We start from the raw sequence: 52,446 nt of genomic DNA, 5'->3' as shown, positions 1-52,446 counted from the left end.
AGGTCTCCCTTTCCCACTGTCAATTCTTATTGCACCAATTCTACACAACTGTTAGCTGCACAGAAATGTCAGTTGCCAATGACTGCTTTAATATTGATGGCTGATAATGTTTTTGACTTTTGGTAACCACACACACTTTCCCCATTGCCACCTACAATTGTTATTCCACTACCTTATGTATCAGTTGTTCCCCTCACCTCTTACACTGTAAGTTCATTTGGGCTAGGCTTTTTTCTGTTTTATGTCATTATATGTTATTTATGTATATCACGATTCCCTTAATGTAGAGCACTGCATAATATGTTGGTGCTTTATAAAGCATTGTAAATATGAATCCCCTTGTGTAGGGCCGTCTAAATGGCAGGTCCCTTAACATTCTTTGGAGTATATAACTTTCTTTGCAAATATCACATCTTTTAATAATCCATAGATTTTTACTAGACCTGGCCCAGAAAGTTAGACGACTTTTGATCTTTCCCAGGAAAAAGTCAAACAGCCTAGCAGTAATATGCAGGCTGCGAGGGATGCATGGGTGGCTTTACAATATGGCAGAGATAAGGCTAATTCATACTACTCTATTGTAAATTTTCATGCACTCATGAAAAATAGTTTACATAGGTTTCAATTGTGACTTGCACACCAATGCACTTTGAAATCTTAACACTGTGTGTCATAGTCATGTCAAAGTCAGGAGTTAATAAAAAAACAAAAAAATATATAACTGCTTACTCCAAATATAAGAATTGTATTTAACAAGTGGCAGCCTGTGTGCAAGATTTCTGATTAAAACTTTGGAAGAAGTCTGGTGTCATCTAAACTGGCTGTGTCTTGTCACATAGATGGATTGGGTAAATCTTGTAGATGCCTAGGATCCAGTACAAGGACTATATATAGGATAAGCCTGTCATCTAAATTTTATAGCACCCTCCTGATGTTCCTTCATAAGGTCATTATTTATATAGGAACTAATATGCAAAACAATTTTAGAATCCAATCATAATACAATTTTATAATCCATATCTGAGAATACTGCTGTGTATATCATAATCAGGAGAATGAGTCCCATCACTTGTGAAAAAACTGCATCCTTGAGCACTTATTGATATAAAGCTCAAATAATGTACCTGGTATCTCCATGTTTCATATGGAAATGTGCAGATAGTTTTGACCTGTATTGAATGTCATATTATATTGATATCTCATTCCAAAAGATAAATATCGTAATTGTAATAATTCATGAAGAACAGTGGCTTGGAATACAGGGTCATAATAGCTGTTTTGAAATCGATTAGCATACACACTTACCTCCATTCAGTGAGGTCACAAAGGAGGGGGGTTGGAGATGGAAAAAGTATATGAAAAACTAAAATTGCCAGTTTTTTGTAGATCGGTTTACTACTGAGAAGTTTGTAGAGAAAGAAAAAGTGTTTTTTTGTGTAGGCACTCCTGGAGTACTAGTATCCTGAGGTACAGTGTCTACATTAACATGTAAATTCTAGTTGACAGTTTGAGTCATAAATACAAAATATTCATTAAGAATTGAGTACCACATTGGGATTCCTTGTTTGAATATTATCAATTTCTACTTCAGAGGGTTTTTATATACTCTCTATCAGGGCTGCCATCAGAAACTGTGGGGCCCAGTACTAATTAAACTGGCAGGACCCCACCTTCACCGTACATGCCCCCCTCTCCCTCATCACAGTACATGCCTCCCCTCACTCCCTCATCACAGTAAATGTTCCCCTCCCTCTCCCTCTGCATCACGGTAAATGTTCCCCTCCCTCTCCCCATCACAGTAAATGTTCCTCTGTCCCCCCATCCCATCACAGTAAATGTTCCTCTGTCCCCCTATCCCATCACAGTAAATGTTCCCCCGTCCCCCCCTCCCATCACAGTAAATGTTCCCCCCATTCCATCACAGTAAATGTTCCTCCCATCCCAGTAAATGGTCCCCCTCTCCCCTCCCGGCAATCACAGTAAATTTCCCTCTCTTCTATCTCCCCCTCATCTATCAAATTAATGACCAATTAACTTACCTTCTCCACGATGCTGCAGCTCCTGGTCACTGATAGACTGGGAGCACAGCGTGCTGTGATGGCGTCCTGGCTCGTTGTCATGACGTCACCATGCGCTCCCAGCCTACCAGAGTCTGGGAGCCACAGCATCGTGGAGGAAAAGGGGCACGGTCGGTCAGGCTAAGGGGTCTGGACAGATGGAGAGGTCTGTCCGGCCCCCTCACAGCTGTACCGGCTGTACACCTGAAATGGCGGCCCTGTTCTCTATACTACTGAGAAGCTGTCCACTTTCTTGCTGTTCCCCTGGCGCACATTCCATGAAAATACATGAGTTCTTGATTTCTTTGCTATCTCATTTTATTTTACAAACAGTTTTCAATTTGTAACATTTTGTGTCAATTGAATATTTTTTTTATACATTAAGCATTGTGACTTTCTTCATCATATTAAACTCTATTGATGTTCTGTGTTTGTGTTTTTAACAGATCCAAGTGCCAGATAAATTTGGCTGTTTAAAATGCTACATAAGTAAATAGAGAACATTGTTTGGTTTACAATAACTCTGATTAATTTAAGTTGTGATTGTATTGTGAGATGTTTGGAAAATCTGAAGAACTTCCTCAAAGCGTTAGCTTTGGATCCAAATCTTAGTGGTGGCAATACCGGATGATTAAAAGGTGAGGTATAATTCAGGGGGGTTTTAATTCAAACTAGGTGGTTTCGTTTGATCCTTTCAAAACCACACATCATGCAGACTCAGGTGAGTCTGTGTGAGTCACATTGTGTTTAAGATTTTAGGGTGCATACTGAAATGTTTTTTATGCACTAGCTTGTGTTTTTATTAATTTTATAATGGAAGGTATGCAAACCATAAATACAAATCAATCTGCTTTTTATGCATTCGGAATTTAACATACAGTGGATATAATAAGTTTACACACTATTATTGATATTGAAGGTGTTTGTGATGTAGAGTGACCAAGAAGATACAATATGCAGACCAATCCTAATTCCACTTATCTTGAATCATTGCAATAACTTATAATTCCTCTGTTTATGAAAATGAGTAACAGTAATAATAGAAATTACATAATGATCTTCTTCCTTACACCTATTATGTAATAGTGTGTATAACAACGGCAGGTTCAGAGATCATATCTTTTCAAGTTTATTAAAGATTCCAATTGATTTTCCAAGCCCCTCTAAATTAACATAATTGTCTATTAGTGTCCAGTAGGCATCTGTCTCTGGGTTCTATGGATCTTCCAAAATATGATTACCGGTAGATATGAATTGTATGTATCATTTGTAATGTGCCGTAAAAAGAAGGGATGTCCTGTAACTCAAACGCCTTCACCATTGTCTAAAATTCTTGTGACCCTTTAGCGATAACTTCCAACTTTGTCAATCTCTGCTCTTAACTAATATTATGTTGAAAACTGCTTCAATTCCCTGGAGTTAAGTATCGTCATGCAACTCGCATGCTAATTAATTTAATTTATAATACTTTTATACTGGATACCATGTTAATAAAGTATTTTGCTGCTTGCTTAACCCATATGGTCTTGGGTAGAATTCTCAGGCACATTATCCGGTAATAGAAGATATTTAATAAAGAAGCATGGTTTTAGAGTTAAGTGAAGCCAGAGATGCTATATTCTCACACTGCTTCCCATCATCATCATCATCATTTATTTATATAGCGCCACTAATTCCGCAGCGCTGTACAGAGAACTCACTCACATCAGTCCCCTGCCCCCATTGGGGCTTACAGTCTAAATTCCTCAACATACACACGCACAGACTCATAGACTAAGGGCAATTTAATAGCAGCCAATTAACCTTCTAGTATATTTTTGGAGTGTGGGAGGAAACCCACGCAAACACGGGGAGACTATACAAACTCCACACAGATAAGGCCATAATCGGGAATTGAACTCATGACCCCAATGCTGTAAGACAGAAGTGCTAACCACTTAGCCACCGCGCTGCCCACTAATTAACTTCTGTCAGAGCACTTCAGTTATCAGATTGGCATGATACTAAAGAAGCGTATTGCTGCCTCCTAAAAATACGTTTCATAATGGGTATAACTTCGGGGTCTCACAGTAGCTTTAATTGGAGGACAAACATTGTTAACAATAGTTTGCGACACTTGTTTTGTCCCTGTGAGCTTGTTCTCCTTCCCTGTGTGATGTCAAATCAAACATTTATGTGCCTGTCTGTCCATAATTTTCTTTTTAGATAAGCACAGGAAATACAGCCCATTTTAATATACAGTGGATATAAAAGTCTACGCACCTTTATTGAAATTACAGGTATTTGTGGTGTAAAGCCTGAAATCAAGATAAATAATATCAGACCTTTTTCACCTTTAATATGACCTTGCAACCAACAAAATTCAAGGGAAAAACAGACAATTCTTAGGAAAGATATGTATATAAAAACCAACAGTACCCTGGTTACATAAGTGTGTACCCACCTAAACTATAACAGAAGGGAGGAATATATCTCTATCTTGCAGTGCTATTTCAATAACACATAAAATGTCTATGTTGGAGTTAATGATGAGTGAACAGGGAATCTATAGCAGCTGCGTGTCGTCTTGTGCAGAATAGCAAATGAGAGAGCTAGGTATCTGGGTCTGTGATACTGCTGTGTCTATGCAGAGATAACGTGGAAGTGTGGAATAGCTGTGCAATTACCTTGCAGCGCTATGTCAAGCGCGTGTGAGTGGTATTAGAGATGAGTAGTGGTGTAGAATGGATGTGCAATTACCTTGCAGCGCTATGTCAAGCGCGTGATGGCATCCGTTAGCGATGGTCTATTGCCTGTTGTCGCCGTGTGTTGGTACGGTTCTGGAACCGACTAACTTCAGTTGTAGGAGAGCGTGAGGTTCCCTGGATGGTGTTGTCTCTGTTGCTGGCCGCAGTGTCGCTCGTCCGTGACGGGATCTACAGGCGCCGCTTGAGTGACGTCAATTAGTCGTCGGGATCTTGCAGCGCTATGTCAAGCGCGTGATGGCATCCGTTAGTGATGGTCTATTGCCTGTTGTCGCCGTGTGTTGGTACGGTTCTGGAACCGACTAACTTCAGTTGTAGGAGAGCGTGAGGTTCCCTGGATGGTGTTGTCTCTGTTGCTGGCCGCAGTGTCGCTGTCCGTGACGGGATCTACAGGCGCCGCTTGAGTGACGTCAATTATTCGTCGGGATCTGTTTAGCGCTGGTCGAGCGCGCATGCGTGGGATCGCGGAGGGAAGAATTCGAGAAACTACATGGTGAAGTATCTCAATGAAGTTTATTACAAGTGTAATGCAGCACTTACATGGAAAATACTTGGCAATCAATGGAGGGATAAGCAGGAGTGGTGTATCGCTCCGACGCGTTTCGTCCTATGGACTTTCTCAAGGAGTGAGTGGGTGGGAATGAGAGGTCGGTATTTGAGGGGGTGGAGGTCACCTGATTGGATGGGCACTCTGTGTGTTGATTGGTTGCTAGCATGGAGGAGGAGTTGCTGGAAATAGTACAGCTGGTGGATATGGAAGTGGAAAGGAAGCGTGTATTTATTGTTGCTGGATTAAGTTTTGAGAGATAAGGTCAGATGGGAATTATAAATGATACTGATTGTGACCATAATTATCACTGGGATTTAAAAATGAGCATGAAGGGTGGAGTGACAATCTAAATGGCGATTGTCTAATGTTGACAGATGGCGTGCTGATTCATAGTGCAGGATTGCGGAGTTAGTTGGATGAACTTTTGTAGTTGCGGTGATGGAGTGGATGGATAAAAGACTTGGGGATAGCGGCTGAAAGGATATTGATAGGTGAGGGAATGTGGGAAGGGGGCGCATATGATAAGGAGGTTGCAGTATTGAGGCTCGAGGCTGCATCAATGTGAGGACATTTAGTGAGTGGACATTGAATGTACCAGGAGGTGACGGAATCTTAGGCTTGCTTAATGGATGGTACATGTAGATTTATGGAGGATTGAAGGATAGAATCTATTGATGACATGAATTAGCTTGATCAGGATAATAATGGTTTGAGATCAAAATCTAAATTTAGACCTCTGGGGCTGAGGGTTTTCAGGTTAAAGATCCAAGATGCTTCTTCTTTGTTGATCAACTTTAGGATGTCCCCTCCTCTCCAATTCTTTTTGATTTGTTTGATGGCTGTGAAGGTGAGACCTTCGGGATTGGAGTTGTGGACTCTGTGGAAATGTTCGGGCACGCTGTGGAGAAGGAAGCCCTTTTTAATATTGCGTATGTGTTCGTAGATGCGGGTTTTTAATGGTCTGATCGTTCTCCCTACATACTGTAGGTTACATGTGCATTCGAGGAGGTAGATGACATTATTGCTGTTGCAGGTAATGAAATCTTTTATTTGATACTGTTGTTTTGTGACTTGAGATAGAAACTTAGTGACGGGTTTAGTGGAGTTGGTGTGCATGTTTTTGCAACCAGTACATCTGCCACAGTGGTAGAATCCTGTGGGAGGTGATGAATTGTCAATAGTTGGCTGTTGTTGTTTGGAGGGGGGTATATGATTGTGGACCAGGGTCCTGTGTAGACTTTTTGCTTTAGTAAATACTATTTTAGGTTGGGTGGGCAGAATATGTTGCATGGTTGGGTCCCTTAGTACTATGTTCCAGTGTTTCTTGATGATATTACTGATTTTGTTGGCTGCTGTTGAGTATTGGGTGATGAAGTAAATGTCATCTGAGGCGGAGGTGGTTGACTTTTTATTTAAGATGGGTGGGGGGTTTTTGTATGTCATCAGTGATGCTCTGTCTGATTCCCTGGCCTGGGTAAAAGCTTTGTTTAACGTTGCAGCTGGGTATTGTTTGTCAAGGAAATGTTGTTTCAGTGCCTCTCCTTGTGTATCGTAGTCGTTAAGATTTGAACAGTTGCGGCGTATGCGTTTAAATTGACCCAGTGGGACACTGGAGAGCCAGAGTGGGTGGTGGTGGCTTCAAGCTAGGATGTAGCTATTTACATCTACTTTCTTGTGGAATGTGCGTGTATGGATGGATTGGTTATGTATGAATATCTCAAGATCCAGAAATTCTATTTTAGATTGGCTTATTTGGGAGGTGAATATGATGTTATCTGAGTTGTCATTGATGTAATTTAAGAACTTGTTAAGGGAAATTGAGTCCCCTTTCCAGATGAATAATACATCATCGATGTATCTCTTCCATAGCACCAAATTTGCGCCGAGGTCCACGTTCCCCCATATGTGATCCTCCTCCCATTTGGCCATGAAGAGGTTCGCGTAGCTCGGAGCAAACTTGGTGCCCATGGCGGTGCCTCTGTGTTGGAGGTAGAAGTTGTTGTCAAACCACGTGTAGTTGTGGGTAAGTATAGAGTTTATGCCTGCGAGGATGAAGTCAATCTGATCTTTGGATAGTAATCCTTCAGATTCGAGAAAATGTTTCACGCTATCGATACCTGTCTGATGCTCTATAATAGTATAGAGAGAGGTAACATCAATAGATGCTAACCATATGTCATGGGACCAGTGAATGTCCTGTATTGCCTGGATGGCTGCTGTGGTGTCTCTAAGGTATGATCTCTGTATGGTTACATAGTGTTGGAGGAAATGGTCAAGATATTGGGACAGATTGGATGTTAATGAATCTATCCCAGATATGATGGGTCTCCCGGTTGGGTTGATGGGGTCTTTGTGCAGTTTGGGCAGATAATAGAAAACCGGGATGATGGGATGTTGTTTGTATAGATAATCGTGCTCTTTGTTAGTGAGAATGCCTGTATCTTTACCGAATTTGAGTAGGGTCTGCAGTTCTTTTTGGAACATGGTGGTGGGGTCTGATTTAAGTCTACTGTATGTGTTGACATCGTCCAGAATAAGTTGTGCTTGTCGTATGTAATCATGTTTATTGAGTATCACTAGACCACCACCTTTGTCGGCTGGTTTGATGACAATGTGGGTATTGGACTCGAGGTTCTTGAGGGCCATGTTTTCTGGTTTGGTGAGATTTGGCTTACTATTTGTTGTTTTGGTGTTCATTGTTTCGAGTTCGTCTGTGACTAGTTTCTCAAAAGTATCTATGTAACTGGATTTAGACTGTATTGGGTAGAAAGTGGACTTGGGTTTAAGATTGGTGTGTGTGTACTGGGAGTCTTGTGGCGGGCGATGCTGTAGTTGGTGTTGGGCAAAATACTTTTTGAGGCAAATTTTCCTAGTGAAGCGTTGAATGTCAAGGTATGTCTCAAATTTGTTGAGATGACAGCTGGGTGCGAATTTAAGTCCCTTGCTAAGCACAGATATTTCATGATCCGTAAGGTTGTGTTCACTTAAATTGAAGATCCCCAATCTAGTGGGGGAGGGCTGTGGTTTGGGTGTGACTTTATCTTTTTGTTGGTGCAATTTATGACCTCTTCCTCCTCGTCTGGTTCTGAAAGGTTTCGTTTCTTGTGTTGTGTGTGTAGTTTTGTTGATGGGTCTGGGGCTGAGGGAGGTATCGGGCCCAAGGCTAAAAAAGGCTGCTTGGGAGAGGAGGGGGCGGTTGATGGATATAGGGTCGGGTTAGAAAAGACCGGGTGTCTAGCGGTGGTCTGATCCTGGGGAAGGGTGCTTCGGGTGGAGTTCGGAGTTTTGGGGTTATCAGGTGTGTTGGGGATGGTTGTGTTGCTGGATAGATAGATGTTGGCATCTATCCATCCTTGTTCAAATGAGCGAGTGACCAGTGACTCGTAGCGGGATGTATCTAGGGGAGTACTGGCGGGGGAAGGATTGGTTGTATCATTGTGTGTAGTGAGTAGAGAGGAGTTGGATAGATTTGCATCATCATTAGAAGTAGGTGACATGGGGATGTTGATGGTCTGGGAGTTCATGTTATTTGTGTGGATCCCTTTCATGTATTGTTGGTAGGTGAGACCTAACTTTTTGTATATGGGTGTTTTGACGGAGTTGGTTCTTGCGTTTTCCCGGTTGGGATATGGTGTCCGATGTTTGAAGGGGTGTTGTTTGATCCCATATTTATCTCTAAGAGCCTTGTTATGTTTCTTGGTAATTATCTCACGTTCCTCCCTTTCTAATCTTTGTTCCATAAGTGTTTCTAGATTGGTGAGACTGGTGTGTGCTCTGATTGGGTCCAGTTTAGAATCTATTATGGCGATCTCATCGGCCAAGGTTAGCAGTTCCTGTTTCCTAGTGTCGATGATAAGGCTCATGAGTGTGTTTGAGCATTGGTTGAGAATAGCATTCCATTTGTCCATGAATGCTTGATTGTCTAGGTGATGTGTAGGTGATTTCTGGATAGAGAGACCCTTTGGGATGAGGGCTTGTTGTATGTACCATTCAAGGGTGTATATTTCCCACCATATCGTGGTTTCTTTTTTCAGGAGTTTCTCCAGCTGGAGAAGGTTGGAACTGAGATCTTCTCCTTTGTGTGTGTAATCCACATTGGATGGCCCTCTATTAAAGCTGGAGAATAAGTTGTGAGCCTTTTGTAGCCTAGAAGCATGTCTATCCCCATGTTTGACCATGATTTGTTTTCAGTGTATTTGCCGTGCTATCCTACCAGTGGTTGATAGTGTTATACAAATAGGGAAATAGGAGGATGCACTGGACAAATTGGGATGTGGTATGAGCTGCAGCTCAGGAACGGGGTAACCAACCCTTGTACGATTAGGATGAAAGTAAAGAAGTCCTGATGCGCTCAAATACTGATATATTATAGGAGTGTGGTGCTTGGACTATGTCTCTGAGAATGGTGGAGGAATACCTTGAGGTGTGCCTATGAGTGGCAGTGTATAGTGCAGGACAAGTAAGGTGTGTTGACCTATCAGGACCTTAGGAAAATTAAGGTTCGCAGGTACAGCAATAAGAAATGCAACAGATGTAAATACAATAACACATAAAATGTCTATGTTGGAGTTAATGATGAGTGAACAGGGAATCTATAGCAGCTGCGTGTCATCTTGTGCAGGATAGCAAATGAGAGAGCTAGGTATCTGGGTCTGTGATACTGCTGTGTCTATGCAGAGATAACGTGGAAGTGTGGAATAGCTGTGCAATTACCTTGCAGCGCTATGTCAAGCGCGTGTGAGTGGTATTAGAGATGAGTAGTGGTGTAGAATGGATGTGCAATTACCTTGCAGCGCTATGTCAAGCGCGTGATGGCATCCGTTAGCGATGGTCTATTGCCTGTTGTCGCCGTGTGTTGGTACGGTTCTGGAACCGACTAACTTCAGTTGTAGGAGAGCGTGAGGTTCCCTGGATGGTGTTGTCTCTGTTGCTGGCCGCAGTGTCGCTCGTCCGTGACGGGATCTACAGGCGCTGCTTGAGTGACGTCAATTATTCGTCGGGATCTTGCAGCGCTATGTCAAGCGCGTGATGGCATCAGTTAGCGATGGTCTATTGCCTGTTGTCGCCGTGTGTTGGTACGGTTCTGGAACCGACTAACTTCAGTTGTAGGAGAGCGTGAGGTTCCCTGGATGGTGTTGTCTCTGTTGCTGGCCGCAGTGTCGCTCGTCCGTGACGGGATCTACAAGCTAATTCATGTCATCAATAGATTCTATCCTTCAATTCTCCATAAATCTACATGTACCATCCATTAAGCAAGGCTAAGATTCCGTCACCTCCTGGTACATTCAATGTCCACTCACTAAATGTCCTCACATTGATGCAGCCTCGAGCCTCAATACTGCAACCTCCTTATCATATGCGCCCCCTTCCCACATTCCCTCACCTATCAATATCCTTTCAGCCGCTATCCCCAAGTCTTTTATCCATCCACTCCATCACCGCAACTACAAAAGTTCATCCAACTAACTCCGCAATCCTGCACTATGAATCAGCACGCCATCTGTCAACATTAGACAATCGCCATTTAGATTGTCACTCTACCCTCCATGCTCATTTTTAAATCCCAGTGATAATTATGGTCACAATCAGTATCATTTATAATTCCCATCTGGCCTTATCTCTCAAAACTTAATCCAGCAACAATAAATACACGCTTCCTTTCCACTTCCATATCCACCAGCTGTACTATTTCCAGCAACTCCTCCTCCATGCTAGCAACCAATCAACACACAGAGTGCCCATCCAATCAGGTGACCTCCACCCCCTCAAATACCGACCTCTCATTCCCACCCACTCACTCCTTGAGAAAGTCCATAGGACGAAACGCGTCGGAGCGATACACCACTCCTGCTTATCCCTCCATTGATTGCCAAGTATTTTCCATGTAAGTGCTGCATTACACTTGTAATAAACTTCATTGAGATACTTCACCATGTAGTTTCTCGAATTCTTCCCTCCGCGATCCCACGCATGCGCGCTCGACCAGCGCTAAACAGATCCCGACGAATAATTGACGTCACTCAAGCGGCGCCTGTAGATCCCGTCACGGACGAGCGACACTGCGGCCAGCAACAGAGACAACACCATCCAGGGAACCTCACACTCTCCTAGAACTGAAGTTAGTCGGTTCCAGAACCGTACCAACACACAGCGACAACAGGCAATAGACCATCGCTAACGGATGCCATCACGCGCTTGACATAGCGCTGCAAGGTAATTGCACATCCATTCTACACCACTACTCATCTCTAATACCACTCACACGCGCTTGACATAGCGCTGCAAGGTAATTGCACAGCTATTCCACACTTTCACGTTATCTCTGCATAGACACAGCAGTATCACAGACCCAGATACCTAGCTCTCTCATTTGCTATCCTGCACAAGACGACACGCAGCTGCTATAGATTCCCTGTTCACTCATCATTAACTCCAACATAGACATTTTATGTGTTATTGTATTTACATCTGTTGCATTTCTTATTGCTGTACCTGCGAACCTTAATTTTCCTAAGGTCCTGATAGGTCAACACAACTTACTTGTCCTGCACTATACACTGCCACTCATAGGCACACCTCAAGGTATTCCTCCACCATTCTCAGAGACATAGTCCAAGCACCACACTCCTATAATATATCAGTATTTGAGCGCATCAGGACTTCTTTACTTTCATCCTAATCGTAAAAGGGTTGGTTACCCCGTTCCTGAGCTGCAGCTCATACCACATCCCAATTTGTCCAGTGCATCCTCCTATTTCCCTATTTGTATAGTGCTATTTCAAAACAAATTAAAAAAGTATATTGGGAGAGAGCAGATGCCAAATGTTACGAGCCGCGGCGGTGCCCAGCCGCCGCGACTCACTCACCCGCGTCCCGGCCATCGCTATGGCGACCGGGATGTCACTTCCGGCCATAACCGGGCCCTTGCCGGGGCAACTAGGAGACGCTACATCGCTGCGTCCCGGCAATAAGAGGATGCCGGGCGCAGCGTTCATTCTACAGCCTGTGGGCTAATTAATATGGGCTGATTATGGGAGGCAATTACAGGCATTAGCCTGCAACTGTGCAGGCCAGGGGCAAGCCCTGATTGGCTCTGCTGGTTACTGCTTTATTATCCTGCAGGAGTGTGTTCAACCTGTGATTGGTTCAGCTGGGTATTTAAGGCAATGAGGTCTGCTGCCTCATTGCCGGTAATAGTTCTGTATCCAGTCTGCTAGCCTGCTCCCTGCTTGTTCCTGTCTATTGGACCCTGTTACTGCTTACCCGTGTATGACCCTTGGCTTGAATTTGGACCGTGGTTGTGAATCTCGTGACCCTGACCTCTGGCTTGAATACTTACCTCCCTGTCTGCTTGTGACCTCTGACCTCAGCTTGTTCCTTGATACCGTTGTCTGTTGCCGGCCTCTGACCTCTGCTTGGACTCCACTCCGCTGGCCTGGGTTCTCCCTAGCTGGTGCACACTTCACGACCCTGTGCCAGTCTGCAGCCCAGTCTGTCCCCACCATCAGGGGCTCCAGTGAATACCTGACTGGTAGAGTAGACTCCGGGTTGTGTTGTGCCGGCTAGCGGGGTTCCTAACATTATAACCGGGCCACATACTGAGACAAGCTGTGATGGATGGAAGCGGATCCACACCGTCTCCGGCGCAAGCCTTGGCAAATCATGTTGAATCCTTGTACCAGATGGTCCAGGGATTGGCTGAGCGATTGTCCGTTCAGGAAGAACATGCAAAAACCTCGCAGTCCAATCCAGAATTCACCTGTGAACCCAAAATGAATTTACCGGACCGGTTCTCTGGAAATAGGTCCCAGTTCCGGAATTTCAGGGAGAGCTGCAAGCTCTATTTCCGTTTGAGACCCCGCGCTTCCGGTTCAGAGCAGCAAAGGGTCAGGATTATCATTTCCCTTCTACAGGGTGACCCCAGTCCTGGGCTTTTTCCTTACCGCAGACCAGTCCCGCCATGCAGCCTGTAGACGCTTTCTTCAAGGCATTAGGTCTACTATATGATGACCCGGACCGCATGGCTTCCGCTGAAGCTCATCTACGGGCCTTGAAACAAGGACGGCGGTCGGCGGAGGAATACTGCGCTGAATTTCGTACATGGTCACCTGATAGTGGATGGAATGACCCCGCTTTACGTAGTCAGTTCCGTCTAGGCCTGATGGAACAGATTAAGGACTCTTTGGTGCAATACCCGACTCCTACCTCATTGGAGGATCTGATGCACCTCGCCATTAAAATTGACAGAAGAGGAACGCAAGTCTGAGAAGGAGGCATCTTCTCTTCCATCTGCCTTGATTCCTGCTATTACAGATGACGAGGAGACTATACAACTTGGAGCATATCGTCTCTCCTCTGAGGAAAAAGACAGGAGGCGATCACAAGGTCTATGTCTCTATTGCGGCACTAAGGGCCACTTATCCCGTTCCTGCCCTAATAAGCAGGGAAAAGAGCATGCCTAGGGAATGAGGGGAAACTTCACCTAGGTCTGCAAATCAATTCCCCGAAAAATGCTGTATTAATCCCTGCCCAGCTCACCTTCAGTGCTCGCGCTATGGACCTGTCGGCCTTCATCGATAGCGGAGCTGCAGGTAATTTCCTTGACATCGGGTTTGCCCGCTCTGCCGGAATTCCGATGGTCGAACTCAAATCCGCTATTGCTGTCTGTGGGTTAGACGGAACTCCGGTGCCTGGGGGCAAAATTTCCTGGGAGACCCCAACACTACAATTGAAGGTTGGTGCTCTTCATTCAGAGTCAATAAATTTCTTCCTGATCGATTGTTCGTCGGTTCCTTTGATCTTGGGCCACCCATGGCTTTCCTGTCATAACCCTGTCATAGACTGGGTAAAAGGAGAGATTGTCCAGTGGAGTACTTATTGTACAAAGTCTTGCTTGTCACTGCCTCTGCGTATGATTCAGCCTATTCCGGAGCGGCTTCCTTCACAGTATCATGAGTTCTGGGACGTGTTCTCCAAGAAGGCTGCTGATACCTTACCGCCACATCGTGACTTTGACTGTGCCATCTAACTTATTCCTGGTTCCAAGTTACCTAAGGGGCGTTTGTATTCCCTTTCTGCTCCAGAAACAAAATCCATGCAGGAATATATCGATGAAAACCTGGAGAAAGGCTTTATCAGGCCATCTAAATCTCCCGTAGGAGCAGGATGCTTCTTTGTATCAAAAAAGGACGGAGGGTTAAGACCCTGTATAGACTACCGGGGATTGAATCTTATCACAATTAAAAACACCTATCCCCTTCCGCTCATCTCAGTATTGTTTGATCAGTTAAGAGGGGCTACTGTCTTCACTAAAATCGACCTTCGTGGAGCGTATAATCTCATCCGTATCAAAGAAGGAGATGAGTGGAAGACGGCTTTCAATACGCACTCTGGCCACTACGAGTATCTGGTCATGCCGTTTGGCCTCAGCAATGCGCCTGCAGTGTTCCAGGACTGGATCAATGAGGTTCTCCGAGACTTCCTGGGTTGTTTTGTGGTCGTCTATTTAGATGATATCCTCATCTATTCCAAATCTTTGCTCGCACATCAGACTCACGTCAAACAAGTCTTACGAAAATTGCGAGAAAACCACCTCTACGCCAAGCTGGAAAAGTGTGCGTTTGAGGTGCAGAAGGTATCCTTTTTAGGTTACGTAATCTCTTCTGATGGATTTTCTATGGATCCAACAAAGGTCCAGGCTATTGTGGATTGGGTACAACCCAACAATCTAAAGGCGGTACAGAGGTTTCTGGGCTTCTCCAATTATTATCGAAGGTTCATTTACAACTTCGCTGACATTGTGGCTCCCATAGTCGCTTTGACCCGTAAAGGAATGGACCCAACTAATTGGTCGTCCCAAGCAGTAGCCTCATTCGAAAGCCTGAAAAAGGCCTTTATCTCCGCTGAGGTCCTTAAACATCCAGATCCAGCTAAGGCATTTGTTCTTGAGGTTGACGCCTCGGACGTCAGGGCCGGCGCCATCCTATCACAGAAGGATCCTAATACTAATCGTCTACACCCATGTGCCTATTTCTCCCATCAGTTCTCTTCAGCGGAAGCCAACTACGACGTCGGTAATAGAGAACTATTGGCAATCAAGTGGGCCTTCGAGGAGTGGCGGCATTAGTTGGAGGGTGCTTCACATCAGATCTCTGTCATTACCGACCACAAGAACTTGCAATATATACAGTCAGCCAAGCGTTTAAACCCAAGACAGGCCCGCTGGGCATTATTCTTTACCCGGTTTAATTTCCTGATCACCTACAGACCAGGTTCCAAGAATGTCCGGGCAGATGCTCTGTCCAGGAGTTTCGTGGCACACCATGTTCCAGTTACTAACCCGGAGCCTATTATTCCTCCTTCCGTAATCCATGCCGGGTTAACCCAAGATCTGAGTGTCACACTTCAGAGATTCCAGAGATTAGCCCCAGATGCTACTCCGGAGCAATGACTCTTTGTTCCAGTCCACTTAAGAAAGACGGTTCTTGCGGAAGTACATTGCAGTAGGGCTGCTGGGCACCCTGGAATTTACAAGATGCTAGAAATCCTTTCCCGCACGGTCTGGTGGCCATCCATGTCTGACAACGTCTAGAGTCATGTCCTCTCATGTGAGATTTGTGCTAGAAACAAAGTTCAGAGGATCCGTCCAGTAGGCCAATTAGTTCCTTTGGCCCCTCCTGCGAAAACATGGACTCACTTGTCTATGGACTTTATAGTGGATTTACCACATTCTGCTGGACACAACACGATTTGGGTCGTGGTAGACCGGTTCAGCAAAATGTCACATTTCATTCCGTTAACCAAACTGCCTTCTGCTCGGGATTTGGCTCTCTTATTCATTCAACATATTTTCAGGCTCCATGGACTCCCTACTGACATCGTCTCTGATCGGGGTTCTCAGTTTATAGCGCAATTCTGGAGATCCTTCTGTACCCTTCTCGGACTCAAGGTCAGTTTATCATCCGCATACCACCATCAGTCAAATGGGCAAACTGAAAGGGTTAACCAGTCCCTAGAAAAGTTTATACGATGCTACACATCGGAGTTCCATGATAATTGGTCTTCCTTGTTACCCTGGGCGGAATTTGCCTGTAATAATTCCTGTCACTCATCTACTAAAATCTCTCCGTTCTTCTGCAATTATGGTTTTCACCCCAGATCTAACTCGCTGTATTCACTCCAATCCGTTGGTATCCAGGAGATCCGCTCCACTGCAAGAGATCTCAGAGTTATCTGGAAGAAAGTACACTCATCATTGAGACAAGCCTCACTTGTGGCAAAAAAAAATTCGGACCGACATCGTACCACCTGCTCCCTTAAGGTTGGCCAGAAAGTGTGGCTGTCTACAAAAAATATCAGGCTCAGACAGCCTTGCAAGAAGTTGGGTCCTAAGTTCATCGGGCCGTTTCCTATCATCAAACAGGTGAACCCCGTCGCATTTAGGTTAAAAATTCCGGGCTCGTTGAGAATTCCCAACACATTTCATTGTTCTCTGTTGAAGCCGGTACTATATTCTGGTCAAGCCCAGTCTTCAAGTGTGCCTGGGAGAGGTTCCAGTGGGCCACAAAAATTTGTGATTCAAAAGGTCCTTGATTCTACAAAAGTTCAAGGACAGGTGCATTTCCTTGTACAATGGAGGAATCGCGGATTGGAAGAGCGATCTTGGGTTCCGCGGAGACAACTCCATGCCCCAAAGAAACTGAAGGAGTTCTTCAAAAAATTCCCTAGAAAACCTGGATGTCGGGGTCTCTCGACCCCTCCTCAAGGGGGGGGTACTGTTACGAGCCGCGGCGGTGCCCAGCCGCCGCGACTCACTCACCCGCGTCCCGGCCATTGCTATGGCGACCGGGACGTCACTTCCAGCCATAACTCGGCCATTGCCGGGGCAACTAGGAGACGCTTCAGTGATGCGTCCCGGCAATAAGAGGAGGCCGGGCGCAGCGTTCATTCTACAGCCTGTGGGCTAATTAATATGGGCTAATTATGGGAGGCAATTACAGGCATTAGCCTGCAACTGTGCAGGCCAGGGGCAAGCCCTGATTGGCTCTGCTGGTTACTGCTTTATTAACCTGCAGGAGTGTGTTCAACCTGTGATTGGTTCAGCTGGGTATTTAAGGCAATGAGGTATGCTGCCTCATTGCCGGTTATAGTTCTGTATCCAGTCTGCTAGCCTGCTCCCTGCTTGTTCCTGTCTATTGGACCATGTTACTGCTTACCCGTGTATGACCCTTGGCTTGAATTTGGACTGTGCTTGTGAATCTCGTGACTCTGACCTCTGGCTTGAATACTTACCTCCCTGTCTGCTTGTGACCTCTGACCTCAGCTTGTTCCTTGATACCGTTGTCTGCTGCCGGCCTCTGACCTCTGCTTGGACTTCACTCCGCTGGCCGGGGTTCTCCCTAGCCGGTGCACACTTCACGACCCTCTGCCAGTCTGCAGCCCAGTCTGTCCCCACCATCAGGGGCTCCAGTGAATACCTGACTGGTGGAGTAGACTTCGGGTTGTGTTGTGCCGGCTAGCGGGTTCCTAACACCAAATGGATGTGTGATCTCCACAATAACATGTAAATGAAAAACAAAATATGTGGCTGCACTTACCCCAATCAAGTAAATAGCTATTGCAGAACCTTAGTTGAAAAACAATTTATTTAAAAAGTACACATATAAAAACAATTATTACAAAAAAAAAGCTGGTGCTAAGGGAAAAAGGAGAACACAGTTACATGATCAGTTGTATACACACATGTAATAGCTAAATATAGCTGTATCTTAAAACATAAGTGTCAGTGGCTGTATGCACTACTGTAAATTCACAGGTATAATGCGGAATCGTGAGGAGAGAATGATTGTGGCTGTCTGTGGATAAATAGCACAAGGCTAGGTATAATCTTCCAAAGCTCTCAGTTCAAGGACAAGAGGTCTCACAGTTTGCTCATTACTCTCCAGATCAGTGCCCCCCAGCTATCAATATGTATTAGGAAGAGTCCTCTATCACCTGTAAGGTGATAAAGATCAGATCAGACCAAGGTCTGTCTCTTGTTATCAGCTGCAATGTGAAAATACACATCTTGTAATAAGAAAAAGTCCTAAACTGGTTAGAAGATGTGTGAATAAATTGGAAATCCTTGATGCGTTTCTGTGCCCCCATGACCTTTCATCAGAAGGTGAAATTGTGTTACTTTGTTTATATGCATTTTTCTGCAGGTCTGTGTTAGCATAAATACACCTTTACTGTACTAGGCCATTGTTAGAACAACCCTTTCCTCCTACGTCTCTCCACTCCAGGCTTGGTGAGTGTGACAGAATCCAGCAAGTCTGCATACAAGCATTTGCGTGCATCCACTTTCTAGGCGTGCACAGAGCTGTTTCACACAAGATACACTACACAATCTGACGTACATCCCACTCTGCATCAGTCCCTGTGTGTACAAGGCCTAAGGCAATTTATTCATGCGGTTAATAGTTACCAGTTTTAAATAAGAAGCTAGTATGCTTCATTTATTGGAAACAACTAGAATATTTAATGAAGATATCTGTTGCCGTTTATTAAGTACATTTCTTTTGATAAGTATAATTGTTCCTCTTTCATAAAACACTGGTGCTGCCTCATAATGAAAATTATTTTGCACAAAAGTGATGTCCTAGAATTAGAGAGTGGGCAAAGAAGGGCAAGGAAGATATTTATACTAGAAAAGAGATGTGTAAGGAAAGTATGTTTAACATGTCTATAGGCAATTCTGTACAAAGAAAACCCTCTGTTCATTATCAGGTTTCCATAGCTGACACACGGTGATAGAAAACATCAAAGTAAACGAGAGGCATAATTTTATATTCAGACTAAATTACATTCTTTTTCAATAAAACACTTATTTCACTAGTAAAGTGCATGCATTTTATATTTTCAGACCATTGATATTAAAACAATGCAGTCATTAAAAGTTCACACTGATTTCATCTATTCATTTACAGAATATTTATTGCATAAAATCTCAATTTAGGATTCCTCAACATCTCTTGTTAGATTGACTTTAACCATGTTTGTGGGTTTTGACAGTCCACAACCACGGAGTCCTGACAGAAAGACCTGGGGCTTTGGAACGTTGCTTGAGTTATCCCGTTTTGTCTGTGTGCCCACTTGCTTTGGTAGGTACACCTGGGTGAAGTTCTCTCTTCTCATGTGGCTGCAAAGTGTCTGCATGGAATGAGTCACTTTCTGCCGCAAATTAGTCTGTGAGAAAGAAAATACAATAAATATAGTCACAGGGCTCAGTCATTATACTGCTCACAGTTATGCAGTCAATGACAAATAACATAAGTTCTCTAAGGTCTTGTTCACAAGGCTACATTTGACAGGTTTGACCTGTATTTTATTCCGTTGCTGTCAGGAGCCGCGGCGGCCTCGGGCACCGCCGCGACTCACTTCCTGTTCCTAGTGAACGTCCCGGCCGTCTCCATGACGACTAGGGCGTCACTTCCGGTTCTCGGGCCCGACCGTTGCCAAGGCAATGGCCGGACGCAGAGTGTAACAAGCGGTGCGCCCCGGCAAGTGAGGCAGCCGGGCGCATGCGCTAAGATAGCCTGTGGGCTGATTATTGTCGGGGCAGGGCTGTGATATGTTGCAGGGCTAAGCCCTGATTGGCCAAAGTCTGTATATAAGGCAGGGAGGGCTTAGCCTCCCTGCTGATTATAGCGTCCAGTCTGCATGTCAGCTAACCTGCTCCTGCTCCTGTTAGTATTGGAGAAAACCTGTTTGGACTGATTACCTGTGTATGACCCCTTGCCTGGATTTGACCCTGCCTGTGTATCCTGTGACCCTGACCTTCTTGCCTGTATCTGGACCTTGCTACTGTGCTTGTGACCCCTGACCCTGGATCGTGTATTGGATTCCCTGTCTGGTGCCGGCCCCTGAACCTTGCCTGGACTTCACTCCGCTTACCTGGGTTCCCCCTAGTCGGTACACACTTCACGACCCTCTGCTAGTCTGCGGCCAAGTCTGTCCCCACCACTAGGGGCTCCAGTGAACACCTGACTGGCAGAGCAGACTCCGGGTTGTGCTGTACCGGCTAGAGGGGTTCCTAACATTATAACCGGCCTTACTTTTCGGAGACGAAGTTGGTATAGAAGAAAGCGGAACCAAATCGTCTCCTCTTCAAGCCCTGGCGGGTCATGTTGAGACCCTCTACCAGATGATCCGGGAACTGTCCCAACGGTTGTCCTCCCCAGACGGGGTCCCCCGGACTACAGTGCTCAGTTCTGGTTCAGTTGATGAACCCAAGTTAAATTTGCCGGACCGGTTCTCCGGAAATAGAGCTCTGTTCCAGAATTTTAAAGAAAGCTGCAAACTCTACTTTCGGCTGAAGCCTCGGTCTTCTGGTTCAGAACAGCAGAGAGTTGGAATTGTCATCTCCCTCCTGCAGGGTGACCCCCAGTCCTGGGCCGTTACCCTACCACAGTCGAGTCCTATCATGCAATCGTTGGAAGCTTTCTTTAATGCACTAGACCTCCTTTACGATGATCCCGATCGAGTTGCCTCTGCGGAGGCTCATCTACGGGCCTTAAAGCAAGGCCTGCGCTCGGCAGAAGAATACTGCGCTGAATTCCGCAGATGGTCGCCTGACAGTGAGTGGAATGATCCAGCGTTATGCAGCCAGTTTCGTTTAGGACTGTCAGAGGAGATTAAGGATTCACTTGTGCAGTATCCTTCCCCCACCTCGTTGGAGAGCCTTATGTAACTCACCATTAAAATTAACAGGAGGATCGAGGAGAGGAAGACAGAGAAAGAGGCGTCTTCTTGTTTGTCTGCAATTATTTCAGCCTCCACAGATGTTGAGAAGCCTACGCAGTCAGGGGCGTTTCACCTCCCTCCGGAGGAAAGAGACAAGAGACGGTCACAAGGCCTATGTCTTTATTGTGGCAATAAGGGCCACTTTTCCTGTTCTTGTCCATACAAACCTGAAAAGGGAGCATGTCTGGGAAAAGTCCACTTGGGGTTGCAAATCGTTTCCCAAAAGAATGCTGTCCTGATTCCTGCACAAATTACTTTCGGTGCCAGTTCCGTGGCCCTGTCTGCCTTCATTGATAGTGGAGCGGCCGGCAACTTCCTCAACATCGGGTTTGCCTATTCTGCTGGGATTCCTATGGTGAAGCTTCGTTCTGCAGTTACAGTTTGTGGTCTAGATGGGAGTCCATTGCCTGGAGGTAAAATTGTTTGCGAGACTCCATCACTACAACTGAACATAGGAGCTCTCCATTCCGAGGCCATAACCCTCCTCCTTATCGACTGTCCATCAGTCCCGCTGATCCTGGGCCATCCGTGGCTTTCCCGTCACAATCCTGTCGTGGATTGGGAAAAAGGTGAAATTGTCCAGTGGAGCTCGTATTGTACACAGTCCTGCTTGACTCTGCCTCTACGTGTAATCCAGTCTATTCCGGAGCAACTTCCCGCACAATATCATGAGTACTGGGATGTGTTCTCCAAAAAGGCTGCTGACACCTTACCGCCTCATCGAGACTTCGACTGTGCTATTGAGCCGATTCCTGGTTCCAAGTTACCTAAGGGGCGCTTATATTCTCTCTCTGGTCCCGAGACCAAGTCCATGCAAGCTTATATTGAGGAGAATCTTGAGAAGCGGTTCATCAGGCCATCTAAATCTCCTGTAGGTGCCGGATGCTTCTTTGTGTCAAAAAAAGATGGTGGACTGCGTCCCTGCATTGACTACCGGGGTCTCAATCAAATTACAGTCAAGAACACCTATCCGCTCCCTCTCATCTCAGTGTTATTTGATCAGTTAAGAGGTGCCACGGTCTTCACCAAAATCGATCTCCGTGGCGCATACAACCTCATTCGCATCAGAGAGGGAGATGAATGGAAGACGGCATTCAATACACACTCCGGCCACTACGAGAATCTGGTCATGCCGTTTGGCCTCAGTAATGCACCTGCTGTGTTTCAAGATCTGATTAACGAAGTGCTACGAGAGTTCCTTGATTGTTTCGTGGTCGTCTATTTAGACGACATTCTCATCTATTCCAAGTCATTAACTATACATTGAGGTCGCGTCAAACAGGTCCTACAGAAATTGCGAGAACACCACCTTTATGCCAAACTAGAAAAATGCAAGTTTGAGGTGCAGAAGGTATCCTTCCTAGGGTACGTAATTTCTTCGGAAGGGTTCTCCATGGATCCAACCAAGGTCCAAGCTATCCTGGATTGGGTGCAACCAAATAATCTCAAAGCGGTGCAGAGGTTCCTGGGCTTCGCCAATTATTATAGTCAGTTTATTCGTGGCTTTGGTGATATTGTGGCTCCTATTGTCACCCTGACTCGCAAAGGAATGGATTCCACTAATTGGTCGCCTCAAGCAATAGCTGCATTTGAAAGCCTGAAAAAAGCCTTTGTATCCGCTCAGGTCCTTAGACACCCAGATCCTAAAAAAACATTTGTTCTTGAGGTTGACGCCTCTGATGTCGGTGCTGGTGCTATATTGTCTCAGAAGGACTCTCATACTCACCGTCTGCACCCATGTGCTTACTTTTCTCGTAAATTCTCTTCGGCGGAAGCCAACTATGACATGGGGAACCGAGAACTATTGGCAATTAAGTGGGCCTTTGAAGAGTGGCGTCATTGGCTGGAGGGTGCCACGCATCAGATTTCCGTGATTACAGATCATAAAAACCTACAATATATTCAGTCGGCCAAACGTCTGAACCCCAGACAGGCCCGTTGGTCGCTATTTTTCACTCGATTCGATTTTGTAATCACCTACCGACCAGGTTCTAAGAATGTCCGAGCAGATGCTCTGTCTAGAAGCTTCCTGGCAAATCATGTTCCTATTATGAATCCGGAACCTATCATTCCCCCTTCCATAATCCACGCTGGGCTGACCCAAGACCTGAGCATTACACTCCAAAGGTTTCAAAGGATAGCCCCAGATAATACCCCGGACGGATGTTTATTTGTGCCGGTTCATTTAAGGAAGGCGGTTCTTGCAGAAGTTCACAATAGTAAGACTGCTGGACATCCCGGAATCCGGAAAACGTTGGAAATCTTATCCCGTACTGTATGGTGACCATCGTTACCTACTGATGTTAGGAGTTATGTTCTCTCTTGCGAGGGTTGTGCCAGGAATAAAGTTCCTAGGAATCGTCCGTTAGGTCAATTGATTCCATTGCCCGTTCCTGCAAAACCCTAGACTCATTTGTCCATGGACTTTATCGTCGATCTGCCACTCTCTGCAGGACACAACACAATATGGGTTGTAGTAGATCGATTCAGCAAGATGTCTCACTTCATACCACTAGCCAGGCTCCCTAGTGCTCGAAATCTGGCTGTCCTGTTCATCCAACACATATTCCGCCTCCATGGACTCCCTGTTGACATTGTTTCTGATCGTGGGTCACAATTTATAGCACAATTTTGGAAATCCTTTTGTACCCTGCTTGGAATCAAGATTAGCCTGTCGTCTGCATACCACTCTCAGTCTAGTGGACAGACTGAAAGGGTTAATCAGTCCTTGGAGCAGTTCTTACGATGCTACACTTCCGAATTTCACGACAACTGGTCGTCCTTATTGCCCTGGGCAGAATTCGCCTATAACAATTCATATCATTCATCTACGCAAATCTCGCCATTCTATTGCAACTTTGGTTTCCATCCCAGATCCAATTCCTTGTATTCCCTCAGATCCGCTGGTATTCCGAAGATGCGTTCCACAGCTGCTGACCTCCAGGTCATTTGGAAAAAAGTGCAATTCGACATACACAATAAGACAGGCCTCATTTTCTGCGAAAAAAAATTCTGATCGCCACCGTACCACCTGCTCCCTTAAAGTGGGCCAGAAAGTGTGGCTTTCTACACGAAATATTAGGCTCAGACAGCCTTGCAGGAAATTGGGTCCTAAATTCATCGGTCCGTTTCTCATTATTAAGCATATCAATGCCGTGGCATTCAGGTTGAAAATTCCTGGGTCATTAAGGATACCAAACACATTTCATTGCTCTTTGCTTAAGCCTGTACTATACCCAAGTCAATCCCAGCTTCCAAGTCCACATGTACAGAATCGGAATAAGCCTAAAAAATACATAATTCAGAAGATTCTCGATTCTAAGAACGTGCAGGGCCAGGTACACTTCCTGGTACAGTGGAGGAATCGCGGCCTGGAGGAGCGGTCCTGGGTCCCGCGGAGAAAACTTAATGCTACAAAACTTGTAAGAGAATTTTTGAAAAAATTCCCTAAAAAACCTGGGTGTCGGGGTTCCTTAACCCCTCCTCAAGGGGGGGGGTACTGTCAGGAGCCGCCGCGGCCTCGGGCACCGCCGCGACTCACTTCCTGTTCCTAGTGAACGTCCCGGCCGTCTCCATGACGACCGGGGCGTCACTTCCGGTTCTCGGGCCCGACCGTTGTCAAGGCAACGGCCGGACGCCGAGTGTAACAAGCGGTGCGCCCCGGCAAGTGAGGCAGCCAGGCGCATGCGCTAAGATAGCCTGTGGGCTGATTATTGTCGAGGCATGGGCTGTGATATGTTGCAGGGCTAAGCCCTGATTGGCCAAAGTCTGTATATAAGGCAGGGAGAGCTTAGCCTCCCTGCTGGTTATAGCGTCCAGTTTGCCTGTCAGCTAACCTGCTCCTGCTCCTGCTCCTGTTAGTATTGGAGAAAACCTGTTTGGACTGATTACCTGTGTATGACCCCTTGCCTGGATTTGACCCTGCCTGTGTATCCTGTGACCCTGACCTTCTTGCCTGTATCTGGACCTTGCTACCGTGCTTGTGACCCCTGACCCTGGATCGTGTATTGGATTCCCTGTCTGCTGCCGGCCCTTGACCCTTGCCTGGACTTCACTCTGCTTACCTGGGTTCCCCCTAGTCGGTACACACTTCACGACCCTCTGCTAGTCTGGGGCCAAGTCTGTCCCCACCACTAGGGGCTCCAGTGAACACCTGACTGGCAGAGCAGACTCCGGGTTGTGCTGTACCGGCTAGAGGGGTTCCTGACAGTTACATATACATCCGCTTGCATCTGCTTTTCTGCAACAGAAATCCTGAGAGAAAACAGAGCCAGTGTGCCAACTATGATATGAGGATAATGCAGAGTATTCCTAATTGATCTGTATGCAAGTTGGTGTTTAGAGCGTGGGTACTTATTTTAAATAAAGGCACTTAAGAAACTTTGAGACTGTAATTAACTGTACCCTAATTGAAGTTGAGAATGAGTTAAAGAAAAGTCCTATTCAATGCATTTACCATGGATGAAACGCATTGGATAAGTCTACTGTGACCTCCCAACATTCACTCTTTTTTTATTAGCATACACAAAAAAATCCTGTCTAATTTAGTTTCATAAAGAACTCTGTTTATTTACATCTACCTTTGCATAGTATAAGGATGAGAAAAGTGAACTAGAATGATATTAATGATTCAATACACCATACAACTTAGTCACTTGACAATGATTTTAGCTTAAAAAAACCAACATTTGGGCCTTTTGAAGACACTAAATAAATTAGGTGCAAGTTGCATGCACATTAATTTTTCCACATGTGATGTACTGGAGAGCAATTCAATTACAAGACCCATGGCACTGATAGCGACTGAAAATATGGTTTGATTTAGTTAATTTTTGCTTGCTCGCATCATCTAGGGCACATTACACATGGAAAAAGGGCAACTCACAGCTCATTGAATCACCCCAATTTGGGGGTAAATATATCAAGCTGAGAGTTTTCCAGCGGGTTTGAAAAGTGGAGATGTTGCCTGTAGCAACCAATCAGATTCTAGCTGTCATTTTGTAAAATGTTGTAAATAAATGATAGCTAGAATCTGATTGGTTTATCAAACTCGCCGAAAAACTCTCAGCTTGATACATTTACCCCTTGGTGTTTGATCTCATGAACACCAGTCTACTATACGCAGTAGATTTAGCCATTTTTGTTGACTGAACTAACATTAATGAGAAAAGAGCCTTCTGAATTTCCTAGGACCGGTGCCTAGGGAATTCATATGTCATGAAGTGCCTCAGTGACATTCCGGGCACAATGGCTGCCTCAATTTAGTGCACGATGTCTACTGCCTCTCATATATATATATATATATATATATATATATATATATATATATATATATATATATATACACTGTTCCAAACAACTTCACGTTGGAATTTCTTTTCTGAAGTTAACTTTTTTTTATTCTATTATTCTAGGTACTTTTCAGAATAAATTTGGGGACACAAAATAATTGTTTTAACAATGCTCATACAAACCAGTTTAATTGCTTTCCTCCGCAGTTCCCATTCATTCCACTCATATGACTTGACAATGTTGGTTTCCAGAATGTGTGTATCTGTTTGTGTGCCGCTATTGCATTTGGTGATTGGTTTCATCAACAACATTTCAGGAGCTTGAGTCTGGTGGGAAAGTAACATATGCAAAAAGTCAATGTCCACTTTGAGTATGAAAACAGACGCTTAACTCAAAATCTTTAGCATAGATATTAGGCAAACCGAGGTACATAGCAACACTTTTTTTTTACCTTTTAAACACATGGGGACTAATGGGAGTAATTTACTCAAAAAAGGAGCATGGATAAATAGTGTATTTCTGCCCATATGGAGAGCCATACACATCTTGAGATGCTTACACCTCCACACTAGCAGCATAAGTGCCCGGTTAACGATAAGTTGGCAGCAGTGAGTATTTGTACCTGCTCTAGGCAGGTACAAGAGATACACCTTGTAACAGGTATATAGCGTGTGTCTGCAGGACTGCATCAGCTGCATTTACTGGGCTCAGCGTATGCAAGACTGCCCTGTCCCGGCTCTCTAGTCGCAGGTGGGCTTAATTGCTAACTGCCAGAAACATGCAAGTCTGCATAGGCGTGCACTTACTTTCTCGGCATGCGCAGGTCGGTTTTACATAAGATATGCTGCATAAACTGACGTACGTCCCACACTTTATAAGCCCCATAGTGCACAAGACACTTTGTAATAAGGAAATAAAATAACAATCTTGAAGCTAGAAACAAGTTCTCTTTAAATGGCTACCCTCTGTTAGCTGGAGCTATAAAAGAGAAAGTGCATGAGCAGGGAAACCTTTGGGGCATATTCAATTCTCGGCGGAAATGCAGAAAATCTCGCGGTCTGCGCACGATTACCGTAATCGTGCGCGGAAAAACAGTTAATACGGTAATTTACTTGCTGGATTTCAGCTCGCAGCTCCCTGAGCCGCGAGCTGAAATCCAGCTACATATTACCGTATTAACTGTACTAGTTTTTCCGCGGCGCGGAAAAACAACAATTGAATATGCCCCATTGTGTCCTGTTTTGTGTCTTTAATAGAACTAGTTAAAAGCGCTACAAGTTATTTGTAGCAATTCTGATTGACTACCCCCATAACAGGGGTTAAAGTAAGGTAGTGATTAGTCATTACAAGGTACAATACACTTCTCTGCTATTTTGTATAGAAGGCAGCAGCGATATCACATGAAAAGTAGTTCCCATACCTGGGAGTAAGGTGTGATGGATGCAAACTGCTGGTACAATTCCAATAACTGTATCAGTTCTGCGCACTGTTTAGCTTTTTCTCCAATTAAAGTTATGTAGTGATCAGGATCCTGAGCAAACATGTAGGCAGCTTCCTTGGAGCTGAAAACATAATATCTTTCCCTGTGCTTTAGAATACCAATACTTGGGTTTCCTAATAAAAATAAAATATTTTAAAATGAAACAACTGAACATTTGTAGACTACCTGTAAACTTATTATATACGTTTTTTTTATCACATTTTATAAGTCTGCATTATAGTACATTGGGCCATACAAGCCTGCATCTATTTCCTTATTAAAAGCATGGTAAATATGAAACAGCTGCCTGAAAGTCTGTTTCATTGTAAAATGTTATTAAAAGAAAAACAACTTCACATTAGCACAGAAGATACTTAGAACAATGGTCACCCCTCCCATGTCAAATAGCAGAGCAATACAAAAGAATAAAGCTACTGAGTTTTGTTAGACAAAGTTTCAGAACCAAAAAAAAAACTTTACTAAAATTGCTATTTTTTTCTCATTGTATAATTCACCAACGTTCTAACAACTGGAGCAATTCTTCTCTTGCATTTGTGACACCATTCTTGAGAACTAAATGCATATTGCAAGATGTAGTGGGAGTATTGCTATAATTGCTTCATTTTTTTCTGCGATTCATGCGGGGTTGTAAAAATTGTTTTGGAAATTAGTTTAAATGCTCAATCACTTTGATCTTGAAAGTCTATTTTTGTAATGCATCAGCAAGATATAGTATGTCCTCAAAATTTGTATTCATAGATTGGCCAGCCCAAACAATCCTCAGTGAATGTGCAACTTTCTAAGCATCATATTAGGTCATACACTACCTGGTAACAGGAGCCCATCTTTTGTAGCAATAGTAAAGCCACAAAATCCATGGTACTGAATTGGAAGACGTTCATAATTAGCTGTGGTTTCTTGGAAGAACCACTCCTGAGTGAGAAAATCTGAGGGATTTACCTGAATCCCTAGAGAAAGAAATAAAATAATATCAGACTAGTGCCTGAAGTCACTTATGGAAGCAAAACTACATTGAATTACAAATTAAAAATTATATCATAGATGACTTTCAAGCCTCTGTCCATTACTGGTTGTAGAACCAGGTTACCTAGAGTGGGGTTCCTTCTCTCACTGGGCCCTTGTGCTTGCACAGAGTTTTGTATGCAGTGGCACATACATAGTTCAGTCATTTGCAGAATATTTGATTTAGGTGAATGGGGGTGGGATGGATGCAAATATAATGAATGAGATTAAATGAGGATGGAAAATGTGTTTTTGTTTTAATAAGGTTTTATGATCATAAAAATAGACCCATCATAATGGGTAAAGAAACCATGGTAGTAATAAAATAGACAGGGAGGAATGTTCTTTCTGTCAGTACAGCAGGTGTAATGAATGTACAGGTGTACTGCTGCACCCCAAACATCTCTAATAGGATTTGTGATTCCTGCAGATGAATAAAGGAAGTATTTGAGTATTAGTCAATTAGATTTGATTCTTGTGGATCACTGTATGGACACACTGGGTTATTAAGAGGAGAATATTGTGGTCTGTCTGAGAAGCACCACCACATGCGATGAACGTGCCAAGGGGGGTCAACACACCATCGGGCTGCGGTTTATCTTTCCCTTATTTCCTCCCTATTGGTTGCTGAATGGGCTATTTAGGCAACCCATATTGTAGCACACACCAAGGATGCTTATGCCTTTAAAAATCTAAAACTATCTGCCTTCAGCTTAAGACCAGATATCTAGAGACTCAAACAATACTAGACAATTTTGTCCAGAATCTTCTCCGCAATTATGAATTTTATAGCCTAAAATTAAAATCTAAGATTATTTAATAGCATGATAATGGCAATATGGAGAACCTAAACATAGATGTACACGTCTATAGTTTATGGATAGTGTCACTAGGATGCATAGTATTGAGATTACACACATCATGTTCTATAAGGCAGGCATACTTGAAGAACATCTAATACAATAAATCTGAACTATAAAATATACAAATGGGGTCAGTATGGCTTTATGTTTTCAGTGGTTGAGTCAAACAGGTTTAAATAAAGTGTCCTCTACCAGACTCCAACATTTATCTTTGCCTGGAATGCAATTTCAATTTTCGATTATTGTCTTTACTGTGTTTAATTAATTTTATCATTATTTATACTGACTTGCCCCAGAATGTGAACAATGTCCTCCAACCTTCTGCTATTCTCACCTGTGCTTTCTTTAATCCTCTCCTCATCAGTTTTCACTGTTAAATCACTGAGAAGTGGCTGGATGACGTGCGCAGGAAAGAGCTCTTGATGGAGTCCTAGAAATGGTTGCAGGTTTGCAGTCATATTGCTAAGGACACTTAACAATACAATCTCATCCTGGAAGCTGTTCCACAGCTTAGACAGAGAAATAAAGAGTGGCTGAAAGAGACACATACAGCCTCTATTAGCTGAGAGTTTTGTAACCAATAGTCCCATTCTCTTTACTACTATGCTTCACTGACATAACACCAAGTGTGCTAGCTCTTCACTACCAGCATGGTATTTGCCATGTACATAAATAAACTCATTACTGAAAAGTACTAGGTGCAGCATATATATTACATGTCAATTGAATGGGAGCACAGAGGGGTTGATGCTGAGTAAATTCTTAAAACCCTCAGCTAAAAATAGTGTAATATGTGGTGCTAGCATCTCAAGATGTATCCAGCTCTGCAACAGTCACATTTGCACCAGGTTTACATCAGGTGTACTCACACTCAGATACACTTACACCCAACCAGGGGGTAAATGTATCATAGTGCGGGTTGGACAAGTCGCCGGAAATCAGCGAGATGACAGCTTAAATTTAAAGCGGTGCTGCCTTGTAAAGGGAAACCTTTACAAGGCAGCACCGCTTTAAATTTAAGCTGTCATCTCGCTGATTTCCGGCGACTTGTCCAACCCGCACTATGATACATTTACCCCCAGGTCTTAAGCACAAAAAAGGTTTGTTAACATCTGTTTTGAGAGTGAAAACCACATTCACTATTAGGTTTAATTGCAATAAAGCAGATATAATATTCCTTTTAGCATATACATATAAGTAGCAAAAAAATTAACTTCAAAACACACCGTCAACATCATAATTTGTATGCACGATAAATGAAGAAAGGACCTTTCAGCTTTAGAGGTGTATTCACAATCAGCCATTCAGAAGCCAGGACTGGCATCCGTCATCCTCATCAGTGAGTATTTGCACCAGCCCTCGGGCAAAAGTGAAACAGCTACTGGCAGACATAAATACATCTCCACGTGGGTCTTCTCAGTTTGCAATAACGCAAACATGCCCTTATTGTACTTGCACTCCCCTTCCCTCCCCCATCACACCTCTCCAAGGAAGTGCAAGTAACAAATCTGCATAAAGAAGTAGCCTACGCTTTTTTTGGTGGGCATGGGCAGTACAAATTTACGTATTTTACGCTAAGCAAACGGACGAATTCCCAACTCAGCATGAGTACAGGAGGTCTAGCTGTACATTACAATCTGTTCACTTGCATGATCCCTGAATGGCCAGATGTACAATTTGTCTACTCACATGCATGAGCAAACTGATTACAGATCCAGGCTATCAGACTGTATGGACTGCACTATGTGTGGTCATCTTAAAAGGAAGCTATTTTTTACTCTTAGTTATGTTTTGGAATAAAACAATTTGAACAGGAAAACAGTGAAATATAAATAAAGGACATAGGATCCACAGTCAACTATTATTACTTACATAGACCTGTGCAGTGGGAATTGCGGTCTTTGACTGAACAGTGGCTCTTAATTGTTCCATTTGTGATCCATACTGTTTATCCATCAATTCCATTTGTTGTGCACACGCATTGACATCCGACTAGAAAACAAATGATTAGAGGTTTCATGTGATCACACAAGGCAGCGCCATGATAATACACTTCCACTAATGACAGTTATATTGTCTGTTAAACTCTTGTTCCAATGTATTCTAGTTCATATGGTGGCTTTTCACACAAAAAAATACAAACAGACTTCTTCAACATAGTGGTCCTCAACCTCTGGTTTATGGACACATTTCCCATATGCTTTTTTATTTCATGACACATACAATAGTGTAATAAAAAAAAAGCAACGCACAGAATCAAATATACTTAAATTAAAAAACCCACACCTTGACGGAATCTTTTATATTTTCATTGACTGAAAATATTATTCACTTTGACCACCATATAGGCTAAGTCTATTGCGTAACTATAACTTCTTTCATGGCATTTATCCTTAGTAGCTATGTCTTGTGGCACATTCTGCCTGTTATGGTGACTTACAAACGTGTCCTTACACACTAGTTGGGAATTACTGCACAAAATGATTCTATTCTATTCACCTGTACACATGTAACACATACACAAGTTCATGGTTATTACGCACAACACTTACCAGAATAATATTTAAAAAGGCCTCATGTTGCCGCGCATTGAAAAGCGATTCTTTCAGCTGGGTTAAGTTCAATAGATTACTTTTTGCTGATTTTCCGTCCATCTCTTCAATGACAGCTGTGTACTTGTATATCATCTCCAGACATGACTGAAGCTCTGCATCAATATTCTTTGTGGTGGCTGGTATTGCCTCTTTTAGGATACTTGGTACTGCAGAGATAACAAGATAACAAAACTTTGATTCTACCCTGGTGAGACCCATTTTGTTATATGAAGAAGGAAAGGTGGTTGCACATTGGTTTGACACAAGTTTTAAATACAAACATATATACATAGCTACAACAGGATCTAAAGCCAGGGCAACATGATAGTTATGAGTAAGTATATGTTATGTAGAGCTGTTGGTCATTCATATATAGGGCATGGGCACAAACGTATATATGAATCAGCCATCAAGACCCCTTTGTGTTTAGCTGCATGGAAAGATGTGAATAACTATATGATTTAGCAAGTATAAGTATGATACTTGATATATGGGTCATTTCTAAAATATATGGTCTGAGCCTACACTCTATATTGCATGCCAACATTATAATTGATCTTTTGATCTAATAATGCATAGGAGAAAATAGGACAGCTATCACAGGCCATTTAGAAGTCATAACACATCCTTCGTACGTACAATCATCAATGCCCTCTCCACCTTTCCCACAATCCTTATTGAACAATCTGATGCCAGTGACAATCATGGTGAGTTCCTTCAGCTGTCGTTCTTTGTCTTTCTTTACAAGAGAGAGAAAGGTGCCAAGCTCCGTGTGTGGGAAGACACTCTGAAGAGCAGCTGGAAAACATAAAGTTACATGTTAAACAAAATCTCTTATGATCAAACCCCAAATCTGACTACGTCCTCTAACAGTGAGATTTTTGCAATCAGTGTTCCCTTCTCACTGATTGTATAAATCCTAGATGTCAACTCTTCTTATGTGGGACGGGAATTAATATGCTAGTTTCCCTGTGTACAGAATCGAGAGGACATTTTACCTTAAATGTATAGTACACCTTCATACATCCCTGCTAGTTAGCCGCATATCTTATGTACTGCAAAGTTACCAAAAAGGTGCAGACATGAGAAGAAAGATTAAGGAGAGTCCTCCTAATGAGAGCTTACAATCAGGAAGTATGTAAATAGTGAATGTGGCTCCTGAATTTACAGGGGAAGTGACTTTCCTCACCCAGCATTCAGCTATGTGGGATCAGTGGCTTTAATTTAATAATAGTGGAAGTCCACAGTGTTGGGAGGGAAAGGTATCCCCAGTGTAGGGGTGCAAGCAGTGATATGCTCAACTAGCAGATTTTTTAGAAATGCCTACAAACCCCTTATGCTCCCATTGACTAAGAGATGTCTATATTATTGACTGTTGTTATTGCATACACTGAAGACTGCAAGGCTCCCAGCTGCCATCACTTTAGGTACCATTTATTGGAGTGACATACTTGCATTTGATAACACACAATTGAATATAGTTTGCTATCACATAGAGCATGTAACAGTGAAAGATGATGGTCAGGCTGAACAGTGAGTTTGAATGTTACTATTAGATTGTAAGCTGTGAGTAGGGCCTTCCATCCATGTGTCTCAAACTGTATGTTCTTGTATTGTATCCAGATATGTCTGTTTTATAACCCCACTGTATAATGCTGAGGAATAACGATTTATAAATGAAAGATAACGATAATAAAATCTGACACAGGGGAGGCTTGGAGTCTACAATGTATCTCTGCATAGCTATGCACTGTGTCTATGCTTTTAACAGGGGATTCAAAATAAGTTAATTAAGTCACATCAAAGCTTCATTGAAATATAGTGTACTATGTACTTAATGAGCTTTCACATAGAACTCTATTCTAGTTTACCGACCATGAATACTCCCAGGCAACGTGGACAGGAATCTAAGAAAGCATGATGGTGAATGCTGGTCAGACAGTCAGTGTGTACAGGTCAATAAACATTTATTTTCTGGACTATGATTGTCAAAGCATATGTAATAGACTTTAATAACTCAACTTAAATACTTAAAATACCAGTGTCATGTAAGTTGCCTAAGCTACATATTTCTAATAATATTAAGTCAAAGAAATAGTTATGTTGGTGAAAACACCTTTTAATTCTATCAAGGTATGGGAACTACCTGTTCTACTTGCTAATTTTGTCTTTGTCATAATGGATAAACTATGATCTTTTTATGGTACTTTATATGTCAACTTTTATTTTGCTCACCTGTGGCTTCTCTGACCACCTTGATATCAGTAGGAGACCCGAGGCCAGATCTCAGTAGCACGTAGCTGACAATCTTACGATATAGGCTCTCTAACTCCTCAGCTGTGCGAGCCCGACTGTCAGTGATCTCCCTGCTCACAGGTGCAAGTCTTGATTCTAGAACACGATGGTGTTCATCCAGGAACTCACCTGTAAATGCATTTTAAAAAGTGTCCATTCACAACTGGTTTCTTCTTTTTCTCCTGGTAAACTTTGGTAATTAAATATCATCTGCATGAAGACAGCCTTCTCCCAGGCTAAATATGAATGAGTATTAATGACAGTGTTACATTGTGTGGATTGGTAGGAGTATGCTCAATGTACTCCTGAGAAATATTTTATTTATCATCAAACCATAGGAAGTTTGCCAACCTAATGTCGGGGTGTGACTAGCACTTTACTGAAAGAATTCTGTTACATGTCTGCAGACCCCAAAATTGCATACAGCAGTCCATTATTTATTGTTCACTTATATTTGAATACATCTTTGCCTTACAGAAATATTTTCCATTTGGGGGGGGGGAAAGAGAGAGGGAAGAGAGAAAAGAGAGAGAGAGATTGGCATGTTATTCTCCTGCAATGTAATGGTATATAATACAGACCCATCCCCTGTATAAAATACAGCTTTATACATAGCAGGTAATACAGCCCATATGCCCAGCATATAATAAAGAGCAAATACGTTTAATAGAGCCCTTAATACCAAATATATTTTATTTTAAATTCTGTAATTGTAAAAGAATATCCCTTCTTTACTCCTATTTTGCAAAAATCAGTTCACTGTTACCTAACCCCCCCCCCCTCATAGTCAATGCATTTGTATAAATGACCCAGTGGACAACTCTACCCAGTAATCAGCCCCCTTGCCCTGCTTTAATTCGGCACCTGCGGTCTGCATCAATAAATCACCCTAATTGCCCAGCCAGGGAAGGGAAGGAGATGTCAGCCTGTAAACAAAAAGCATATTCAAACAATCAGAGCAGTTCAAATGGCTCAGGAGCGAGCTATAGCATTGGCGTAAGGTAGAGATTTTCTTAGCTTTAGTTTCTTGGACAGGAAGTTCTGCATTTGGAACGCAAGTTTGTAGTCTGTAGTTACAGAGCCAGGTAGTGGGCGGCTGCTGCGCCCCCTTGGGCTTGCGCCCTGGGCGACGGCACCGCCCGCACCTGCCTAGTTACTGCTCTGACTAAAGGATCACATGAGTTTGGTGTCACAGGATCTTCAAACTACACCAGCAGCTTATTTAAATTATGTCTAAGATGTTGTGGCAGGAAGTACAAGACTTTTGCATGGCTTTCACTTAGGCTGTACCATTAATTCTAGCTTTTGATAGCTGAATGGCAGGCCCGATTCAAGTATTCGCATTACCTCGATTTGTATAATTCAGGTCAAAGTACACTTGCATCTTTATTGTTTCCAGAGAAGGGCTTCTTGTATCAAGTAGTCTGTCCACACAAAGCTTTAAACAAACAAGCAAAAATGATTTTCACCATCTTTAAAAAGCACACCAAATGTATTGTGATATGATAAGTATATATATATAATAAAAACATTTATAGCTAGCTTTTCAAATTTATATTTTTCTAATTCTTAGATTGTATTTCTCTCTGAAATCCTGAAGATTAATATGTTTCTCCTAGCCATAGATGATTCATGGGCAGGACAAGTAGAGCTAGATTATGCATTACACCAACAGAAAAAATGTTAGCTGTACATACTCTTTGCAATAAAGAGTGCCAGTTGCTGGTAATTACACAGGTTCTCACAGCAAAATTCCACATACCACAGTAGTACGTGAAGATCACAACACACATTGGACTATGTGAAAAAATTAAAAAATGTAATAAAAATGCAATGCCCAGTGTGTAAAGGATTTTCATTTTCTACAGCTTCACACACGTTTTAAGCTAGAGTTTGGCATTGTGTACAATTTTATGACATCCTCAGTTGAATTACTGAAGTTCAATATGTTATACTATCATCATCATCTATTTATTTATATAGCACCACTAATTCTGCAGCGCTGTACAGAGAACTCACTCACATAACACTGAATGACACTTATCTGTTAGTGCCTGGGGTGAGAAACAAAAATGATCCCCTTCCCGCCAGTCCTCAATGTTAACTAAATGAACTTAAAATATTCATAAACTGCGCCCTTCGCCCTGGGTGGTCTCCCCTATTGCACAGCCCTAGTTACGATCCTGGGTCTGGCAATACCCTGATTCAATTGATCCACTGATGCCTATAGCGGCCCAGCAATGTAGTCCTGTTCCAAACAAGCAATGGTGCTGTTGATACCCTTTTTAAGGGAAACTTCCCATTTATGTTGACAGGAAGGGGCATCAAAATCATCCTAGTTAGCTGTAAAATGAACCGACCCAATAAGAGAAAGGATCTCAGCGCTATAGCTTCACAGGTATCAGGGGACAAGTTAAGGAGAGTAACGGGACTCAGGCAAGTAGCTGTTATGCTCAGGGGAGTTCCACCAGTCAGTATTAGTACCGGCTTAGCAGGGAGCGGAGTCTAACAGCCTCTCAGGCCTGTTTTGCAGGGTATCCATCCATGTGGATAGGCCTCGAAAGGAACTGTAGGAGCTGAGCGTGATTTTTCTCCTGATCATCAAACCGTCCTACTATTTGACCTAAGAGTTCTCGTGGCAGGGGATTGCCCGCTTCATCCATCTATAAATGGGGTCAGAGCAAACTGTTATGCTCAGGGGAGTTCCTGCAGTCAATATTAGTATCGGCTTAGCAGGGTGCGGAGTCTAACAGCCTCTCAGGTCTTCACCAAGAACTTCCGCAAGGCAGGATGCGCTTGGCTGCTGAGAAACTGCAGGTCGCTGCCCCCGATAAGCCTACAGACGGGGGAGACAGATAGACAAGCGGCAAGATAATACTGAATTGTTACCTGTAGCCAAAGTCAGACGTACATCGGAGATGCCAAAGGAGTAGTGAGATCCAAGCCGGCTCTGGTACACAATAGCCGATGACTGCCGTGCCAAGGGGAGATCCAATAGAGTAGTAAGGTCCAAGCCGGGTCTAGTACACGACAGCCGTGCCAAGGGGAGGTCCAATAGAACAATGAGGTCCAGCCAGGTCTGATACACAATAACAGTTCTCTGGAGGTGCAAGGAGCAAGCACAGGAGCAGACACAGGAAGCCAGGAGTCAGGTGAGTAACCTGTTGCTCTGACACAGGGCTTGTGTCAGAGTGCAATTTATATACAGGAGACAGGAGGAGTTTTGAATTCCCCGCCAGGAATCACATAATTGGCACTGCTGCAAAGTGACAGGCGGGCAGCCATAGGGAGGAAGGTGGAGCGGGTAAGTATTACAGAACCCCCACTTTGTAGGAGTGGACACCCTAAATGGCTTGTTGGGAAATCTCGTGTGAAAACGTTTTTATAAGAAGAGGTGCATGAATATCCCGAGTCGGGATCCAAGAACTATCTTCAGGGCCGTAGCCTTTCCAATAAATCAGGAACTGCAGGGTTCTTTTGGAGATGAGAGAATTAATAATCTTCTTGACTTCGAATTCTAGATTTTGTACAGAGATTGAAGAAGGTTTTTTACTAGAAAATGTACATTTATTAATGACCACAGGCTTAAGTAAGGAGACATGGAATACATTAGGAATCCTCAAGGTAGGTGGAAGTTCCAGTCTAAATGCTACAGATTTGATAACCTCCAAGATCTTGAATAGACTGTTGAATCTAGGGGAGAATTTCCTAGAAGGCACTCGTAGTTGGAGATTTCGTGTGGACAACCATACCATATCTCCCGTTTTAAGTAAAGGTGCAGGCCGTCTCCTCCTGTCAAAGACTTTTTTACTGGAAAGAGAAGCTTTGGTTAGATTTTGTTTGACAAGAGAACAGCGGGAGGAACAGTCTTGAAGTAGAGAATCTACAGATGGCAGAAGAATGGAGAATGGAGGGAGTTTCGAATGGAAGCCGTGGAGGGTGAAGGAGGGTGAAACAGGAAGTTGATTTGTGAGATAAATTGTGAGCGAATTTGGCCCAGGGTAACAAGTCAACCCAATTATCGTGAGATGGTGAAACATAACATCTTAGGAATTTCTCCAATTCTTAGTCTGCCCTTTCGGTTAGACCATTGGTCTGAGGGTGGTAAGCGGAGGAGACATTTAGCTTGATTCCACAGAGATGACAAAAAGTTCTTCAGTATTTAGCCACAAACTGAGTACCACGGTCTGAAACAATTTCATCTGGACATCCATGCAACCGGAAGATCTCTTTAATGAAGAGTTGAGCTAGAGAAGATGCTGATGGAAGAGCTTTTAGGGGTACAAAGTGGGCTGCTCAGGAGAGACGGTCTGTGACCACCCAGACCACAGAATATCCTTTGGATAGAGGAAGATGGGTAATAAAATCCATAAATAAGTGGTTCCAAGGACAATCAGGCACAGGAAGGGGGTGTAGGAACCCGTACAGACCTTGTCACAGATAGTGCAGGAGGAGACATATTGCCGTATATCCGAAGGTAAGGTTGGCCACCAATAGTTGCGGAGAATGAGTTCTTGTTTTTGTTTTATGCCAGTGTGACCAGCGAAGCGAGAGGCATGAGCCCATTTAAGAAGGCTGTCTCAAAGATGAAGAGGCACAAAGGTTTTCCCCCTGGGAATAGCTTGGCTGGTGGGCGTAGTTGCCAGAATACAGTTGGGATCAAGAATGTGTTTCAAATTGTTTAGTTCTTCTTGATCAGTGGAGTCAAAGGAACGAGAGAGGGCATCTGCTTTGATGTTTGTAGCTCCCAGTCTAAAGGTGATTTGAATATCGAAGCATTAGAAAAACAGAGACCATCTTGCTTGTCGTGGGTTTAAACAAGTAGCTGATTGGAGGTAAAGCAGATTTTTGTGGTCGGTGAAGATAATTATAGTGAAAGAAGCCCCTTCAGTAGATGTCTCCACTCCTTTAGGCTAGTTTAATAGCAAGTAGCTCACGGTCACCTATTCCATAATTCTTCTCTGCAGGGGACAGCTTTCGGGAGTAGAATCCGTAGGGAAACCGTCTTCCTGTAGAAGATCTTTGCGATAGGACACCCCGACACCAACTGAAGAGGCATCAACTACCAAAATAAAAGGCAGAGAAGTATCTGGTTGTTGTAGGACAGAAGCAGATGAAAAAGTCTTTTTAAGCTGTGAGAAGGCCTCTACTGCTTCGCGTGGCCAACTTTGGAGTTAGCGAAGTGTTTGGTCAAAGCGGTGATAGGAGCTACTAGAGAAAAGAAGCCTTGAATGAACCGTCCACAATAATTGGTGAATCCTAAAAATCTTTGTGTTGCCTTTAGACCGAGAGGTTGGGTCCAGTCCAAGATAACTGAGTTTTTCTGGGTCCATTTGTAGTCTTGAGCCAGAAACAATATAACTCATGATTGGTAGCTGTTTGGATTAAAAAATACATTTCTTTAACTTGCAGAATAATTGATTTTGCCGAAGTCACATCAGGACAGTAGAAACATGTTCACAGTGGTTTCTTAAGTCAGCAAAAAAGATAAGGATGTCATCTAAATAGATTACTACGGAGTGATAAAGTAGATCTTGGAAGATCTTGTTCATGAAGTGTTGGACTACCACTGGGGCATTACATAGCCCGAAGGGCATTACATTGTATTCAAAGTGACCATCATGCGTATTAAAGGCCGTATTCCATTCGTCCACTTTCTTGATTCAAATTAAATTATAGGCACCTCGAATGTCTAGTTTCGTGAAAATGGTAGCTCCTTTAATTCTGTTAAAGAGTTCGGAGATGAGAGGTAAGGGGTACCTCTTTTTTACCGTGGTAGCATTCAAACCCCTATAATCGATGCAGGGACAGAGATCCCCATCTTTTTTCTTAACAAAAGAGAACCCGGTACCTGCAGAAAAAGTCAATTTTCAATTAATCCTCTCTTCAGATTGTCGTCAATATAGGTTGACATAGCCTGTGATTCAGGCAAGTAAAGAGGATATATATGACCCCGTGGAAGACACTTCTCAGAAAACAATTCTATGGCACAATCCCAAGAACGGTGAGGAGGTAACTTGGAAGCTTCTTGTTCACAAAACACATTCGCAAAGATGGCGTATTGGGCCGGAATATCCTGAGTGAGAGAATTAGAACATAAGAAGTTGCTAACCGGGAGGACCTTCTGAAGGCAACGGGAGTGGCAGGTGGAACCAGGATAGTACTTGAGCTTGTTTCCAGTCCAGGACAGGAGAGTGAGATTTAAGCCAGGGGAGACCTAACACCAATGGATTGACGGCCTTGGGGATCACCAGGAAGGAGATGGATTCGGTATGAAGAGCTCCAATTTGCATGGTCAGGAGCGCTGTGCGACTCTTAATAGAACCCCCACAATCTTGCTGCTGTCAATGGCAGTGATAGCAATGGGTTGGGGAAAAGGGACCGTAGACACGGAGAGTTTAGAAACGGTATCCGCAGGAATGAAATTCCCAGCAGCTCTGGAATCAATAAGTGCCGAGAGGGGAACTTGGCGATCAGAGAGGCAGAGGGTAACTTCAATAGAAAAATTAGTATCATGCGGAGAAATTTCAGATATACTTAACCTGGCTTCTCCAGAACCGGTTAGGCTTTCTCGTTTCCCAGGCACTTGGGACAAAGATTGAAAACATGTCCGGGTTCACCACAATAAAGACATAAGTTATCTTTAAAACGTCTCTCCTGTTCTTCTGGAGTAAGCCGAGTACGACCCAACTGCATAGGTTCCTCAATAGGTGTCATGGGAACTTGAAACCTGGGTGCCAATCGAGGAATGGTATGCCGGGAGACCTTTCCCTCTCTGAAGCGAATATCAATTTGGTTGCAGAGGGTGATGAGCGCATCCTAGTTTGCAGGAAGTTCCCTCCCTGCTAGTTCATCTTTTATCTGATCAGTTAACCCCTGCCAGAAGGTAGCCGTTAGTGCCTCCTCATTTCACCGTAGTTCTGAAGGTACGGAATTGGATGGCATATTGACCCAGGATTAAAGTTCCTTGGAGTAGACGAAGAAGCCCAGAAGCTGCACTAAAAACTCTACTGGGCTTGTCAAATATTTTCTTGAACATTTCCAGGAATTAGCTATAGTTCTGGAGGAGGGGTTCATTGCTCACAGTGGGGAGGCCCATGCCAGAGCTTGCCCAGACAAAAGGGAAATAATAAAAGCTACCTTTGTCTTCTCAGTGGAAAAGTTGGCCGCGTGCAACTCCAACTGAATCGCACACTGGTTAAAGAAACCCAGACAAGACTTAGGGTCACCATCAAACTTGGGTGGATTAGATATGCAGAGTTGCAAAGAGGTAGAGGGAATGACAGGAGCACCAGCCACCAGGGGAGAGTTAGGTGGAGGGTTAACTTGGGCTACCAGAGTGTTTTGCAGGGTATCCATCCATGTGGATAGGCCTCGAAAGGAACTGTAGGAGCTGAGCGTGATTTTTCTCCTGATCATCAAACCGTCCTACTATTTGACCTAAGAGTTCTCGTGGCAGGGGATTGCCCGCTTCATCCATCTATAAATGGGGTCAGAGCAAACTGTTATGCTCAGGGGAGTTCCTGCAGTCAATATTAGTATCGGCTTAGCAGGGTGCGGAGTCTAACAGCCTCTCAGGTCATCACCAAGAACTCCCGCCAGGCAGGATGGGCTTGACTGCTGAGGAACTGCAGGTCGCAGCCCCCGATAGGCCTACAGACGTGGGAGACAGATAGACAAGCGGCAAGATAATACTGAATTGGTACCTGTAGCCGAAGTCAGACGTACATCAGAGATCCCAAAGGAGTAGTGAGGTACAGCCGGGTCTGGTACACAATAGCAGATGACAGTCGTGCCAAGGGGAAATCCAATAGAATTGTGAGGTCTAAGCTGGGTCTGTTACACAATAGCCGATGACTGACGTGCCAAGGGGAGATCCAATAGAGTAGTGAGGTCCAAGCCGCGTCTGGTACACAATAACAGTTCTCAGGAGGTGCAAGGAGCAAGCACAGGAGCAGACACATGAGTCAGGTGAGTAACCTGTTGCTCTGACACAGGTCTTGTGACAGAGCGAGATTTATATACGGGAGACAGGAGGAGTTTTGAATTCCCTGCCGAAAATCACATGATCGGCACTGCCGCAACCCGGAAGTGACAAGCGGGCGGCCGTACGTAGGCTCGTGGAGCGGGTAAGTATTACAGTAGCATTCAGTAGCATAGTATAACAGTGAACAATACACAGAATTTATTTTCAGTTTTGGGTGGTGTTTTCCTTTATAGGATCACTAATGCTAAAAAAACCGCAGCTTTATAAATAAGTACCTTCGCACAACTTGAGATGTTTGGTATTGTTTTCACACTTGCTATGTAGCTGACTGCAACCTGCTGTCATCTATTACTAGTCTCTATTATCATTCATTTCAAATTTAAAGAAACCACACTATTTGTCCTTTAATAATCTTAAAGACATTGAGTCAGCTGTGCATGGGAAAAAAGTCCCTGTCATGAAAACTTAAGATCTGATAAGCTCCAGCAAAATTTTCATAAATATTTAAGAACGTCACTAGGAGCTCTTCTATATAAGGCAACTTGTAGATCACATTTAGCTTGTTATTAGTAAATGAGATTAAGTAAATTGCTGATGCTGATTTAATAAACATTGTGGGGTATATTTACTAAACTGCTGTTCCCATCGGTTTTGTCTTTAATAAAATTGCCATTTTTTTAAAAAATTACAAGAAAGTGCCGAGAGATGGTGGTTCGTCGTAACTATAGTTTAGTAATATACCCCATGTGTGTTAAAATAGAATGTGTTTTCTAATCCAAAACTCATCCTCAATTATTTCACTGCTCATACCAAAAATACATGTTAAGGAATATCTTTCTCACTCTTTCCTGAATGTTCCATAAGTGTTGCAGGTACCTGCTGCTGATTACAAGTAAGTTACATTTTTCTTTAATATCTGCAGGGTCTATTCAAAACAGGCTTGTGATAAATCATACTCTTACACTACACTTTAGAACTTTCTACAAAGAAACAGCAGACCACATAGATAATTGATGGCAGATACATGCTATTTGACTTATGATTCTCTAAACCTAACTCATCATATGCTGCTAAATGGTTATGTCAAATCCATATAAACAAGAATTTTATAACATTCATATATAAAGATTCCTACAATGTGACAGAATGTAACGTGAGTGAAATTCACATTTTGGGCTCTGACTCTAGGTAGTGTCTTCCAATAGGCCTGCAGACAGGAAGTCAAATGTGCATAAAAAATGCTTCCCCCAGCAAGTTGCTGAACTCATATATTATAGGACAGCAGTAACGCAAAAGTATGACAGGTAGGAAAACTACTCATTAGCCCCCAAAATCTCTGGAGGTATTTTACACGTACATGTAAGTGGCTTTAATGACTTCACCAGTCATGTTTTACGGTGTATTAGATTTCCCAATCCCAGGCATCTTTTTTTTTTGATACTGCGCAACTGAATTCTATTGTTTGGTTTGAGACAAGATTGGTGTTTCTCTTAGTAGCATATGTAACTAATACTGTTCTATACAACAGGCATCATTTAGGGTAAAATTAGTAAACGTAAGTACAAACATATATTTGTTTAAAAACCTGCCCACAATAACACGCATTTAGTGCAGCCAAGTGTGTTAAGCCCATATGTATATATGATATGAGTCATATGAGATCCTATAGGTCTACTGCAATCACTAATTAGATAGAAATATATTTGTAGCATACAAGAAGTTACTGTTAGATCCTTAGGTCTCATCTGCATATCCACTGCCTTCTCTCCAGTTACATCCCATGACTTCACATTTAGTGCCTCTGCATTAACTACCCACAGCATATAGGGCTAGATTTACTAAACTTGGAGATGTTGACTATAGCAACCAATCAGATTCTAGCTGTCATTTGTTTAGTACATTCTACAAAATGACAGCTTGAATCTGATTGGTTGTTATAGGCAATATCTGCACTTTTTCAAACCCACAGTTTAGTAAATATACCCCTTAGTTTTGTACACAGATGGAATCTGTAAATTTCAGTGTGCAGTCTTTTCTTAAATGTTTGAGATGCAAGTTTCCTACAGTGGATATTTTCTATACAACCATTTAGCAGCAAGGGATAATTAAAGTTCATTTTAAGACCAACTTTGTTTGATACATTATTCCTTTAAGTGGTTACATTACAAATATGTTTCTACATAACTAAAAATTACAACTGTTCTATTTGCACTGTTAACTTCTATACTAAAATAAGAACATCACTATGTTGATGAAGAAAAACAAATATATTGTACTTGTTACCTTGATTAACTTCTGTACATCATTTTTTGTTAGAGTTCGGTCCACATTAAATCCATTTCTTGGGTCCAAAACTATAGCCTTTACCTGATAGTTAGAAGAAAATATGTATAATAAAACAACATAAAATCTAGAATTATTATTATTTTTTTTTTTAAGCAATCCCCCTTAACTGTTAATTACACCACAATTCCTCAGTCTCCCAAGCACACTGCCTTGGTGTCACACTTGACTCCGCCCTCTGCTTTATTCTTCTTATCCAGACTCTCTCCCAGTCGTGTCGATTGCACCTTAAAAACATTGCCAGAATATGCCCTTTTCTTACTCAACCTGCTACCACATCTCTTATCCATTCTCTCATCTCCTATCCTGACTACTGTAACCTTCTGCTATCTGGCATTCCTGACACCAATATAGTCACACTTCAATCCATCCTAAATGCTGCTGCAAGACTGATTTTCCTCTGTCACCGCTTCACAACTGCTGCACAACTTTGCAAATCCCTACACTGGCTGCCTTTGTCCTCCAAAATCAAATTAAAATGACTCACCCTTAGGCTGGGTACACCCCTACAGTGTTTTTAACTGTTTACCGGGCTAATCAGATGATAAACGACTGATTGGCCCGACATCACAGTACAGTGTACCCTGGAAGGATTAATGATTATCGTTCCAAAGGACAGGAAATCGTTGATTGAGATTTTCAAACGGAACTAAAAATATCGTTCAACGATGGAACAATGTCGCTCCAATTCTGCAGTGCGTATGTTAATAAAACACATTCCCCAAGATCACTTTATCTTATGTTAGTGCTATGCTTACACCTCAGAACATACTCAGGGGATTGCACTGCAGACACTGGGCCGACCCCCATGACACCCAAGGCTACAACGGCAAACAATGAGGGATTCTCTGTATTGTTCTATGTCCTGCTGCTGACACGTGACACATACAAGCAGGGCAGGGGTAGGCAGAAGATACAGCCTAGCAGCGGACTGAACAAGCTTCACAGATAATGAAAGCATGCAGCTATACCTTAACTTTACTGAATACCACTGAAGACTGCTGCTACCCCACACACGCACTGGCAGAGGAGGTTGCAGGAGTGATCTCACTGGAGGGGCATGGCTATTGCCATTAACCACTGATTATCCCCTCACCCTCCATTATCAACTCCTCCAACACCCACCACAAATAATCAACCCCTCATCATCATTTATTTATATAGCGCCACTGATTCTGCAGCACTGTACAGAGAACTCATTGGGGCTTACAGTCTAAATTCCCTAACACACACACACACACACACACACAGGCAGGCACGCACGCACACACCCAATTAACCTACTAGTATGTTTTTGGAGTGTGGGAGGAAACCGGAGCACCCGGAGGAAACCCGAGCACCCGGAGGAAACCCACGTAAACACGTGGAGAACATACAAACTCAACACAGATAAGGCCATGGTCGGGAATTGAACTCATGACCCCAGCGCTGTGAGGCAGAAGTGCTAACCACTTAGCCACCATGCTACCCAACCTCAATCATTTTCCCTACACCAGGGTTTCCCAAACCCAGTCCTCAGGGCCCCCCAACAGTGCAGGTTTTCCATATCTCCTTGCTGGTGCACAGGTGTATTCATTACTGACTGACACATTGTAACAGATCCACAGGTGGTCCTAATTATGTCACATGTGATCCAGAAAACCTGCACTGTTGGGGAGCCCCGAGGACCGGGTTTGGGAAACCCTGCCCTACACCATTCATCCATCCATAATTCATCATTAACCCCTCAATCTCCATGATTAACTCTGTTTCATCTTCATTTCCAATTAAGCAAACAGTGTTTTAACCATACAGTGTAATTGCAATACAAATATAAATCCCTTCTAATCGATTCTGAAGGCTAGACTTTTTATTTTTATTAGTGAGTGTGTAGCACATTTTATTAGTTGTGCAAATACACATCCGTCAGATGCCTACTCTGGTGGCCGCCACATTCCACTTTCTCATATTTTTCTATTTAAAAGATTTATGCAACATTTTGCTGTCTTGCAGTCCATGAAATGAATGCTCATTTTGCTGTAAGAACATCATCAAAGTACTGCTTACTATCATGTTTGGACAAACCTCTTTTTTAAGTAAAGTGACATCAGAGCTGTTTTTATATCATAATTTCAAAGTTTTTTTATACTGTTTAATATGTCCTATATATGACTGCTCCTAGATGCCGCAAAAGGCATCCCACTAAAAGTAATGCCTGGTGCCTGATTACCCAACAAATGTGCATTCGAATTACAAAGCTTTGCATGAACTAACTAAACTGAGGAATTCTACCTAAATGTGCAGCCATGAAATTCATTCTTGCCCTGCAAATTGAAATGTAATGTTTGCATCTGTACGTACCCTACTACAGATACCCCATATTAGAATAGAACACCCCAATATAACACAAACAAGTACAAAGTACTCATTCTCTATGTGAAGCATATATTTATATAAAGTGGCTTTTGTTTTAACATTCTAATCTACGATAACAATGCAGCCCTGATCCAATATAGTGTAGTTTTCAGTATAGCTCAATCTAACCCAATACTGGCTCAATTCCTAACAGCAAAACATATGTCATGAAGTAGCCAGATTTGCAGTCAATGTACACTAGGGGCTAGATGTACTAAGCTGCGGGTTTGAAAAAGTGGGGATGTTGCCTATAGCAACCAATCAGATTCTAGCTATCCTTTTGTAGAATGTACTAAATAAATGAAAGCTAGAATCTGATTGGTTGCTATAGGCAACATCCCCATTTTTTTCAAACCCGCAGCTTAGTAAATCTAGCCCTAGGACTCAATTACAAACAGCACTCATTGTGCATTGCAAAATGCCTTGGTTTTATGCCAGCTAAATATAATATAATGTCAGTGTCTAGCTTAATATATATCCTAAAGTAAATATTGCCTCCTAAAAGAACAATTTATCAAATAAATAAACATTTTTTCATGTAGGAAGATAATTTGCTAGAGAGACAAAGTGGGGTTCAGGATTCAGAAACTGCATGAGCTGTAACACTAACAGGTTTGCTTAACTTTTGGCAGAGATAAATCGATAATATAAAAATGCAAACCGAATTTCACAGTATTTATTCTAAATATTATTATTTTTTTCTTAGTATATGTTGCTTCTTGAAAAAAAAACCAACAAAAACCTGTAGACATATTATAAGTACTTTAATTCACTGGACATAACCAGGGATTACTTACCACAAATGCTACCATTGTTTCAGATACAGTGTGTCCCTTCGCAGCACATTCTTGAGCAATCTCCCGGATAATGTTCTTTATTACACTTTCAGCCTGTGTGTGTGACATACTAGCAGAAAAAAATCCCAACACATTAATTACAATAGGTAAATCAGGTTAAAGCAAGACCAATTCTTTATGAGACGTCCCTTCAAAAATAAATGAGAATTTGCTAATGGCTAGGTTACATGAACTGTTGCTTTACTGGCAATACATAAAGCATTGTACCCTAAACCGTTGTCGGCATAAAAGACGTTTATTACCAATTCTATTGTATTTGAGATATCATATTAATGGTCTTATACTTACTCTGCAGTACCAGGGTCAGCAGATCAGCTCTGGTATCTTGTCGGCTCAGGTTGTTTGCAAATCCGTCGTCATGGAGATATAACATAAAGTTGCATATCTCTACGTATTGTGCGTAAACCTGAAGTCTTGCTTATCTCCCAAGTAGGCTAAATTGATAGAGCATCTACATAGCGTGTGCGGTGTTGTACGAATGACACAGCTTTGCAGTTAAGTAAATAGGTTGTTTCTATTCACCTCATTAAACGTGATAAACGGTTGTGATCTATTGACTTAAATTGCTTCTAGAATTTATTTTACTACTTACTGGAACATGAGAACATTCCTGAAACTTTAAACAGACATTTAACCAAAAGACAAGTTGTTTTACATACTAAATCTAGTTTACTAATAACATTCGTACATTTGTGTTTCATTATTCTCTGCTATGGAGAGGCTGACTGCAGTATCCTACATTGGGATAACCTAATATATGTATATAAATGGTGACAAAAGCACACTTACATACAACTTACATACCGTATATATTACATCTTGTACATTATTGGCTGTTGCAATGCCAATAATGTATAAGATGATATATATATGGTATAATATTAAAACAGATCAAGTTGTAACAAAACCAAAATACTGTAAATTAAGCAAGTTCATCCCATATTCAAAAAGAAAAAAAGAATTACACATTTGTAAAGCAGTGAACCTAGTTTAAAGATATACCAGTGGAGGACATAGGTGTGTCAAAATAATAGTATATAGTGTGTTTTAACTTACATATTTTTAAGTGGTTTAGAGATATATTTTTCCACAGCTGATATGGTGGCTTAGTGGTTAGCACTTCTGCCTCACAGCACTGGGGTCATGAGTTCCATGGCCTTAACTGTGTGGAGTTTGTATGTTCTCCCCGTGTTTGCGTGGGTTTCCTCCTTAGCCCAGGGGCCTCCATTCCCTTAATCCGGCCCTGTATGAAGTACATTAAAAACCACCTAGAGTTCCACTGTGTCACTCACCGGACCGTGAGTGCCTCTGCGCTGGTGCGTGGTTCTCATGCCTTCCTGCCGGCGCCTGTCCTGAGCCGCTGCCGTCCGCCATCTTGATGGACTGCGCATGCGCAGCATCCAAGAACTTATGACCTTTGCTTTTAATCTAATTGGTGGATCAGGCACCTCTCCCTATTTAAGGCACCTGTGCTCATTACATCGTTGCCTGATCTTGAGTCTCATTCCCTGTGAGTCTCTGAAGGTGTCTCCTGTGTTCTGCTAGTGTCCTCAGCTTTCTGCTGGATTACCTGCTCTGCTCACCTGGGGTTCCCATACCCGCTACAGACTCCTGTATCCTGCTCGTGTCCTCAGCTGTCTGCTGGATTACCTGCTCTGCTCACCTGCGGTTCCCATACCTGCTACAGCCGTTCAGCGCTCCCGCTGCATCTGCATATCCTCGTGGACAAGCTTCTCTACTCATCAGCGGTATGCTTACTTGTTATTGACTATCAACTGTTACTTTGCATATCCGCCTAGGACAAGCTTCTCTACTCAGCAGCGGTATCCATACCCGCTATAGACTATTGTTGTTACGCTGCATATCAGTTTGGAACAAGCTTCTCTACTCAGCAGAGACATGCATACTTGTGATTGACTATCAGTTATTATCCCGCATATCCGCTTTGTGCAAACCTTTCTACTCAGCAGCGGTATACATACCGTTATAGACTATTAGCTGTAAACGCTGCATATCTGTTTGGAACAAGTTCCTCTGTGCTCTCAGTGTCTTCATACCGTTATTGACCCTTTTCATGCCTCCACTCATCCGCACCTGAACTACTCCTCACTTACTAGCAGTGGTACAACTTGCTATACGCAGACCACTGACTTCCCCGCTAACTACCTGCACCTGGACAAGTCTTCTCATCACAGCAGTGGTACAACTTGCTGTACGCAGACCACTGACTTCCCCGATACCTACCTGCACCTGGACAAGTCTTCTCATCACAGCAGTGGTACAACTTGCTGTACGCAGACCACTGACTTTCCCGCTACCTACCTGCACCTGGACTAGTCTTCTCTTCACAGCAGTGGTACAACTTGCTATCCGCAGACCACTGACTCTCCTGTTACCTTCCTTCACCTGCTCACGTCCACCCTGGTCTCCGTGCTTCAAACCTGCCTTTCCACTATAGATGCAAGTCGCTGACTCATCTACCAATATAGCTGCAAGTCGCTGACTCATTTACCAGTATAGCTGCAGGTCACTGACTATCATCAATTCCATTGGCATCCTCTCTCCATCTGCTGTTATATACGTTCCACTATTCACCCTGCTGCCAGAGGAACGCTGTGCAAACTCCGCCCCTCTGGTAAGCATAGTCAACTGGTGAAATCCTGGGCAAGACTCCTAGTGCCCGTGACAGTAAGATCAGGCCCTGACAGACCCAGGAACCAACAGCGAAAGAGATGCAGTACCTGATTACTCGGATTGAACAACAAGATGTTCGACAGTAACAGTTGTTTCAATGTTGTCAGACTTTAGCCGCCCGAGGAATCCCTGAGCAAAATGTAGCAGCTACTGTTGATCCTCCAGTATCTCCATCTTCTCCCGCAGTGCCATACCAGGTGTCTACCGCTTCCACGCTACACCTGCCTACTCCTTCTAAGTATGATGGAGACCCCAAAACCTGTAGGGGTTTTCTTAACCAATGTTCCATTCATTTCGAACTCCAACCTCATAACTTTTCTACTCATCGTTCCAAAGTGGCCTATCTCATCTCTTTGTTTTCCGGACAGGCTCTCGCATGGGCCTCCCCTCTGTGGGAAAGAAACGACTCCTTACTGGAAGATAGTGCCATGTTTATTTCTACGTTTCGAAGAATTTTTGACGAACTTGGTCGTGTTATCTCTGCAGCTTCCAGTATTCTCCGACTACGCCAAGGATCTCGGTCTGTAGCTCAGTACGTCATACAATTTCGGATTCTTGCCTCTGAGCTTCAGTGGAACACTGAGGCGCTGATAGCCGCCTTCTGGCAGGGGCTTGCCGACAAGATCAAAGACGCACTGACCTCACAAGAGTTACCCTCCTCCTTGGACAATTTGATTTCTCTATGCCATCGTGTAGACATGAGGTTTCGTGAGAGAGATTCCGAAAGAGTAACTTCCTCCAAAGCGCCTGTTCGCTCAGTATCCCAAGTTCGTCATCTTCTACCTCCAGTAGAACCCTTGGAGGTAGGTCGCTCTAAATTAACATCTGAAGAGAGAGAGCGACGAGTGAAGAATAGACTCTGTATCTATTGCGCTGACTCTACTCACATACTGAACTCATGCCCTAGAAGGTCGGGAAATGCCAGGCCCTAACCAGTTCTGGAGAGGTAAGGTTAGGGTCCCTGGAGTCCTCTCCATGTTCTACGGATGTTAAAGTCTGTGCTTTTGATGTTACTGTTTCCTTTGCTACCAAATCATTTATGTCTCAAGCACTTCTAGATTCTGGAGCTGCTGGAAATTTTATCTCTAGTTCCCTAGTGAATCAATGGTCCCTACCAGTGATTCCTTTAAAAGCACCTATACTTGTTACTGCTATCGATGGGTCACGTATAATTAATGGACTCATTACTCAAAGTACGTCTCCATTGACCCTTCAAATTGGAGCCTTACACCAAGAGAAAATTTCTTTACTGGTCCTTCCTGTTACCACCAGTCCCATTGTACTTGGCCTTCCATGGCTTCAACTTCATTCCCCTCAGATTGACTCGAACACTCCTCAAGTCACTTCCTTGGGTCCCGATTGTCATCATAGATGTCTCTCTCAAGTTGTTCCACTCAAAATACATCAGTCTTCCATTTCACCTTGCCCGCCGGGTCTTCCTCCACAGTATGCTTCCTTCGCCGATGTATTCGATAATTTTCAGTCTGAAC

At 43.1% G+C, this 52,446-nt stretch overlaps 1 protein-coding gene across 2 annotated transcripts; it reads right to left on the bottom strand.

The window, feature by feature from the left end:
• Positions 1-17,977: 17,977 nt before the first annotated feature.
• On the bottom strand, positions 17,978-48,618 carry CFAP206 (cilia and flagella associated protein 206). Of its 2 annotated transcripts, XM_075202748.1 has the most exons (13): positions 48,551-48,618; positions 48,203-48,311; positions 44,952-45,035; positions 36,029-36,119; positions 34,622-34,810; positions 33,026-33,184; positions 32,345-32,553; positions 31,665-31,784; positions 30,127-30,325; positions 28,734-28,874; positions 27,847-28,040; positions 26,609-26,752; positions 17,978-19,577 (listed from the first exon to the last, which is right to left on the bottom strand). In XM_075202748.1, exons 2-13 carry the CDS (start codon positions 48,308-48,310, stop codon positions 19,344-19,346), a joined length of 1,872 nt encoding a protein of 623 aa, XP_075058849.1. In that variant the 5' UTR covers position 48,311; positions 48,551-48,618; the 3' UTR covers positions 17,978-19,343. The 2 variants fall into 2 exon arrangements, with proteins under 2 accessions (XP_075058849.1, XP_075058850.1); XM_075202749.1 differs by lacking the exon at positions 48,551-48,618 and having other exon boundaries at positions 48,203-48,522.
• Between the last annotated feature and the right edge of the window lie 3,828 nt (positions 48,619-52,446).

This window comes from Mixophyes fleayi, chromosome 3 (assembly GCF_038048845.1).
Source record: "Mixophyes fleayi isolate aMixFle1 chromosome 3, aMixFle1.hap1, whole genome shotgun sequence".
In the NCBI taxonomy this organism is placed as follows: Eukaryota; Metazoa; Chordata; class Amphibia; order Anura; family Limnodynastidae; genus Mixophyes; species Mixophyes fleayi.
This window is presented reverse-complemented; position numbering and strand designations above follow the sequence as displayed.

What these genes read in the sequence shown, in the direction of transcription:
- CFAP206 (XM_075202748.1), bottom strand. Translation starts at nt 48,310, where the DNA reads ATGTCACACACACAGGCTGAAAGTGTAATAAAGAACATTATCCGGGAG. An exon ending in CCTGAATTATACAAATCGAG is followed by an intron (nt 34,811 to 36,028) that starts GTAATGCGAATA and finishes ATGCATTTACAG; the next exon opens with GTGAGTTCCTGGATGAACAC. An exon ending in AGATGGGCTCCTGTTACCAG is followed by an intron (nt 28,041 to 28,733) that starts GTAGTGTATGAC and finishes TATTTTTATTAG; the next exon opens with GAAACCCAAGTATTGGTATT.